Genomic DNA, 60948 nt, shown 5'->3' with positions numbered 1-60948 from the left:
TCGTTCCAGGATTTTAGACGTCCGACTATACAGATCGGACTTCCCATCAACATCACCTATATAGACGTTTGGTGGGATTAGACGTAAAAAAACCCAAAATAATGAACGTCTAAGGTGATTTTTGCACTAGTGTAAATAACCATTACAGATTTTTTTATTAATTAAGTGATAATTTTATTGATGTTAGTTTCCCTAAGATTACACACCATTTTGAGATATCTAAATAAAAGTGTATTCTATTACCTATTTAAATAGTTGAGAAAGAATTTTGTAGCTAGTGTTTGGACTCTCCACCTACATATAAAACATGTTACTGAAATCAGTATATAAGTTAAATTTTATGAATTATATGATCTAAAAAAAAGGTTGTTTTGTTCAAAATATTAGCGCTAAGATCGCATAGGTAAATAAAATAAAGATTCTATATTAGATCAATTCAATTAATATTCTTCTAGTGAAAGTTAGTTTGAACAGTTAATGTAACATGTTTGTTTTTTATTTGAAATCTTAGAAATTTTAATATTAATATGATGATGAAATGAAAATACGTATTATGTAAGTTAAAGATGCTTTTAATATATGAAATATAGTCTATTTCATTTCTTTTTCTTTTTCTATTTTTTCTGTATTTTTTTCTGTTTTATTTTCATTACAGTCTATATAATAATTTCTATTTTAAATTAGTCCCATTGAAATATATTTGATAGAGCCAAAATAAAAGTAGACACGTAGTAGAGGAAGTAAATATATATATATATATATATATATATATATATATATATATATATATATATATATATATATATATATTAAAAAATCATTAAATAATAATCAATTTTAGAAATAAAAATCATTTTATGATATCAATAATTTTTAATTTATAAAGTGATATTTAATTTAATCAATATAATAACTAATTATTTTAGCTTCTAAAATTGATTATTATCTAATAATTTTTTTTGTGAGAATTAAAATGAAATAAAAAAACCAAATATATATATATATATATATATATATATATATATATATATATATATATATATATATATATATATATATATATATATATATTATAGAGTATAGTTAAGAAAACAAAATCAGGGATGACAAAAACGGATATCTTATATTAATCGAAGGTACTTTGAAATTCTGCTATGTTTTACCTCGATAAAGTTTTAAAAATCATGATTAGAAGTGGAAGTATAAAGAAATTTATACAGCACTAAAAATGTTAAATTGTGTAAAAAAATGACTTCATTTCAACATATACATCTAAAATATTATTGACCGTAATAATTATTATGATTACTGAAAGTAGTTTCTGAAAATTAAATTTACTCAAATAATACCTAATCTTAATGTTAAATAACTTGTAATTTTATATATCGAGAGTAAATTTTTAGAAATATTTAGTCACAATTTTTTATCAATAAAAATAATTTATGAATTATATAAAATTAATTTGTAACCATAAAAATCATGGATACAATCTTGCTCAATACAGTAATTCTCTTATTGAAAACTTGATATCGAACGAAAAATGGTGTACTGACAGTATGCAGAAAGGCCAGAAAAGGTGTTATTAAACAATGCTACTATAGAGAAAGTAAATAAAAAATAATAATATTTCCATGATGTTCTTTTAATAGCTTTCTGGATACTAAAAACTGATTAAAATGGAATATTAAGGAAAGATATCTAGAATTATTGTTGGTTGACTATAAGCTGAGAAGTTTAGGTGGACATATAAATTGGAATCTTATCGATATCTGATACATTTACATTGTGTGCCACAAGGGTGACACTCTTCCACATATGCTGGAAATTTTCATCTTCCACATTCCATTAACAGTGAAAAATACTGTGACACTAATCATCAATTTGTCTATTTTTTTTTTAATTAACTGATATATGTATTTACTTAGACATTATGTGGAACCGAGACGTGAACATGATCAATGACGTCTTCACTTTCTCGCAATGCAGTTATCCTTATATCTTCCACTTGCACAGGGCTCTTCGGGAAGAATAGAGTAGGTACCTGCAAAGGCACTCCAACTCTCAAGTCAGCAAAAGGAATGACCGAACCTTTTTGGTTCAATAATCAAATTAATATTTTCTCCCTCTTTTCTCAATTATAAAAAACATATCTCTTTCCTTTAGATTTTTCGTATTTAACCTAAAAGTAAGATGAAATGTTTACCTAAAAATCCGGTTAGTTGGACAATCCACTCACTTGATCGTGATCCTCGTCTTTGATACTTGGTTGGTTAGTTCCGTAATTTGCACTATCATGGTTAGACATTTGTAACCGCTTCTTCCTTAGTTTATCCGTGTTAATTGACCCAGTCTGAATAAAGCTGACCGAACGTCTGTTGACTCTTAGCTTAACTGGGTTAATTTGACCCATGTTGGTCGTTTGGTTTAAGTAACGGACGATCACTATTAAGACGATCGATATTAGGGGCGGCATTGACGAGCGTATGGTATGACGATTGTCTCGCCGACATTATCTTCTATGATATCGCGATCGTTCTGCCTAGGAGGTTGATGATCGTTCGGAAGTGATCGTTTGACTATTTGTTAATATCTTGCCTGTTTACTATTGCTAGCCGTCCGGATAAAGGCGATCGTTCAGTCGGTCGTTCGGTTTATTGTTGACAACCAACCGCTTGACTTAGATATTTTACCATACACATTATAATTTTATATTATTCTTAATTAATGTAAGATTTTTCTTTTCTTTTTTTCAAATCTGGACATGTTGAATGAAGGATTATGTATTTATGGATATTCTAAAAATATTTAATAGACCTAATAAATATAGTTAAAACAGGTTATAATATATGTAAGATTTGTTTGCAATTTGCTTTTATATCTAGTTAATGCATGTCAACCTCCAATACTTAAATTTCTTTTAATACTTGATTGGTCAATCCAATAACAAAATAAAATGCTTTAAGAATTTAACATGTGTTTTTCATTTCTGATTTCCCAATGAGATATTATTTGTAGAGTATAAAAGTTAAAATATATAGTAAAATGTTAAAAGTTAAACACATACTCTAAAAAGTTGTGACCTAAAGGTGTTACTTGCTAATGCAAATTATTTAATATAGAGACAAATGAAAACATACAAAATATACTTAATATATTTCAAATTATATTGATTAATGAAATCCAATTTATGACAAACTCTATGATAATTATAACCATATTGATAAAATGTGATAGAAATTTTATATTTTACAAAGAACACGAGTTAATAACTCTTATGACATTCAAGAACCTAAACAATATGACATGAAATTGTAATTTAGAGCAAGATAATGAATATCACTCTCTGAAGTTTTGTCACTTCGTATTCACATCCACTAAAATACTTAAAGTAGAACAACATCAAACGATATTAATTGTAAAGTAAATTGTAAAATCTCTTTTATTTCACTCATGTGAGGATAGAGAAGAATTTTTATTTTTAGAGAAAAGATGGTATAAAATAGATAAAGTCCAAAGATTAAAAAAAACTAAAATTATGTGATCAATTGTAAGAAATCAAATAAAATATTTAAACAATCCTCGTGACATATATAGAATGGATTGAGAAAATGAAGTAATCTATATATCTCAATTAAAAAACACAAAAATGGTTTGTTACGATTCCACACTTAAATTAAACGATTCCTTTAAGACGTTTAATGATATTTTTAATTGATTTGAACTATATATATATATATATATATATATATATATATATATATATATATCTTTTTTGTTTTAGAAAATTTACGTATGACGAATTTCTTTCTGGATTTGCCGTGATCCATTTGTGTGTTACAAAAGCATTAGCTGTTTCATCTTGTGACTTGTGTAATTACAGCGGCATCTTTCCCACGTGATACCTGTACAGTGCAACAATCACAACAACATTGACATTTGACAAGTACAAGATAATAGTAATAGTTCTAAGATAATCGATTAATATATATATATATCAGTAATTTTATAATCATATATTTATTTATTTAATTATTATTTTTGAAAATGAAAACTTGTGAAAACAAATCTCACTATATTTAATCTCATTTTCTTTTATTTTCCTTCCTCTGCATGACATACCCTTAATTCCAGTTATATATACACTAAAAAAACCTCATGAAATATCAAAGTGATTTTTTTAAAAGTAATAATTGATATTATTTATGTGAGAGAGAAGAGTCATACATGATCTGGAGAATAATTAATGGTATGAATTGAAAAAATAAATGTTTACAATACTGTTTTTCCTATGATATGCAACCAAAAAGCTTTTTAAGATAGATTAATATTGTTCCTGTAACCAAAAAGTTTTAAATAGCTTTAATAACGAGTTTAAAGTGAGGGTAGAACTTATACCTATTCTCCTTTTTTTTAACCAATTAGGTCACATTTTAAAGAAAAATAAATAATCTTTAAATGTACTCATTGACCTTATATCTTTTAAAAAATTGAGCTTAGAACATAAAATGACTGAATAATAATTTAAATACAGCTCTAAAACGAACAATAATTCAAATATAATGATTGACTTTTACTATATATGCTAGATTGAAATGGAATATGGACAATATTAAGACACACTAACATTAATCGTTAAATATTAAAAAAGTGACACACCTACAACTAATCAAATAGTAATTTATCCTCTTCTCTTTATATATAAGAAACAAAACAAAAATAATATATAATATTGTTACCCATTACGTAGGCTTGTTGCAGGCCACTAAACTTGCTTCACATGCAAAAAGATTGATTGAGGATCCAATTATACTGTTTCATATATTGAATTGCCCAATAAAATAAGCCAATTAATTTATTCCTACACGTAATTCATCTTTTTTTTTTCTTATTTCTCCCTTTCAGGTCCCTGTCATAAACATTTACTACATTACAAACTCGATCAACTGAATCACCCATAAGCAGAAAAGTTTACATATATATATGATCAGAAATTAAATCACATATCTTTTCATCTTTATATATATATATATGGACATAATTGAAAAAAAAAAATAGCAAACAAGTGAGATCAACCTAAACAATACATCAATCTTAATCCGAACCTAATTTTGTTTCCTTAAACTATTTCAAACAACAAAGTTTTATGACAATTTCTCTGTTTTTTTTTTCTTGTCAACAATCTTCACATCATATTCTCAATAGAAAAATACTAAGTTCAGGTCCTCCATTACCATCGGGATTCAACATGTAAAACGCCTCCGAGTCACGACTCCCCACAACTCGTTCAAACCGTGCCCTCATGTACATCAACTCGCCCTCCGACCCACCGCCGCCGCCGCCACCTTTTCCGTCCTCCAGAAGGGGGATCACGCCGGCGCCGACGGACACGCTCTGGACGGTGGTCAGCACGTGCCAGTCGAGGTCCCCGCACGTGCGGGACACTGCATAGCCGCAGTTCCTGCCGTTGCAGTACATGGTCCAGGAAGGCTCCTGAAAGAGTCTCTTGTGGTGTTGCCGACCACCATTAGTGGACGCTGAGAACGTCGACACTTTCTGGCACTCGAGCGCCAGACGCACGAGACCAGAGGACATCTCCTTGACCAGGGAGGAGGTGGACATGGCGAGTTCAACGAGGAGGAGGGGCTCGGCGCGGGGATGGAGCTGCACGGCGAAGGATATGTGACCGCGGCGGTGGCCGAAGAGGGTTCCGGTGACTTTCCGGCCGAGAGAGGGGGTGATGGAGAGATGCGAGGGGATGGTGAGCCACTTGCATGTGGGGATCATCGTGGGGAATGTGAAGATGTTGAGGAAGGAACGTATGAGGGTGGATAACTTGTTTTGTGGCGTTAGTTTCTGCCCTTTTTGTTGCTGCTGATGGTAGAAGGTGGAGACCGAAGGCGATGATCCTCGTCCCACGAGGAGTTTGTCGGAGACATCCTCGGATTCGGAGGCGCGGGAGTGAGAGAGGGTGGAAGGTAGGATTCTTCGGGTGTTTCGTGTTGTGGCTGTGCATGCACTCGAGCTTCTTTGGAAGATTTGTTGTTGGTGTTGATTTTGATGGTGGTGTTTCATGCTGTGTTATTGATGGGGTTTTGGAGTGAATGAAGGATTGTAAATAAAGGTTGAATTTTGGGAAGAGGAGGAAGAAGAAGAAGAAGAAGAAGAAGGAGAGGGACCGACAAGGTGATTATGGTGTTGGGGGAGGGGAGGAATATAAAGGGAGGGTGTGGAGGGTTGTGGTTGCGATGATCATAATTTGTTTTACTTTTGTATTGGGAATGGTCCTACACTTCTAACAACAACCATCATCTTTATGTTGCTTAATCATAATATCACTTTCATATTGTACCATCTAAATCCAACTTATAACGTGCTTATATCTCATTAATTTACTCGACTAATTAACACTTTTAACATTACAAATGATGCTGATGTTTAATTTAATGACCTAGAAAAATCTAAAATATTAACCTTCATCCGTGGGTCCTTCTTGCCTTATCACACACACACACACTAGCTACTACTACTACATTAGTAATTTTGCAAAACTTGTTTTACTTTTTACAAATTAGCTAAATTGGGAAGAAAAGAGAAAAATAGAAAATATCATAAGTAGGGATGATGGGAATGTATATATAAATCTGAAATCTTGTCTTGACTTGATTTTGACATAGAAACTCTATTTATGGGATGCATTAGGAATCCAAAGAAATTAGGGAAAAGAGTTTTTGCAAAAGTGGTTAGATTTAAACACCTAAAAAATCTCTAATAAAAGTAATGATTTTATGAAGTGATAATACGTAAAATTGAAAAGACTAATTATTAAAAATAAATAGAAACTTAATTATAAAAAAAAGTGTTTGTGAGAAGGAAGAAAAAGAATAATTTAGGCTTATGAAAGAATGTGGGAAATCTTTGTACGTAAGAAGATGTTGTTGAAATGCAGAAAAATAAAGAATTGAGAAGATCTAATAGATGAGCTGGTTTTGATTTATTAGGTCATTAAAGTTTTGTTTATTTGTAGGATTTTGTGTTGACCGTTGGATTAAAATGATGGAGAGATATGATAATTATGGTGGAAACATGCGTGATATGGGGACCTGCATGAAGTCCAAAAGTAAATAAATAAAAGTATGAAAATTCAGAGACACATTCGTGAGACATGCACATTGATTTGATGTCTGTGTTGTATATGTATATTATCTGCAAACATATCCCTAACAAAACTATAATCCTTGATTAAGAAGCGATTATGTCTACTAATTAATTAACTTTATGACACACCTTCTAATCCAATAATAAGCTATAAACATTTGAGTACCTCCTTGCACATTCGTGTGACCTAACTAACTAAGATATCAAAACTTGCTTCATATTTTTTAGCTCATGGAATGAATCAATTCCACACACAACATGCACTATTTAATAATCATTTATCCTTTTTGCAATCATATTATTAAATTTATCCATTTCTTTCTTGCAAAATATGTATATTCACTGAGATGGGTTATGCATTATAGACTGAATATTTTTATATTTATAATATTTAGAGCTTTATATGGCTTGACTAAACTTTGGTCAAATCTATTATACTAAGATCCTTCAGCATGAAATATTTTAATTTGCAATTTTTTAACACAAGTATAAGAAGATTTAAGAACTAATTCACTCATAAAATTGATTAATAAGATGAAAATTATTTCTATTTGAAAGGAAATTGGTCTTGTTTTTAATAATGATGAATATCCAACAATTGTACATTTAATAATTAGAGGACAATTTTTTCACAAGAAATATTTTAGCAAATGTATAAAGAGTAAATTACTGGTTTATTTACGTAACACGTCTAATTTTTTTTTTCCTGAAATACCATTAATTAAATTGTTGTCAGTAACACGTCTAAAAATTATAATAATAACCTTTTTTTACTCATACAAAATAATAACTAAAATTACATATTAAAGTTTAAAAAAATAAAATTATAATTTTCTCTTAATAGAGTGTCGAGGAATCTAAATATAAGTTTAAGTTATATTTGCTATAAATAAAAAAAATAAACACTTTATATAAGACTCATAAATTCAATAGAACTCGTAAATTTATTGCTTTAAAATTATTTAGATGAAGATGATCTATTCATTTATATGCTTTAAGTTTCATTATTATTAAATGGTGTTATAATCTAAAGTTCATACATTGATTATTAACTTTCAAACAAGCTGGTTGTGATAATAATTTCCCTAAAAAATAATGTGATAGTATAAGAAAATCATCTTTAATAAAGAGTCCCATAAACCCACACGTAAAGATAAAATAAAACAAGTAAAATAAAATAAGTGATTAAAAAAAATTATCTTGATGAGTAGTCCAAAATTTGAAACCGAATTACGTGCATTCAAGATTTTCAACCATTCTAGTTATTATTGAAAAATAATGAATAATTTATACGAATAACTTAATTAAAGAATAAAAAAAAATAATTAAAAGAAATATATTAATGTGTGGGAGAGAGAGAAGAAGATATAGGAAATGAGCATTTTGAAAAGAAAAGGAAAGAAAAAACGGATATGAAATGGAGGCGCGTGCTGGTGCCACCCTAGAAAGTGGGGAATATATTACAAAATTGCATGACACGAGGCTGACGATCATCATAAGCTCAGGTCAATCACAATTATGCTGTTTCACTCAACCCACTTTCTCCCACCCTTTTCCAAATCTAAATTAATTAACTATAATAATATCAAATTAATTATATTTAATTGTTTCCGCTGAAAGGACAGAGGGTAATTCCTGCTGCAACACAGCTCGGAAACGCTCTTCCTCTTTCGGTCTGTCCTACAGGGTGACATGTAGAAAACACTCTGACGTTCAAAGTGTTTTCGTTCTCAATCCATTGTTATTTATATGGTTGCAGAGGATATTATCCATTAATGACGTTCAATGCTCACCTTAACTACTCGACAATAATCGTTACCTCATTAATTACGCATTCATGAACATTCAAACGCGGTCTCCAGCAAACGGATGGAGAGACCCGACCGGACAGATTGGACTGTCATTCCCGCATACTCAGTATCATCTAAACACGCCTGATCGGTCAATTCTACTTAGTAATAACAACAATTAAATAAAAAATTTTAAAAAATACAAAACATTTTGAACCGTTCAAATAATAAAATCATTTTATAACAACTCACTCGAAAATATTTAAATTTAAAAAATTAATTTTAAATATAATTATATCTTTCACTTGCTCCAATTTTTATATTTCTGAATATCTGATATAATATTTGAATTAATGATTGATTGCTTTCATCATTGGGCATGTAAAAGAAAAATTGAGTTAATTATGATTTTGGACGGTTCCAAAGCCAGGATTATGCCTCCAAGATCCAGTGGATCGGTTAACAAACCATTTTAATATAAGGAATCATGGAAAAGTGTTTATGTCATTTGACAAGGGTAGGTTACATTAAAATAGCTTTTGCTTATTAAAAAATGTTCAAATTATATAAGCCTTAATTATCTTTTTGTTTTAAAAAATATATAATTAGTATAAGAAATTGCAACATCTAAATCATAAAAGGACCCACCTTTTTTATATGTGGTTCCTATGACTCCACCCAATGTTTCGAATTTCATTTTTAATTTTTTTTTTGAATGACACTTATGGTAAGAGTTTCATGTGTGCCCCAATGAGAACAGAGATATAAAAAGTTATCTCCTTTTATTATACTTTTAGACTTAAACTAGTCTAAGATCGTACACGAGTCGGTTTTTTAAGAGAAATAATATGTAATTATTGTTGTAATTATGTATATTTGAAGATAATAATATATTTAGAGTTTGGTAATATGGAGCACATAAAATTATTAATGAAGAGTATCTTCATAATACTAGAAATAGTGGTAATATATTATACTACTAATAATATTATTAGTAATAAGAGTAGTACTGATAATATTAGTAATAGTAAAAGTAATACTATAGTGCTTAGATATATTTATATTTAAAATAGATAAGTTTATGAGAGATTTCAAAACTTAATTAATATAAGAAAAGTATGTTTAGATATTATTTATATTATATTATTAATGTTATTAATTATTTTATGTTTGTTGAAAAATTATTTTATTTTTTTAGACATATAATCTTGACACAAAGACCAATACAATACTAAGGCAAATGGGTTAAGTTTGATAAATTGAACCTCTCACTAAAACGAATAGATTTACTTTAATAAATTGAACATTTCACTAAGACGAATGGATTAACTTCGATAACTTCAACTTTACACTAAAACAAACAGATTTAGTCTAATTAATTGAACATAGCACTAAGACAAACAAATTTATTCTGATAAATTAAACTTCACACTAAACCGAACGAATTTAATTCAATAAATTGACAATCTTAAGATAAAGACCAACTCTACACTAAAATGAATAAATTAAATTTAATAATTGTTAACTTGACTCCAGAAGGCTTTGTTTGGGTACATAGTAAAAGATCAAGTGTATAAAGAAAATAATAATTAAAAGTACACCAAACACGTTAATAAATTAATAACTTTTTCTGAAAAGGATCGTTTAAAGAGTAACTTAAAAAGAAATACTCCAACAGGCTAATTTTAATTTTAAATAACAATAGTGAATAGAATAGTTTAAAATAAACGAGAAAGTATCACGCATGTTATTATAAAAATTATTTTTAATTTAAAATAAACTTTGAAAAAAAAATTAAAATAAAAATGGAAATATTGTGCATGTTCATGAATAAATAATCAAAATAAAAAATTGCCTCCTCACATCTCACCAAAATCCCGCAAGTGGGGCTATGATTGTGTTGCCATAATCTGATTTTGTCTCACTGAATCCAGTATGCTTAACTGATTATGTGAAATATATCCTTTAATCCAATCTTTTCTTATGTTAACCGGAAAACATAATTTGATTTTCTCTCACTGAATCCAATATGCTTAACTGGATTTAACACTCCAAGAACAAAAACTTACATTCTTCTTCCACAATTTGACCTCCATTACTCCTTCACAAAACCTAAACCTGGTTAAAGTCAAAAGGTTCTTTTGGTCATTATGAAAAATTTGGGGTGAATGGGTGTAGGAAAGAAGCTCCCTATTTAAGTTGAACAAATTGAACAAGAAAGAACATGATCTGGCCCAAAGGAAAATTCTTCTTGCACCTTGTAACTTCTTACTCCATAATACTTTTCATATTACGAGGGTTACTCCCTACACCACCACAAATTGCTTCTTGCACCACCACACTTTTTTTAAATTTCAAAACCATCCTTTATATTTTAAAATATCCTACACCTCCTCATTTTCTCTTGAACGGATGTCGACATCCGTTGAAGAAAAAATTCTTCAATGAATGTCCCACATCCGTTTAGTTTTTTTTTTAAGTTTTTAGTCTTTTCAAGTTTTTAAATTAATATATAAATATTATTTAATCTTTTTAAAAATTATTACTTAATTATTTATAAATTAATTTTATTTTATTTAATAAAATAATTATTATTAATTTAATTTATATATTATTATTTAAATAATAATCAAAATAATTTAATTTTATTATTATTAATAAAATACTTGAAGAAACAATCCGAAAGCAAAAATCTGCATTTGAAACGGGCACGAAAAATCTATTCCAGCCACGCTCCATCATACTGCAAGAATAAGAAAAGTTTCTCCCTGCATCTCTTACCATTTCTCCCTACACTTCTAAGTTTTCTTAAAATTTTAAAACTATTGTCCATAAAAAAATAATTTAAAAATTTTATTAAAACGGATGTGGCAATCCGTTAACGGATGTCGCCACATCCGTTGAAGATTTTTTTTTCTTTTTTAAATAAAAACAATAAATTAAAATATAAAACATGTGAACGGACGGATGTTGACATCCGTTTTAGAGAAGGGCAAAATTGGTATGGAGTGGTGCAGACAGTATTATGTGGTGGTGGAGGGAGCAACTGCCTCATATTACCTATTTTGCTCTTTGAGAATTATATGTTTATGAACCTCCCATAGCTCCATTTTCTTTCTTCTTCTTTATTTTTAACATCTGAAGTTCGTTTTATTTCGTTCCCTGTTGTATAATGTGAAAGTTTTCTTAGATTAAACAATCCATAACTTTTTCAAATTGAGGAATTTATAAGTAAAAATTTGAATTTATTTTTTTCTTTTGAATCTTGCAATTCAAAACTTGAAAACAACATTTTGAATTAAACAACTACAAAATTTGGAGTTGAAAATACTATTTCAAATTATAATACACAAGTATAATTATTGATTAAATATTATATATAATCGAAAGGGATAATGTTGATTAATGTAACATCCCAAAATATAGCATAATACTATATTATAGATTAATCACATATAATAATATGATAGACCAGTTCACATAAAGCTGGTAAAGTATTTTAACAGTACAGTTATCCAAAATAACCATAAAACTAAAAACTTTACAGAACAACATAAGTCTGATACAAAAATAAAGACATAAACCGAACGGTGATACAACACCCTGTATAAACCGATCGGTTTACAAAAGATAGGTTAAGCCTATTGACCGATCGGTCCATTCTAAAATTATAAACAACTGATGACCGAGCGATCTTAACTTAAGCAACAGGGTCTTCGCCTTCCAATGCTTGTTCCACCGAACACTCATCACCTTCTGCTCACATACACAGGAAGATCATTGCAAAAGAAAAGATAACCGGACGGACAAAACAAGACAAACAAGAAAGTAGGGTAAGCTAATGTAATTTAATTATAAACACATATATACAATTCATGCAAGTTCAATACGTACAAAAACGAACGGTACATCATGCAAACTCTTAATACATTTAATCACATACAAACCGAACACCATCATTCATATATATATATAAACCGAACACTATGACTTGACCATCCAGATTGTATGAATATGTAGCTACAGTCGTCCTTACACTTGTGGTAGTGTAACAGCTGACACCAATCAAGCTATTACCCAAGGTTAATCCCATAATAGCTACCTCGGCACCGTGAGGTGGTAGGACCTCCTACTATTCTCACAAATCAAATACCTCTCTCTGTGTGAGAATGATACTCATAGAATTTCAGGATGAACGCCAGCTTAGCATATCCATATTCATACTTTACAATTCAATAACCATACACGAGACATTCCGCCTTGGAATTCTCTTCCATAGTATTTAAAGGTCACAATTCTCATATTTAACATAATCTATCATTCATCAGTTACATTTTCATTCATACAATAAAGAGATCATGTGAACGTTAGAGACCAAACACTTTCCCACTACCCAACCGAGAGAACCGAACGCTTCGTAAGAGACAAAACAGAAGAAAATGACCGAACGCTATTATTGACCGACCGCTATAGAAACCGACTACTAAGAACTTAATCCAATCCTGAAGAACTTACACCGCACACTCATAACTTAAACCGAACTCTAGTTTAATATCATAAAATTATGATCATACCGAACGGTCATACTTAGATAATACCTCTAATAGACCGAACACCTGTAAATGACTGAGTACGTAACACGGTCGAATAGGTCAATCAAAGCAAAACTCTGAATAACACTTCTTAAACCAAAACAAGACATTTTTCTTAATTTCTAAACTTCCAAACTTGATTTCTAAGTTATTTTAAACCTATTCCACTGAACCTATTACACACTGCTCACCACTCACATTTTCACATGCTCTCATTCCCAAACCAGAAATGACCGAACGTTCTACAACAGACAAACCCCATTCCAGTTCACATGTCTCGGCCAAACACAGAATTTGAATACAATTCAATCAAACACACCATTATTCATACATGCAAGCGTCTACACATCAATTCCAAACACTGAAAAATATAATTAAATCACTAGCTTCCCTTACCTTGAATAAACTAGGCATTTCCTAAGTTCCACCACTTTAACTAACCGGAAACCACTTCTAAAGAAACCTATTACAATTTTGATCGGCGAAAAGGACCAACCAGAGGATCAAAGACAGAAACAGGTTTAGAGAGAGATAGATGAAGAACACATGCAAGCTAAACAGTCTTGCATGTTTTAGGAAATTCCAAAACTTAAAAAGAAGAATGAGTTTACTTATCCACTTCACACAGCAACTAGATTGATGGAAAAGAAACTCTTGCCACCAAGGAAGAACTCAGACACAACCTAGATGATAATCAGAAGAAGGAGAAAGTGAGGAATTTTAGAGAGAAGAAGGAGAATTGTAGAGAAGAAGGAGGAGAAACTCAGAAAGTTTGGAGAGAAGAAGTGCATGTAAAAGTGGCTCAACGTTTGAAAATTTTACTTATATACTACCAGTCAAAAACCGATCGGCCAATCAGCTACACACACTTGTCTTCCACTTTCTGAATTTTCTAAACCCTTTCACCTACACCTGGTTTCACTCACAGCTGAAATTAATGGTTCTGATAATTAACCTTCACATAAACTGAATTAGAAAATTTGGAGCGAAATATCACACAAAGTTGATATGATATCTCATTAAACAACTTCTTGATACTGTGAGATTTTAGTCAACACATGATGTATTTTGTTGAAGCTTTTACAATAACAAGTAAAATATTTTATTATCTGTGTCGAAAATGTGACAAATAACATATTTTGATATTTATTTAAGATGTGAGATTACTTATTTTAATAAATTTGTGAGATGTCATTGTAATATTGATTTATGATTAGGAAAAAAAAGAAAAACTTAGAAAATTTCTAGCAAATACAAAGTGTAAACACACCCAAAATAAATGAAAAAATAAAAAATAAGGTTCATCCTTTTTATACACAATGTAAACACACCCAAAATAATGACTAACATTTGTTGAAAACTTTAAATATACATAATGTAGTTATTCCTCTTCCAAAATTATTTATTCCACAGTCAAAATTGTTTATTCTACTCTTCACTCTTACCCTTCATCTTTTTAATCTATTAATTCTAATAAATAACTCATTTGTAACCATTACACTAAGAAAAATGAAAATGAAATATAGCTGTCTTATAGTAATTTGATTGTTTTATATATTTGGTTTCACAACACTTGCCTTAGTACATGTTTGTAGAGTGAAAAAAGATCCCTCCCATCAACTCATAAGTTTATAATTCTCACCAAATTCACTTGAATTTTGCAACAAATAATCCTAAAGATCCATTATTACATATATATATATAGATATCTATATAGATATATATATATATATATATATATATCTATATAGATATATATATATATATATATATCTATATAGATATATATCTATATATATCTATATAGATATATATATATATCTATATATATCTATATAGATATATATCTATATATATCTATATAGATATATATCTATATAGATATATATCTATATAGATCTATATATATCTATATAGATATATATCTATATATATCTATATAGATATATATCTATATAGATATATATCTATATCTATATAGATATATATCTATATATATCTATATAGATATATATCTATATATATCTATATAGATATATATCTATATAGATATATATATATATCTATATAGATATATATCTATATAGATATATATAGATATATATCTATATAGATATATCTATATATATATATATAACTATAGATATATATCTATATATATATATCTATATATATATATAGAGAGAGAGAGAGAGGAAGAGAGGGAGACCTCAAAAACCACCTTTTTTATCTAATCAACCATCTTAATACCTGAAAACTGTTTGGTTGAACTAAATGACTAAAGTATTTCAGCATGGTAAGGCCATTTAGCATGAAACTTTAACCTAATTCAGCAACCAAATGCTGGTGAAAGCCAAAAATTTATGAACTAAACATAAAATTTATTTAATTTGCCTAAAACTATCTCTATATTCTAAAACTTAAAGGTGGCAGATGAAGAAAGCTTTCAGTACAAAAATGTCACTGTGAAGCCACTTGACTCCCTGAGTCGTTGCAAGGTTCTATTTTCCATCCTTTCCTCTGATGACCATAATCTGGTGTTGACAACCTGAAACAAGAAAATTCACAAGCATGAAACCCATTTGGCTAATGTCAATAGTATTCAACTTTTACACCTTAGAGAACGTCATAATCATTCATTAGCTGATGTCAAAACTTATATTCAACTCAATTACAATGTTAAGGAATAAATCCTATATAATTAGGAATCTTTAGATTATATATCCATTATTGAGAATGTTTTTATTTAATCTCTCATTTTAATATCAAGTAGCAATATGTTTATATTGTTATATTTGACTAACTTTGTTTATAGATGATTTTGAATACATAATTCTTGATTGTCAATTTAAATAATTCATAATAATGAAATATATAGATCAGTATCCCCATGTCCTACATTTTAGAGTTTACACATGTCAAAGTGTCCATATCCATGTTGTGCAACATATTTCAGTTTCTAAATAGGTTTCAATAAGAACAAAGGGAGTCATGATGACATACCCTAACTGCAAAGAAGTATCTGAATGACCATTTTCCTCTGAAGCACAATTGAAAAGAGACTTTGAACTGTTCTTGGAAAATGTTCTATCCAAACAACTGAATTCAAGGAACTGTGTCTTTGTTTTATTTTGTATCTCCTCAAGCTGTTTACAGTTCAAATTAAAGACGAGTAAGAAGATTGGCTGTTTCCAGATTTCAAAGGTTAATTTGAGATAGTTTATAGTTTTTACTCTTAAATCAGGTTTGGTTCTCACCTGTTTACGCAGAACTTCATTTTCCAGCATAGCTTTTTGCTCCTGCAGATACATTTGGAGAACTAGTTAAAAAACAACTTATGAAAAGAAAGCTGTATTCCAAATTCTCTTCCATTAGAGTATAATCCATTATTATTCTACAAACATAAAGAAATAATGACTTTGAACAAATGAACCTCTGAAATTTTTCATTTAAAGTTAGGCTTTGGAAGGAATACAATTACCATAAATATTGACTCTTTACTAGCTATGTTGTGGAATGAAAACGAGATGAAAAGAGCAAGAAGAACCCTGTACCTGTATCCTGGACCTTGTAAGTTGTTCTACAAGTACTTGTTCCTGAAACAATATATTGTGAGGAATAAGATTAATCACAGCAGATTCATATATTAAGTCTTGACCTGAAGAACTGAATAAGTGGTTGAATTTAGTAACTGATAAACATGTCAGAAATAAAATATGATTAACCTGGTTACAATCTAGTTATTCGTTTTTTTTTACAATAAGTACTTACTAATGAACTAATCATTATTTAAAAATATTTTTTGAAGCTTATTAGACTTGGACAGTGCTGCCATAACAAGCAAAAAACTGCTATTATGGCCATTATTTGAATCCATAGCAGCCAAAGGCCACTCTTTTATTCCGCTATTGACTACTATACATAATAAGGAAATGAATCACTGTGGTCAAATACCCTTAAAAAGGATCAAACTCTGTCTGAATATGACCATATTAACATGCATGGAATAGTGTAGAGAAAATCTTGTAAGGATTAAGGAAATTACGAATCAAAATAATACAATCAATTACATCACTGTTGGTATTTGATCTCAGTACCTTCCTGTCTTTGACAGCTAATATCCCTTCACTCAGCTGCTTTTCTAGGTGCTGCAGCTCTTTAAGGCTCAATCCATCAAGCTCCTTACCCTTCATATTTCTACACAATTTGAGAATATTATCAGAAAAAAAATGAACACACGAGATAGAAAATACAGTGAGGTAGTTCCATTATTGGGTCATTTCATTAAGGTGTTTCACTAATGATTGTATCAGTTAGTTGCAATAGCATTGCTGATTAGTTATATAAAGTGTCAGTGAAACTTACGAGTATGCAGATCGAAGCTTTGTTATTTCATCCATCAAAAGATCTGTATCAGGCTCCATAACCGTAACCTATTGAAAAGTATGAATAATAACACTTCAAACTATATACTGAGAAAGATTAACTTAAAAGGGTTAAAAAAAGTGTGATGCTTTAAGATATTAGAGGGAAACATTTAAATACATCTTTTGGGGACACATCAATAGGTTGCTCTGCAGAATCCAATTCTGTGCCTTTCATATACCTTGATAGGGTATGCTCCATGCTTCATAAATGAAATAAAATTCATTTAATCATAAGAAAAAATAAGCCTCAGGTGGATCATATAAACAGTTGCAACAACAGTAAGAGCATTTGAAAGTTGCTAAAAGGCCAGCATGAGCTTGGACTAGCAAATTAGTATTAAATTTGATGGAAAAAAATCTTCTATCACAATTATATCCTTGCATTTAAAAAATGGCATCTGAGTTTTAAAAGAAAACTAAAAGATATGTTTTATTGTCCCCATATTTACTTCAGCTAAATTTTGGAGCAATAATCACTTATTTTTAGAATATTCTCAGGAAGCTCTCTAAATAAGATAGTCTAAACATGGCTAATTGTCAATAACTGATTAAGGCAGAATTTGGACTAGAAAAAAAGTAGAAAATTGTAGACCCTAATGTGATGGTTACTACCATAGATTTTTTTTTGGCATTAGGAATCTAGAATAGCACAAGATGGGATTCTTCAACTCATCAAACCAGATACATCATACATGAACACAACTCAGTTTCAGTATTTGTTTCTTCATTGATCCCATAGCCACAAAATGCATGTAGAGTATAATTCTATCTCTAACCCTAAAAATCTCTTTCTCTATCTTGCAGAGTTAATTTTCTTTTAACTAACCTCACCATTCACATCATCCACAAAAGATAAATTCATCAGAACCACACCTTTAGCTTAAACCTTAACAAAAATCCAAATTCAAACATTTGTCTGATAAAAACCCTCCACGTTTTTTTTCTTGTAACAAAACCATTGTTCTCATTTAAACTCTTAAATGGTTCTCCAATACAAAGAACAGCAAACCTGTTTACTTGGTCCACAAGTATCACCACCCCAAACAACTTTCATGAAAAAAAAAAGAAAAAAAAAACTAAATATCTAGCAAGATTACCTTGTATCCTAAAAACAAACAAAATCCTAAAAAGAATCATTTTTGTTTGTGAAAGGTTTCAAATTTGAACAAAGGGGTGAAACAAGCAAGCACCTTGTGTTTGAAAACTCATAAAGCTTGCCAGTGCTAGAGAATATGATGACAGCAACCTCAGCATCACATAGAACAGACAATTCTCTGGCCTTCTTGAGCAACCCATTTCTCCTCTTGGAAAAGGTAACCTGTCTGCTGTTCAAATTCTCAATTTTCTTAATCTCAATCTTCCCCCTCCCCATGTTTTTTTCTCTTCCCTCTCACAAAGCACCAACCTTTATTATCCTTCCTCACCAAACACTGAACCCACCAGCATTCAGAATAAGAGGGGAAAGATGGGCATGAAAAGAAGGACCCCAAAAGAGGTTCTTTATTTATATGCAAGACACACAGCACACACAAAATAAAAAAGCACAACTATATTGTTGTTGGAGAGGATTGGGATTCTGCAGAGACCACCAAAAATGGAAAGAGTGACCAAAATTAGAATCTTGGGAGAAAAGTGACAGATGGATTACTATGTGTGGCAATGATCCTAATATGGGATACTATTTGCTTGGGGAGTAGGTAATCGCCACTTCTGGGAACGTTTTTTCTCATACAATCTTACTTTATCTTTGGATGGTACTAGGAATTCCAACCATCTTCATGATGTTTCTTTTCATCTAAATAGATTATCTTTTTTGTTTTATCAGTGATATTTTTTTTTCTGAAAAATAGGGGTTGGTAAAATCTATTCTGAGATGGGAATCTCAGATTCGATCTTTGAATGCTGTTTTGATTTAAATTTCTAATTTTTATTTAGTATTTTTTTTAGATTTTTATATAAAGATTTGACTTTATGTGGATTAAGGAAAAGGTGATTGGGTAAATTGTTAAAAAAAAGTACTAAAACAAAATTAGAAAGGATTGTAGGATATGTTTAGAATAGTAGTGATTAAAACAAACTTTCCTTTATTATTTTTAAGCTATTTATGGTTTCATCTTGAGTTATAGATTTTGTTCAAATATTAAAATATATCTAATTACCATATTTAAATTTACTTATATTGGTAATTCAAACAATTATGATTTTTTTAAAAAAATTTAAAAGTAGTGTAACAGATAGAAAACATGATCATATTTGAAAATGACAGTGCTCTTATTGTTCTATTACTGTTAATAAGACATGACAACTTTATTTTTTGTTATTGTTAATTAAGGAAGTTTTCTGTTTGAAGTGTGTTTTTCCTAAAAGAAGGATATGTGTGGTTGGTAAACATATTCTTTTAGATTTTAAAATTGACTGTTAAAAAAAATATATTTCCAATATTCAGCGTATTTTTTTAGATTGTTATTTAGTATTAGTTCAATAAGCTTTTAAGGTGTTAGAGATGAATAGAATTTTTATTGTAATTCGTATATTTTTGGATATTTTTTATTTTAGATAGAATTTTTAATAATTATAGCAACAAGTGAAAGGGTGTCTACATAATAAGATTATTTTAAACAATAAGACAAGTTATTTATTCATAAATAGTTATTTTTTTAAAATTTGGATTTTTTTATAACTTTTGGATGCATAATTTATTTTTAACTTATGTTAATTATTTTTCCAAAAACAAATGTGCTAAATATGTAATGTTTTGAAATAATAATTATGTTAATAGATATTTCAATCTCATAGTAAGTTATTATTTTATTTTAATTTATAACTTTTATAAGTATCATAATTCAAAAAATTAGAAAAAAATATAGTGAAAATAAAGGGATAAGTGGATGTGAAAATTTATAAAATGATAAATGAGTAGAGGATAAATGGTGTAATTCATAGTTTTCATTTGGAGCTGGGTTTTTATTCTTACTAGTTTGTACTTACCTTTGTTTTTTAAACTCAGGTTTTAATAATTTATATGCATTTGAAAAACGTGTTTAAAATATTTATTTCAGTAAATATATATGTATGTTTTGATTTTTTGAGAAAGGGTTGTTAAATGTACATTTTTTATATTTAATCACAATTAATTTGTTACTCAAAATAAAATATTAATTAATATAATTAAAAAATAAAATTAAAAATCAAAGTAGTTATATGTCTAAGGACTTAACTAATTTAAATATATATTTCTTTAATATCAATGAAATAATTATTTATAAATTTTATTTTCTCAACCAACAATTTACTTACTTTAAACATTGTATTTATATTAAAAAGTTATTATTGTTTACTTAAATGCCTGTCAATTATTTTCTAGATATTAATTTTGATATTATAATTTTAGTATATTATAAATAGGTATTTTATTTCTAAAGATAAAAGTAATATATCTACATATTTTTTCAAATTTATAATTATAAATATATTCAAATTATATTAATATTAAAAATACATTATTAATTTTTTTTACACAATTTAAAACTAATATAAAAAAACATTCATGACAAAATTATAAACTTAAAAGACTTAATTGTTTTAATTAATACTTCTTATTTTTTTTACTAAATTAATTAGAGTTAATAATAGGAATTAAAAGATTAGGAAAATGTCACAAAATTAGTAACAAAACCTCGAAACAAATTTAGTAACAAAATCAGGTCTTGAAGGGCGTTCAAGCTAATTATTTAATATTAGTTTTAAGGTTTGATTATTCTACAAATATTTATAATATATTAATTTTATTGTTTTTCTTTTAAATTTTTTTATCATTTTTATTTTTTAAATTTCAATTATTAACTAGAGAAACTAAAATAATAAGATTTAAATTTTGAAGAATTAAAATAACAAAAAAGAAATGAGGACCAAAAAAATAGTAATTATTAAATACTATCTGAGTTAAGACACCTATATTGATCTCAGAAATTGAAATTTGATTAGTAGGTGTACATATTTTATATTCTTACCTCATTTTTCTTTTGATGTGGAGGAACAAGTTTAATAAATTTATTCTCATCTTACCTTTGTCATTGAAAACATTTTACTCCTTTTATAGAAAGCTTTCATTTCCTTCACTTTAGTCTTATTTTTCTATTTTCAGTGACAAAATAATATATTACTTGCATTTACCTTTAGATATTCATAGTCTAAATATTCATAGTACTTATTTTTTAAATAAATATCTGAGTATCATTTTCCAAATAATCTTTTTTTATAACATTATTTTTATTTTAAAAATATGAATTACAGTATTAAGAATTAAAAAATATAGTTTAGTTCATCATCTTACAGTACTTTTACAGCAACTCGTATGGTTTAGTTCATCATTGAATCCCAACATCAAAAGTGAGCTATGACTCATTAATATAGTTTTTAACTTGCAAGACAGAACCACTGAGATTATTGGGACTTCAGATTGAATAAAACAAAAACAATATGAAAAAAAGTAAAAAAGCTGGGTCAAATGCTATATGTTCAGAACAATAATTTAGTTTCCTAAGTTCAAATCTATGATTATATAACAAGGGCCATCATCAGATCAATCCCCTGTTATCTGATAACTTCAGAAACCTTGTTAATTGTTGAAGCTAATAGAGAACTATCACATATGACAATAACAACATTAAAAAAAGGAACAGGTTGACTGTTAATTCTTACCCCAGATTTTGAAATCAGAGCAGTATGGAAAGAAAGCCTGACAGTTAGGGGAGACAGACAGCAATGGATGAACAATCTGCATCTGCAAAATACAGCTCAAAGTTTCTTCAGCTTCTTCAAGACTTTGACTTTCATGCATCCAGAATTCAGATTTTACAAATGCATAATTGCAGCTTATTACAAAACTCATTCATTTATTTTCTTCTTCTTGCTTTTCTCTGTGCTTAAAATAAACTCGCCAGATCATTCCCCAAATCCCTTTTATCATTTTTATCCTTCTTTTTCCCCTTCCAATAGCATACGAACAGAAAAAAACCTGGCTAGTCACCATTTTATTTTAAAAGATCAGCCAAATGACACCGAGAGGAACTGGTTCTTGTTCTCAACAATCGATCATGCCTACTCTATTCAAAGCATGACCAGTTCACCATCTAAATTAGCTACATGCACATGTGTATATTCTTCTAGAAATCAAATAAATGAGTTGTTCCAATTTCAACAGCCACATATCATATATAAAGGGTCAGTAAATTGTCAAATTTCATAACTTGAAATTGTTCATCGAACAAGAAAGGACAAGAACAACTGGAGACTCATCAGGCAAATGAATGTGAACAAATACGCAGTTTAAAAGACTAAAACCTAAATTGATTTCTACATCTACTATAGATATAAATTGAGCAAGATTCAAGAATAGAAAACCAAAAGTAGCACTCATACATTTAGTTGCCGAGAACAAAACATCACCAAACCCTCTTAGACATAGTTGATCAATACTACTAAGAAGATAAAACCCGACTTTATGCAGATCCCAGACCCCATTGACACTGATAAAATATTCAAAGGTAATATTACCATATTTTTTTACCAAAGGACTGGATCATATAACTGATATTGCCAACAAAAACCTCTAAAAGAACATTTTTTTAACTGTCAACATGATCAATACAATTAAAACATCCATTAGCAAAATAATTATTATAACAAAAGCTTATGTGCAAGTGCTAGCATCTCTTCCACTATTGAACTCAAAAGAGCACAATAACAACCTCAAGATAAAAACCCTAACCTCAGTCCTAATCGCACAACATAAGAAAGCAGTTCAAATCAATAAAGCCTCAATCGAGGTCCTTGACGATCTTAATTCCCATGCTGTTAGCGGTTCCCATGATGGACTTGGAAATGGATTCCAGCGGCATGTTTTGGAGGTACGGGTCTGATTGTTTCACCTTGGCGATCTCGTACACGTGCCGAACCGACAGGGAGGACGCCGTCACGTGACCAGGGCGGCTGCTGCCGGATTCCACCCCGGCGGCCTTCTTCAGATACCATGACACCGAAGGCGACTTCACGGTGAACTCGAACGTGTTGTCCTTGTATGCCGTAATCGTCACCGCCATAGGAGTTTCAGGCTTATACTTCTGCGTGCGCGCATTGAAGTCTTTGCAGAACGCCATCAGGTTCAGCCGGTACTGACCGAGCGCCGGCCCCACCGGAGGCGCCGGCCGAGCCCCGCCGGCTGGCACTGTGAGCCGGATCGTCGCTGCCACTACCTTCGCGGCGCTCATCGAGGTCTGTGGTGGTGGTCGGGGTTTTTTGGGGAAACGTGGGGCAGTGGCTGAAGTGAGGGTTTAAACTTCGTCTCGTGGGCCGGGCCCAAGTTCTCTACATGGGCACGGTCCAGAAAGAAAATGTCTTAATATTTGTTGGATATTTCTTTTAAAACCTCCAATCCTTCTTCCTGTTTTCGTTGCTGTAAAAAAAATCTAAATTATCCATGGATGTGGAAAGATTTTGAATTGTATAATCTAATAATCTATTACGAAGTACATAATATTATCGATTGTATAATAATAAATATATTTTTAAATGTAAAAAATCATTATGAATTAAAGAATTTATATTGAAGACTCTGTATTTTAAATTATAATATTTGAAAGTATATTTTGATTTCAGATACTATAATACATTTTAAATACATTTTATTTTCTTTTTTAATATTTTTTCTTTGAAATTAAAAATTTTTTCGTTTAAATTATATAAATCTCATTTCAAGTTCAAATATCTAAAATATACTGAAACAACACAAAAAAAAATTAAATAATTTTAAAACATTGTAATTATGTGATCTACACATCCATATAATTTATGCTAAGGTTCTATAAAAAAAAATGTATAACTTTTACTTACATGTAATTCCTTGCTTTTTAAAGAAAGTTTTAGTTTAAACAAATAGTTGTTCAAAATCTAGAGATTGAGCAAAACATCTAAACATAATAAAAATTCAGTATGAGCTTAATCAAATTGAGATCATTATTTTTCTTAATTGATCTTATTAAAATTGATAAAATTCATAAGAGAAAAAAAAAGATAACTAGAAATTGTTTAAAATTTTGTTTGGTTAGGTAACATTCTAATATAATAATGTAAAATTATTAAAATAAAACGTTATATATATAATAACTTTGAGACTATTACAGGAGGAAGTTATATCTTTAAAGAACAAAATTTATCTATCTTGTTGTTCCTTTCTCAACAAAAAGTTGAATCAACTGAAAAGATGTTTTATTCCTTAACTCACACCAATTAAGGTGATCATTGCAAAAGAGAAAACAATACATAGAGAAATACAAAAGTAAGGGTAAAGTAAAGTATCAAGATAATATACATGCCTTTTTTAAAGCAATAACAAAAAATCCATATTATAAATCAAGCAACATAGAAACAATCCCTTCAACTTTGAAACTTTAACTATCCAGATAGATGTATTAATGTCAAACTCATGGGGAATCTACAGCCGTGTATGGTGGAGCAATTTGCTCGGAATAATAATAACCACAACCTCAACCACCACCATAATGTCATACACCAAGGTTAATCCGTCAAACATCTATGACCAAAACTAGTGACTATAGACTAGGACCTCCTACTACTTTTCATAGCATAATCACCCATCTTTACTTGAGATAGGGTTAATGAGAGTGTCAAAATCATTCCCCAATCCAGGAGCCCCTACTTAAATACATTACACAACATAACAAATTTTAGGATATTCCTCCATGGAATTCCTTTTTTTTATATCATACTTAAATCCATACTTGCTATTTTATTGAACATCATCATCTAATCCCATAATCATATTCATAACTTTATTTACACTTCATATAATAATCCATTTCACAAACCTTCCACAACATTCCATATAACATTGCATGCTACCACTTAAAATTTCACAAAATTCATCAAGTACAAGAAATAACTCATCAAAAGATTACAAGACATTAGAAAATACCATAAAACAAGACTTGAAAGAGGAAGACCTAGGCGCCCAAATACTGGCGCTCAACGCCTAGGGACTGGCACCATGGCTGCTACAAACTAGCGCTCAAGCGTCCAAAGAGGGGTGCTCAGTGCTGGACACACTGATTAAGGGCGCTCAACCCCATGAAAACAAATTGCACACTTCAAAACTTACCTTTTATGCACTTGAGCTTTGTTATAATGATCAAATGGATTCTTTACACCCTAAAACTTATGGAAAATCACGTTTAGAATTAAAGCAAAGTACTTCTTTGATCATTAAACCCAAAGTTAGGTGCATTGAGTCCGTTTTGACAACTCCAAAAAGACCAAAACTCATAACAACATCTTTTAACTCAGATTTATGCAAACTAAGTGTCTTAACAAGTTATAAATGACTTCACAACAGAGTCTAGACACTCCTTTTGACCAAACATTTTAGTTTAATTTCTCACTAGTCAAAATCCCTAAAATTGAACATAAAACCTTCTAAAGTCACCTTATTGACTCATACCTAGTTTCATATCAGAATTTTAGTAACTCAAGGTCCCAACAAGTCTCATTGACCCTACCAAACGTTTCATATTGTTGTTTGTATCAATAGATCCTTACTTCTCAAATTCATCTATCAAAATCTCTCTTTTTGCTAAGGATAAACACTTGTAATCCACACCAAATCATCTTTTCTCAACATCAGAACCAAATTGACACTACTAATAATTCAACAACAACATTCTTACTAATGATCAGTTCTAAACAAAATCAACAAAACATAATAACCTCATTCAACCAATAACCACCAATCCAAAAACACTTCAAACTCAATAACAATCATTTTAACATAATTATCAACATGCATTAGATTCATAAACTACAAAATATTATTTCATACACAATAACTAAATTATAAAATAACTTTAGCTTCCCTTACTTATTAGAAACTTCAATTGGCTCTAAAAAACCCTAGTATGCTCCCTCAACTCAAAAAGACCAAACAACACTTACAGACCACGAAAACATGGTTAAAGTATACCATTAGAACCATTGATAAGTAGAGAACCTAAGAGAAAGCTCAGACCATACATGCGACAAAGAGAAACCTCACATGCATTGAAGAACGTGAAACTAGAGAAAACATAGAGAACTAACATACACTATTTGAGAAACTGATTGGGTAGAGTTGAAAATCTCACTACAAGGATCACACAAGTGGTCTCCGATCTTCAAAAAAATTAACAAGGTGCAAAAACCATTAGAGAGAAGACAAATGGCTCTAGAAAAGTAGTTTTTAGAAAAATAATATATTTTAAAATAATGAAACTCATATATAATAGTTCCTTTTATATTAAAATAACAAAATTTTACTACCATTTCTAAAATATAATTTTCTAAATCTTCAAGTTAAAAATAATTATTAATTTTTCTACATATAATCAGATTTTGAGAAAAAAAGATAGGAGGAAAAATATTAGGAAAAAAACAAATAAAGATTGTGAGAATTATAAATTAACTATGAAGAAGAGAGAAAGAAACGTTAGAGTATATACATATTTTTTTTTGTCTTTTTTAATTCCATTGGATAGATTTATTATATTATAAAATTGAAATTTTTTGGATTAGAATAGAGTGATTCAATTCAATTTATTGTTTGACGTTTTGAAATCATCATAAATCAAATCCATCCAAAATTAATTATTTAAATATTGTAATTATATTATTTATTATTTCACTCACATAATATATGTGTAGAAGAAAACTTAATGTATCTAACTTGATTTTTGTCTATAAAAAGACCATGAATAACGTGATATGTTTAATATAAATGACATAAATAAAGAATTGATTTGGTAACATATACATTTCAAAAAACAAAAAGTTATTGGAAGGAATTAAGATAGAAGACTTGTTTTGATGTTTATGTTTTATATAAATACAACATAACCTCTTTATTAATTGTTTTTTCCTTTGTTGTAAAACATTCAAACTCTTATTCTTTTATATTATATTTTAATTCTTTTTATAGATAAAAAAGAAAATTACTAATTTGTGTAAATTATTTTTAATTAGTATTAAAGAGAATAAACATTTAATTATACAGCAGTGAGAAATAAATTTTTTTATTATGCTTTAACTTTATATTGTAACAGTTATGAAAAGAAAATTAATGCCTTTATATATATATATATATATATATATATATATATATATATATATATATATATATTAGTAATTTAAAATATTTAATATTTTACATAATGCATTTAATACTTTGTCAAACATAAAAAAAAATTACACTTAAATAAAAACCTTTATATAAATTAGAGAAAACTAACACCAAATCTTTTATTTTACGTCTTAGCTCCACCATTTCTTAGCATCTATTCACTACTGAAATCCTCTTAAACTCACATTGTTAAGGTTATTATTACAAAAGAGATAACAAAAACACAAATAGAGAAAACAAAAGCAAGGATAAACCAAATTCTAAAAGAAACCAACTATTAAATCAATTTAAACAATCACCATGCATAATTGACTACACTAAACATGTTCATATTGTACATACAACCTATTTCTAAACTCGATCATCCGGATATAGTGTTAATATCAGATCCTAGTAGATTGTGCACTTGTGGTAATCCTCTACGGAGTCGTTACCAACTTGATTTTATATTATCATTACAAGGTTAATCCTTGAACGCCTTAGGTCACCAAACCTCAAGACTAGCACCTCTTGTTACTCTTACAACATAATTCACTCGTCTCTACTTGAGTATGAGTGATTATTAAAGTGTCATAATAACTGTCCACTGGATCCTTACATTGATACTTACACTATTGATATTGCCACCTTAGAATCCCCAAAGAGTTCCATGGAATTACACCATAAATATACATCTACATATCTCAATTAATCACCTCTTAATAATTATCATCATCATCATCATCAAAATACTCAAAGTATTTCAAGTATGAAATCATATATAACATTCTGGAAACATCAATCACACAATAATACAATTTTCTTCACATTAACTCGATACACACACTAGGCAAGGAAAATCGTTTGGAAACCCTCACCAATAACTCTAGAAGGATCTAAAAGCCCAAAAGCAACCTAAAGAATGTCTAAAACTAATGTTCAGAACCCCAAATTTGAGATTCTAAACAACTTAATTATTGCCAGACAACTTTACCACCATACTGCCAAACGCTCTACAAAACGCTGACTACCATACAACTCATTATCAGACGCTTACCACCAGACACTCACTATCAGACGCTCTACCAGACTTTTACCACCAGACAACACATTACCAGATGCTTACCACCATACAACACATTATCAGACGCTCTACTAGACGTTTACCACCAAACAACTCATTACCAGACAACTCATTACCAGACAACTCACTACCAGACAACTCACTACTAGACGCTCTACCAAACACTTACCACCAGACAACTTATTACTAGACGCTTACCACTAGACACTCACTACCAGATGCTCTAACAGACGCTTATCACCAGACAACTCATTACTAGACACTCTACTAGACGCTTACCATCAGACAACTCATTACCAAACGCTTTACTAGACGCTTGCCACTAGACAACTCATTACCAAACGCTCTACCAGATGCTTACCACTAGACATTTGCTACCAGATGTTATACTAGACACTTACTACCAGACAACTCATTACTAGATCTAGGCACTCATTACCAAATGCTCTATCAGACGCTTACCACTAGACAATTCATTACCAGATGTTCTACCAGATACTTAGCACCAAAAAGGGGTCGTCAACTTAACTTACTCAGATAGAGAAATTAATTTGTCTAAAAAACTCGCCACGAGGATCACTCTTACGGTCTCATTCTTCCATCACATAAGTAGAGAAGAAGAACTCCTAAAAAGAAATTAGAAAACTCTACAAAAGTGATTTATAAAGAAATTGTATGTTTTAAAAATAATAAAACTTGTTTATAACAAATTAATTTATATTAAAACCTTTTAATATTAAAATAATAAAATCTTACTATTTTTAATCTCGACTACATTTCTAAAATACTATTTGCTAACTCTTCACACTTAATACTACATATTTAATATATTTAACGTAATGCATTTTATACGAGATACAACATTATACTCTTATTTATAAGCAATTTAAAATATCAATTAAAATATATAGCGCGACCAATCAATTAAATATTTTTAATAATGTAAAAAGTTTTACGGTACAAATAATTAGAATTCATAATAAAAGTAAATAATTTTACCAATGTACTTTTAAGCAATGTTACTAATATGATATGTGAATGAGAATAAAATATATTTCAGTTAGATTATATTTTTAATTATTAGTTTAAGAGACAAGTATCCATCATCAACCATTTTTTTTTGTTTATTTTCAATACAACAGTTTTAAAACCCCAGTAAATTTTTGCTGTTAACTTTGACTTATTATTATTTTTAATCTTATTATTCCTTCAACTATTTTTTAGAATTTGTAATTTATTCTTTTAACTCTTTGCATTATATGTATAATCTCATTTCACTTCATTCCCTTTCTCACGGAATAATACTAAATTATAGAATTACTGTTAAGTAGATAAAATTAATATTATTCTTTATCATTATTATTGAATTTGATAAAAGAAAAATAGCTGATGTAAACAGAATTTTTTACGGTATAATCTAATTTAACAAAAAGTTGATTCAAGATGTAAAATTATTTTTGTAATAAATAAAGAGGAAGGTTAATAACACTTTTTAAAGATTTTTATTATTTATTAAAACTTAAAAAAACGTGGTAAGTCTCATTAATCTAAATTTATTACGGTTCTTTGAAAAAATATTAATGTTTCTTAATTAACTACCACATCACATGTAATTAATGTAAAAAAAAAAATACTCAAATAAACGTCCAACATATATTTATTGAGACTATAAAGGTTTTAAGCTAATACGTAGAGATTAATAAATAGAACAGTTTTCTTCCTTTTAATAAAATAATAATAATAATGACGTTTCCTATTTTAGTAGATGAAATAAAAGTGAGAATTCATAAATTTATTATATTATTTTTTCTGATAAACATATACAAATAAAAATATTGTTAAAATTCCAGAACTAAATTGATAAAAATTAGTATTTTTTTAGTCCAGCAAAACAATATCAGAGAGAATGACGGCTGTATTCCTATTTTTAATTTAAAAAAATAAAAGAAGGACAAAATTTAATTTTAATTGATGAGTATGGACCGTCAGCACAGATAACTGTTAATTAATTTTAATATTATTTCCTTAAAAGTAGTTCCAATTCTAATAATCGTTTACTGAATTATTAATTGCTTCATTTTTCTTAAGAAAATATTCTAGATCAATAAAACGCTGATCGAAAAATTATTAATTGTATTAATGCTATTATGTTATTATTATTACTAGTAAAAATATAGATAATGTCATATTTGTATGCACATATGTTTTTTATAATAAAAATAATAAATATAATCGAAAATTTAGTATAATATTATAATAAATATAAAGTCAACACATGTTTTTATTAAGTGTTATATTTCAATTTTTCATCAATGAAGGAGATTACTTTCTACATTGAAATGTTTGTTAATGAAAATAAAATTTTTAAAAGTAAAAGAATGTGAAAAGAAACGCTAAAAGAATAATTGTGAAACTAAATTTTATTATTAGTGTTTACAAAATTATTATTATTATTATTATTATTATTATTATTATTAGTATTATTATTATTTATTTTGTAAAGTGTAATTCCAAATCTCCTACAAATGAGTTTCGTCTATAAATAGAGAAAACGCAGCGAAGTTCCCCTCGCTGCAGTTCTTGGCTCTTTCTCTTTCTCTCTCTTTCTCTCTCTCTCAAAAACACTCTCCGCGTGCAAACAGAGTCTCCTGCATTGTATTGGAACCTTAAGAGAAGGAAGAAGATGTCAGACGCGTTCTGCAGCGACTGCAAGAAGCAGACGGAGGTTGTGTTCGACCACTCCGCCGGCGACACCGTCTGCTCCGAGTGCGGCCTCGTCCTCGAGTCCCACTCCATCGACGAGACCTCCGAGTGGCGTACCTTCGCCAACGAGTCGGGCGATAACGACCCCAACCGTGTCGGCGGTCCCTCTAACCCTCTTCTCACCGACGGCGGCCTGTCTACCGTCATCGCCAAGCCCAACGGCTCCGGCGGCGAGTTCCTCTCCTCCTCCCTCGGCCGCTGGCAGAACCGCGGTTCCAACCCCGATCGCGCCCTCATCCTGGCTTTCAAGACCATCGCCACCATGTCCGACAGGTCACTTCCTAGGGTTCCAATCCAGATCCCCATCTTATACTATATTTTTTACTTTTGACCTCACTCAACAAATCAATTAAATGAATAAATGAATGAATCCAGAACGTGAACTGTCATATCAGTGTTTCGGGGGATTGGTATCATACGAGTCATGATCCTTGCTTCCATATGAGGACTAATGTCGTTTTATGTTTTATTGTACTTTTTTAAAACGATTACCTCTTGTTGGCTTTGTTTTAAGTTTTTATCGTGAAATGTGATTTTTGTAATGTTTATGATTGAGGGATTGACTAATGTGGTTGATGATTTTGCAGGTTGGGACTGGTTGCGACCATCAAGGTATGTTGTGTTCTTGTTTCCGACAGTTTTTTTCTCTCTCTCTTTTTTTTTTAATTTTTAGGTCATTAGAAGATTCTTGACACTGCGTATGTGTGTGTCTAATAGCTAATAGCCTGTTTGGATACAGAACTTGAAGTCTGTTTGACAGCTTTTGGGAGCTTCTTTGTTGTAGAAAGTTCTATGTTTTTAGCAGAGAAGTGCTCAAAGGCACTTTTAACTTGTTTCCAAATAGGCCTTAATGAATATATGCTGTGGTTGTGAGTGAGGTTTGAACCACGGGTGCAGAGCTTGTTGAACTTGAAGATGTATTGAACTAAATTAAGTCGGTTATTCTATGGAGTTTTATGTCCATGTAAATGTTAATTGAACTAGGCTATTTTGATAAGATTCGTTCTCATGTTTAGTGAAGTAAGCTAAAAAGAGATGACAGGGGACTCACAAAACCGTGTATTTTTGTATCCACTGCGTGGTTGTTATGATTGGAATTGTGGTTTGGATTTTGATTGGAAAGTTAACCGAAATTTTAGTGTAGCCAAATGAGTACCATGTAAAATTTGTGTGTAGATAGGGGCAATCATTGCACATGGAAGGTACTGTGCTTTAGGTTGTGTGGATGTTAGTGTTGAAGGTAATTATGGTGAAACAACAAGCAGCTGCATTATTAGTAAGGGGATATTAATTTGAAGTCTTCATTTTATCTATCTGCTTTGATTACATAACAAGTTCCATTAACTTGTGAATATCCTTATACACTGTATATGATCATTGCTGTCGGTATAATTAAGTCTTAGGCTTTCAAGCTCAAACAGAAATACAAAGTTTATTGAAACTTTGTAATTGTGCCAGCTACCTCATTGTATAGATTTTTGTTGAGTTACATGGTGTTCAATTACATTTTAATGGTACAGTTAAGGTCGTTTTATTATGGCCTTCCGTAATTGTTGCTAGTGTAGTAGAATGCTATTAGGAACCTCAGAAGGTTCAGTTCCTATAGCTGGTTTAGGTGCTACCCCTTTATTGAGCTCGTTGCCTTTGGAACTTTGGAAAGACTTCTTGTCAGACGAGGCATGTTTTACTTACTAGAAACTAGAATCCAAATATGTGGGATTGGGATCAATACTTCCCCCCTCCAAAACGAAATGCATGGAACCCATAGGGCAGAAGGGCTAATTTTATAACCCAAATTTTATTTACTCTGCATTTTTCTCTTTGTAGTGTTAGTACTCAGTGAGGTATGTGATTTTTTTCTCCTTCATAGAACCTTCTCATGTGCACTTTGTTAATGATGCTACTCTTATATTTTAACCTAAATTTTATTTACTTTGAATGTTTATCTTGTGTTGTTAATATATATGGCAGTTTGCTTTTTTCTCTTTGTTGTGTACACTTCTTACCTCAATGAGGTGTGTCTTTACAGCATCTTTTGGTTCAGGGCTTTATAATCCTCCTAGCCAGGGTCACTTCGTGTGCACCTGGTTCATGATGCTTGATCTATGTTACAAAAGTTGTAGGAGCCCAAAATAAGTTTTTTCTATTGTAAAATTAGTGGGTTAGAACATAAGTGCCTTCCTGAATATGTGACCTATATTTTCAAAGCGATTAGTATGGCTATCTGCAACTTGACTTGGGGAAAGGACTGGATTACGATTTGGCAGTCCTCATCTCATGTCATGTCAAGCTTCTAAGAACCAAGTTTATATAATCCTTTCATTGTCTCAATTTAATTTTGAAACCTTCATTTTAATTTTTCTTGTCCATCTTCTACTTAGTTCTCATGTAAAATTAATATATTCACTTTTTTTGTTTTTTTATTGGTTTGAAGGATCGGGCTAATGAGATATATAAGAGGGTTGAAGATCAAAAGTCTAGTAGAGGAAGAAATCAGGATGCTTTATTGGCTGCTTGTCTCTACATTGCTTGCCGACAAGAAGACAAACCTCGTACTGTTAAGGGTACTGCTTATGATTCTTTTAACATCTGGATGCTTGCCAATTTATCTTTCTGTATGTAAATAAGCTTCCCTGAACCTATGGATTTCAACTAGAAATTTGCTCTGTTGCCAATGGGGCCACAAAGAAGGAAATTGGCCGAGCAAAAGAGTACATAGTAAAACAGCTGGGTTTGGAGAATGGTCAGTCTGTGGAGATGGGTACAATACATGCAGGGGACTTTATGGTGAGTTTTCTCTATTAATATTACATGCATAGCTTTTTATTTTTCTACATGTATTTGTGGAGCTAATTTATCTCAATATTTTCTATTAATGTTGCTGACCAATTTCATCTCAAACATCAGAGGCGATTCTGTTCTAATCTTGGTATGAATAATCAAGCTGTTAAAGCTGCTCAGGAAGCTGTGCAGAAATCAGAAGAATTTGATATAAGGTATATTTACTTTATCTCATCTCAATATAGAGTTTGTAATAGGTTGGTTGTTCACAGCTGAAGTCTGGTTTGTCCCATTTATTACATTACACTTTTAGTACTAAATGTCTAGTTTCAGCCAAAGGACTTTACTCATTTTTTCTCTGAGAGGAAAACACGGTGGCTAAAGTTGACACAGTAGAGTGATACTATGAAATAACATATCAGCTTAATAAGGTCAGGGTATTATAAATTGTCTAGATCGAATATCTGCTAAGGTGTCAAACTTTACTGTTTTCCGTGGAGAACATGGTTACGGTCAGATTGTGGATTAGAAGAAACCTGCAGGTTTTACATGATGTGTGCTGCATCTGGGTAAGAAGTAGGACCTCTTAGGTGTGCTATGCAAAAATAACGCGTGTTTTTTCATGATGTGGAAACACCGAAGATTGTATTGCATGTAATTTTGATTTTATCAGCCAAAATAACTGTATTGCCCTCTGCATGTGTAGCTCTCACCAACCAGTTTTAGCTTTCATCATATTCGGAGATGTACGTTATGATACTAATGAACATATCTTTCTGCAATTTTTCAGGAGGAGTCCCATATCAATTGCTGCAGCAGTTATATATATCATAACTCAGCTTTCTGATGATAAGAAGCCTCTTAAAGGTTTGTGACACTCCACTCCTTAGAGGGTAACCTGGGGTTTGGGGGCATGGAGGACAAACTCATGTGAATGGGTTATGTGTTCATCTCTTCAATTTGATAGGTTTTCATTTGAAAATAGATTTGAAACGAGTATCTTCTGAATTCCCATGAATCCGACAATTGCATTCTGACAGCTTGTGTTAATGCAGATATATCAATTGCCACAGGCGTTGCTGAAGGAACGATTAGGAACTCCTACAAGGATCTTTACCCCCATGTTTCAAAAATAATACCAAATTGGTATGCGAAGGAGGAGGATTTAAGGAGCCTTTGCAGCCCTTGAATTGTAGAGCAAAACATTACCATCAATATTTTAACAAGTTAAAAGTTATGTCATTAGAGAGCATTTTGTTTCCTATGTAACTGAACTGTTTATTAAAAAAATCGAAGTGCCTTTTTTTTTGAGTTGTCATTCATTGCCGTGATTTGCACCATTTTTTTAGACCCTCCTAATCTGAGTTCTCGTTGGGAGCGAGGCAACAATGTATGAATTTCTCGACTCTTGCTAAAACATCATAGGCTTCTTTTTTATGCTGTCATCGCTGCTTTCATATGGATCATCCACTGGTTATACTTCTGTACATTGCGTTGTGTATTTCAGAGTATACTTGTTGAACCCTTGATTCTGCTGCATCCATGACATTTCATTTTGGACACTTGTTTCATGTCCTTACATGTTTTCTTTGCATACGTCTCTTCATATTTGTAAAAACGTTTTCTCGAATGTATTATAAAGCTTCTAGGTTATGCTTTTCCATAGAAGGTATTTTTATAAACATTATCCAATAGTTTTAACTATTTTACTTTAATCAAAGCACATTTCTTAATAAAGCTTCTACGGAATAAATAAAACTTTCACTATCGAATAGTAATTTTGGAATAAGCTAAAATATTTGTCTTGGAAATATAAAATTTAAAACTTTTTGAATGGTTAAATTTTTTAATAATTCTCGGAGTGGCCTGGAAATTGAAGGAAAAAGATAGGCTTTTAATTCCTCCACCCAATAATTGTTATCTACCCTTTCATGAGTTTCAAATTGATTATTTTATCCTACATTTCTTTAGATTATTTGTTCTGGAAGCTTTGGAGCAAATTTTTGAAACAAACTTTTAGAAAAACTTTCAAAAACTATTATAAGATCCGTGCAAGAGCCTTTCAAAATTGAAGCACTGATGCACACAGATCCACCCCTTCTCCAAAGATCACTTATATTGAGAGCTGACAAAGATCAAACTCTATATATTTTGAAACATATTTCAGAAAATATTTTGAACATAGTGAGAATGTAATTCTAGATTACATATTCTAAAGTTTTTATTTTAAAATATATTTTTTCTAGAATGATTAAAATATCTTTTAAAAGCATACAAAATTTTAAAGTCAATTATTTGTCACATTAAAGAACAAAGAAAATATGAAGGTGTAGGAAGTAATTGTAATGAATGGACCTTCAAATTAGGCTGGGTTTAGGTATACATAAATTATTACTTGTAAGAATTTGTACACGGTAGGCATGTTTTGACATTATACAACCCATTCTCCGTACAGGTACTAGTAGAAAAATTGTAAGATATAAAAGTAATTGGATGAAGATTAGTTAAATAAATAAACATAATTTGTTAGAGTTGTGCTAGAAAGTTGCTTCTTTTCTAGGAGGTTTATTTTTTTAATTTGAGAAAAACCGTAGAATGTTTAAACTAGTTTTCAGACCGTAAAAGCAGATCAATGAAAAAAATAATACTATATTTTAATAAAAAATTATACAATCATTCATACTATATGTTAAAATTAAAGTGTATATAGAAGAGTACCAAATGTGAATGTTCATAAAATTAAATTAGTTTTCAATAATTTTGCATTACTTCATAACTTTATATTGATATAAAAAATAATTTATTTATAAGGAACACTTATATATATATATATATATATATATATATATATATATATTTCATTTTCGATTAATTTACAAAGTAACTTAAATGTAATTTTGATAAACATACTTTGTAATAGAAATAAAATTTAAAATAAGAAGAATGTGTATATTTTTTTTGTATGGCAAATATTGTAAGTTTGACATTTTTAAAGAGTTTAATATTTGTAGACAATATTTTTTAGTTGTCGTAATCATATTTTTATCTTCGTCTAAAATTAGAATTTTCAATCCTTTCTTGGTTTTTGTTCTAGAAATAGCAATATAGAGTTGTGGATGTTTGAATACTAGACGTGGCAGGTAAAGTTTAACTCTTATAAGACATTACTTTCAATTATTATTGATTGATGATATTGAAAATGTATTCTTTGAAATTTAAAAGGTAATCCAGATCAAAAGATACCATATAAATATCTTTTGACTAGTTTCTATTTTCGTTGGGTTTGTTTGAGATGAAACTTATTTTTTTTAATGTTCAATGTAATTCTTAATTTCATTATTTATGTTCAATTTAGTCTTTCTAGCTGACCACGTTTAAATCGTTAACAACAAAATGTCCACAACACCAATCAGTGAATAACAATTATTGACTGACATGGCTAGAACTAGAGTTGACTAATGATGATTGTGTCAATGAGGGCTTGACATGTGCTAATGATGGTCACCCCAATGAGGGCTTGACATGTGGCAACCCCTTTCTTCACCAAAAAATTGTTATAATATTATATTATTGCATTAGTTAAAAGCATTAATTGTGATTTTGGATTTCAGAATGTTGTATTGCAACGTTAGAATTCTAATTGGAAAACGAAAATATTTTTATTAAACATGCCAACGTTCAAATATTCAATGTGAATTAATTCCAACGTTAAAAATTTTTATGTTTTTTAATTTCTTTTATTTAATTGATTCCTCTCTAGCTCTATAAATAGAGAGCTCTTCCCCTGTTCCAAAACACACCAAAAAATTCAGTCTTTCTCATTCTTCTCTTTTCTGAATTTCATTCTTTAGCTCTTTCTCTCTTCCAAAAGTATTCTGAGTTATTCTTATACTCTGTTTAGAGTTCCTTGCTAGTTCTGAGATCCTCAGACATTCTGAGAAGTTCCTGTTGTATCTTGAGGGACTTGCGCAACACACCGCGGATAAGTCCTTAAGGACAGTGACTCTACACGCCTCAGGAAATACTATTTTGTCAGCTTTTCCAACAATCTTAAGGACTTATGGGTGACATCAACAACATGCCTTCAGAGAGCCAAACCATTACTTCCGGAACCCAAACGGTCTTCGCAAAATCTCTTCCGGACGTGTCAAAAATCGAGATTTTCTCTGGACAGAACTTCCGACGCTGGCAAGAACGCGTTTCCACCCTTTTAGACATGTATGGAGTTGTTGTTGCTCTTTCATCTCCGAAGCCCGACTCCACTATTCCTTCAAACTCAAAACTAGTTGAAGAGTGGACTTACGCGAACAAGGTATGCTGACACACTCTACTTAGTGCACTTTCTTTAAGAAAAAGTATCACCCTGATGGATCCATAGAGAAATATAAGGCAAGATTAGTAGCAAAAGGTTTTACTCAAAAACCCAACATAGATTACTTTGATACTTTTGCTCCAGTGACTAGAATTTCCTCTATTCGAGTGTTGTTAGCCTTAGCAGCTATCCATAAACTAGTGATACATCAGATGGATGTTAAAACAGCCTTTTTGAATGATGATTTAGAGGAGGAAATTTATATGACTCAACCTGAAGGGTGTGTTGTACCTGGTCAAGAGGATAAAGTATGCAAACTCTTAAAATCCTTATATGGGTTGAAACAAGCACCAAAACAATGGCATGAAAAACTTGATAATGTGTTGCTTTGTGATGGGTTTTCACCTAATGATGCTGATAAATGTGTGTACTCTAAGTTCAAAAATGGTGATTGTGTCATTATATGTTTGTATGTGGATGACATGTTAATCTTTGGTACATGCAATGAGATTGTCGTTAGAACTAAATTGTTTCTAGGATCAAAATTTGAAATGAAAGACATGGGTGAAACCAATGTGATTTTAGGTATTAGAATCATAAGGAAGGGAGATAGTATATTACTATCTCAAGAACAATACATTGATAAACTTCTTAAGAAGTTTGGGTTTTATGACTTAAAACCAGTGAGTACCCCTTATGATGCTAACTCTAAATTAGTGAAAAATAGAGGAGAATCATTATCTCAGCCTCAGTATGCCCAGATAATTGGGAGCTTACTGCACTTGATGAGCTTTTCTAGACCTGATATTGCTTATGCAGTAGGTAGACTAAGTAGGTACACTCAATGTCCAAATCAGGAACATTGGGATGCACTTGCTAGGCTTATGAGATACTTAAGAGGTTCAATGGATTATGCCATTGAATGTAGTGGATTTCCCACTGTACTAGAAGGGTACACTGATGCTAACTGGATCTCTGATTCAGATGAGACAAAATCCACTAGTGGTTATGTATTCACGCTTGGGGGTGGTACGATTACATGGAGATCAGCCAAACAAACAATTATTACAAGATCAACAATGGAATCTGAGTTTGTCGCTCTTGAGATGGATGGTAGTGAGGCTGAGTGGTTGAAAAACTTCTTAGCAAACATTTCACTAGGAATGAAACCAACCCCATCTGTGTCAATACACTGTGATTGCCAATCGGCAATAGCTATAGCTAAAAACAAAAATTACAATGAAAATAATAGACATATTCAATTGAGACACAATTTGGTGAAGCAGCTGCTAAAGAGTGGAACTATTTCCATTGATTATGTTGAGTCAAAACGAAATCTAGCAGATCCTCTGACAAAACCCATGGGAAGACAAATGATATTAGAAACATCGAGGGGAATGGGATTTAAGCCGCTTGCAAACAAACAAGTGATGGTAACCCAACCTTTATGATTGGAGATCCCATGAATAAGGTTCATATGGGTAAAAACAAGTCACTTGTTAGTTCTGATAGCACTAAATTGATTTTAATCAATTATGTCCATTCCTATGGTGTGTGTGTGTGAAAGTGATAAAGACTGCATTATTGAGAGATTAAACTTTGTCATTAAAATTCTATACGGTGATAGAATTTTGTCTTAAACAAAGTCTTAATGATTTTCATATCCCTTATGGGTGGTGTATGATTTGCAGCATACACTTGATGAAATCACCTATATGAGTGTCAAGTGGGGCCGCTTGCATGAGATCTTGGCATGATCTCTAGAGTATTCATGAATACTAGGCATGCGCATGGCTTAGTAAGTGCAACACAACGATAACAACAAGGATTGTGGGGGTGTATTGTGATTGATAAACCTCTAACACACGTCAAGTGTCCTTGGTTCATATAGCTTGCTATACCAACTACACTATGTGTTAAGTATCTCAATCTAAGACTGGTTCATATAACTTGCTATACCAGCTCTGATGCATTACATCCTATGAGACCCAGAATAAAAGCTTTTATCTTTTCTTTCAACTTTTGCAATATGTGGAGAATTGTTATAATATTATATTATTGCATAAGTTAAAAGCATTAATTGTGATTTTGGATTTCAGAACGTTGTATTGCAACGTTAGAATTCTAATTGGAAAACAAAAATATTTTTATTAAACATACCAACGTTCAAATATTCAATGTGAATTAATTCCAACGTTAAAAATCTTTATGTTTTTTAATTTCTTTTATTTAATTGATTCCTCCCTAGCTTTATAAATAGATAGCTCTTCCCCTGTACCAAAACACACCAAAAAATTCAGTCTTTCTCATTCTTCTCTTTTCTGAATTTCATTCTTTAGCTCTTTCTCTCTTCTAAAAATATTCTGAGTTATTCTTATACTCTGTTTAGAGTTCCTTGCTAGTTCTGAGATCCTCAGACATTCTGAGAAGTTCCTATTGTATCCTGGGGGACTTGCGCAATACACCGCGGATAAGTCCTTAAGGACAGTGACTCTACACGCCTCAGGAAATACTATTTTGTCAGCTTTTCCAACAAAAATTAGGGTTTTAGATTTGCATATGCATATTAGGGAAAAGCTTGCTCGAGTGTCCTCACGCGAGAATTGGGTTTCTCCTTCACGACGGTATTGGTGAACTTCGTGATAGTTGGTATGCTTCTAAGTTTTTCTCCTGTAGGTGAATGAAGAAGGCACGATGGAGAAACATGCAGAGAGGCTCTGGTGCGACGGTTGAAGATGATTGCGTGATTCAGCTTTGCATTTCTGTGATTTGGGTTTTGCTCGTGAGAGGTTGGTGATGATGTTGGTGGCTCTTCACCGTTGCTGCACGAATCGAGCTTCTTGTTTGAAGGAGATTTATGGTTCTCTAGGTTTTGATCTTTTGTATTTTAGGTTGATGGTGGATGGTGAAGAATGAAGAAGCTTCACGACGACGTTGCTCAAAGGCACGAGGAACTCGCGATTCAGTTTTGCGATGCTTGTGGCAAAGCGTTTGGAACAGCAGCGCGACCAGTGCGTGATATGTTCGCCAAAGGTTTCTGGTTAGGGTTTCAAAATCTTTGATGATGGAGGTGCGAAGATGGTGGCTGGTCGTGAGCATGGCGGCGCGACACAATTCATTGCGATTGAGATTGCTTCTCTGAAATTCTCTTTGCAAGTTGGCATGAAGAAGGTTGGGTGAGATACTGTCGTTTTTGCAGCATAGAGAAGGTTGGTCGTGGCGATGCAAGACTGGTGGTGGTTTGACGAGTCCTTCGAGTGACGACGACGGCTAGGATTTTTGTACAGTGGAAAATTAGGGTTTTTGGAGGTAAAAGATGATGATGAAGTGGCAAGGGTTATGTGTCCACGCCAGCCAATAATTGTCATGTAATTCACTGATTGGTGTTGTGGATATTTTGCCGTTAACTATTTAAATGTGGTCAATAAAATGGATCAAATTGAACATAAATTACGAAATTAGAGATTACATTAAATATTTGAAAGAAAGTTTGATATTGACAAAGTTGACGAAAATATAACCAACAATATTAAGCCATATTTTTTTGTCTAATATTTTTTTCTTGTAATTACATTAACAAAAATAACATTTTTGCCCGACACATCGATTTGCAATTTTATGTCGTTATAAAGACCCTTTGCTTGATAATGTTTCTAAGAAACATAATTGTCACATATTCTTTTTCTTTATTTATACTAGTGCATGTGATTTTAAAAGTTATAATATATTTATTATATTAACTTGAGATTATAAAAATATAATTATAGTTTAATATAAATATTTTTTCATAAAATTAAAAAATAATATTTGATTTTATGATTAAAAATGCATTTAAGTTATTTTTATATATATATTTTTAATGACATTTATTGTATATAATTATTTTAAATAAAGATTGAGTTTTAAAATTAAGAATTTAAATTCAATTTTAGATGAAACATTAGTTAAACAATGTAGAAAATTGTAAACAGTATACTATTATAAATAAAAAGGATGAGCAATGCATAAATTGTTCAGTAGATTCAATAAAAGTATAAATTTTGGAGGATAAAAAAAATATGAAAACTAGAAAATGTAAAAGTACAATGTAGAAAAATGTATAGAATTGATTATCTAAAAATAGAAAGTTTAAACAACGTAAAATACTATGCAGAAAAAAAAATACACTTTATAAAAATACAAATGTTGAACGCTTGGACTTATCACATGTTAACACAAATTCATATTTCAAACTCTTATTTGTCGTTTTTTCCTTAAAATGAAAAATTAAAAAGAATATAAATAGTTTAATAATTAACTTCACTTGAAAATACAAATTACATTGAATAAATTCAAAAAGATATATTTCGTAATATTGTTTTTAGTTTATTCACGATGTGTTTATTCAATATTTATTTATTATTTTATATTATATTTTAATTTTTATTATTATTAAATTAACATATTATTAAATAGTATTACATATTACAATATTATAATTTCATAAAATCTTTTGAACTCTTCAACTTCTAAAATTTTTTCTATTATATATTTATGTCTATATTATTGAAATTATTTTTTAAATTATTATTAAAATTTGACATAATTATATTGTAAATATATTTAAACTATTACTAAAATTTTATACTTTAAATGAAATATTATTTCATTTAGTTTACTTTTATTTATTAATGATGCCATTATTTAATTATTTAATTATTATGTTGTATCATATATTATTTTCATTATTATTATTATGTTAATATTATCATGTTATTATATTATTAGATTTTATTATGTATTATAATATATTATTATATTGTTAATGAAAGTCTTCATCTTCTAAATTTTGTTTCCATCTTAAATGTAAATTCTTTTGAAAGGTTATAAATATGTAAAAATTGTTCAAATATATTAAAAAAGTTTCAATTTTTTTTATAGTTTTTTTACTTATTTTGAATTTCAAAATTAAATTTGTTATCACACTTTTATATTTTTTGCGATTTCAAATTTGAAATTCAAATTTTGTTACCATATATTTTAAATTTTCGTTGTTGTTGGTAATATGAATATGAATTTTTTTTTTCAAAAAAAATTGAAGTTTAAATCTTACTTATTTTTAACAATTTTTAATGAAGTTTAAAAGTTAAAATCCAACTTTGGTTTAACAATATTGATAGGGTGATGGGTTGATCTTGAAATTGTAGAGGAAGCTTCCAACTTCCTTTAAAGTGAGTGAAGCATTATCGATTTGGAGCCATTCGCGAAAGATTTGTGTAAGCATTGTGAGCCTGCATGGCCATGTCTCCGTCAATTCAAAGTTTAACATGACACGCCATCATATGTGTTGCTCACCTACCATATATTAAGTATTATTATAAACTTTGATATAGAATTAATTTTAGTTATAATGACAATACTGAGCATAAGTATACTAATTAAGAATATTTCATATTGGAATCTTTATAGAGAAATATTATTTGTCTATTTTTACTACACAAAAACCTATAATGTCATGCATTCAACGTCATTAAAAATTATTATTTTTATAAATAAATAAAATTATTAAACGTCGAATTGTAATTCGACTTCAACTTGTTATACGACGTTGAATATTAAGAAGTCCAACGTCGTATTGGGTTAATTTTGCAAAAATGCTTGACCTGGAGGTGAAAATGGACTTACGTATGACGTCAAATGCCTTAGAATTAGACGTCAAAAGGTTATAAAATGTCGAATGCCCTAGCGTTAGACATAAAAAGTTAGTGAATTCAATAAAAATTTGAGCAGGAGATTGAAAATTCATTCACTTTATCTTAGAACGCGAGACTCCCTTCTCTGTTCAAATTTTTCTCGAACGAAGTTTGACGACCATCACATGTAATCTTTCTTTCATTTGATACAAATACATGTTAAAATTAACTACTTTAGGTATGATTTTTGTTTGTTTTAACCGGTTGTCCTTCATATGTGCAAAGATCTACAACATATGTATTCTAAAACATATGTATTGTGTTAAAATTAAATTCAACGTCAATTTAACGTCTTCCGACATGATGTCGGTCTCAAGTTCAATGTGAAAGATCGAAAAATACCGACGTTACACAATATTTTTGTCCTAGTGTTTATAGACATTAGATGATACTATGTCATAAAGACATGTCTTGTGATAAACATTGGTGAAGTACATCTAATTTGGCTTAAATCTAGTTGTTCACTACGTTTAACTTTGATATGTGAAACATGTGTTTGGTTCTTTTATAAGACTTGTCAAGTACTTTGTATATTGCAACACTTGTATAATAGTTTGTATTACCATAAAAATAATGAAAAAAATGATTTAACACAAGAAAATAAACTAGTTATTAGCTTACAAATCAATCCAACCTTAATTCACATGGACATCATTCCAAACAAGTCAAATAAAAATAACTATTTTTGTTTGGATAATTATTTTTAAATTCCCACTCAATGTAGATCATTACACGTACCTATCTGTTGTGCAGAATTCCAAAAAATTAGATTGAAAGATAATGACAAAGACTTAAATTTGAATGAGAATTTTATAGAAAAATAAGTAATTGTTTTTTTATTGTAATATTAAATCCCATATTATCCAGTGTCTAGACACTAATAAAATAAGTTGAAAAAATTTATTAAATCTTAATTTCTTTTTTATAAAGTTAATACACCTATACCTATATATGATTTTTATAAGGTTTTATGTCACTTTAAGTCCTTATTTTTGTCAAGAATCTCAAATAGATCTCCTTATTTTTTCGCGTTTCAATTGGATCCTTATTTTTGTAAAATTGAATCAAATAGGGACTTTCCGTCAAATTGAGCCTGACGGCGTTAGTGTATGGTTAACGTGGCATGCTAATCTTCATTTTTAAATGACGTGGAGTAGCTTATTTAATGTATGTGATTCTGATGTGTCTTTTGATTTTTTTTAAATAAAAGAAATTTGTAAAAATGAATTAAACATTAAACATTAAACTACATACTTCTAAATCCTCTTTGGTTAGCAACCTCACTTTCGAAGCAGCTTCTCTTCTCCGCGTCATTTATTCTTCTTCTTTCTCTATCTCATCTTCCTTTAGAAGCTCCTTCACTAGGCTCTTCACCTCCTCGAGTTTGTCCTCTATTCTTCTTCGTTTTCGTGTCAGCTTTGACCTCCGCCAGGTTTAGCAGATCTTCGTTATTCGGCTTCATCTTGTGCTGGTGCTATTGTTTCGGTTGGTGGTGGTGTCTCTCGGAGTACGTGTCTGATCTCTTGGCGTAGCGGGAGCTAGCGCCACAGTTGACGGCATTGAAGACCAGGCGGCAGAAGGAGGTGGTGGAGAGGGAGTGCCATAGGCGGAAGTGGCCACCGGCGACGGAGGTGCTCTTGGAACGGTGGTGGCCAAGGACCACGTTCTCGACGTTGTTACGATGGAAGTTTGCTATCTTCGGTGAACTACATTGCACAGAGAGAGAAAAAAACTGAAAAAAAAACGAGAGAGAAGAGAAAGTGTTTTTTTTTCTTATTTTTGTTTGAGTGGGAACTTTGTAGAGAGAGAAGGGACACTAGTAAAAAAAGCATATTTTAACTCGCACATGACGCTTCGGTTTCAGAAAAACTGACGCCTATAGACCGAACGACCTCGATTATAAACGAACCAATACCTAAAGACTGAATGACCTCGGTTTTTTGAGTGACCGAAGCAGTAGTTTACTGAACGGTCTCGGTGAACGCCTAACCGAGACATTTAGTCTTGTCTAAGAGACTGAACGACCTTGGCTTGAGTGCATAATCGAGGCATTTAGTCCTAATCAGACTGTACAGACCGAACGACTTCACTTGTTTGTAGAACCGAGGCCTTTAGTACTGTCATCCCTGTCACTAACGTACAGACTGAACAGACCGAACGACCTCTCTGCCACTAATGTACAGACTGAACAGACCGAACGACCTCGCTTGTTTGCAGAACCGAGACAGTAGTTGACCGAACGACCTCGATTGGGCACGTAATCGAGGCATTTAGTCTTGTCATCCTTGCAAATCCCTCTACTGCCACTGTGACTGAAGAGACCGAACGACCTCTCTGCTGCTAACGTACAGACTAAATAGACCGAACGACCTCGCTTGTTTACAGAACCGAGACAGTAGTTGACCGAACAACCTCGCTTGGGCGCCTAACCGAGGCAGTTAGTCTTGTCATCCCTGCAAATCCCTATGATACCACTGCGACTGAAGAGACCGAACAACCTCTCTCCCACTAACGTACAGACTGAATAGACCGAATGACCTCGCTTATTTGTAGAACCGAGACAGTAGTTGACCGAACGACCTCGATTGGGTGCCTAACCGAGGCATTTAGTCCTGTCATCCCTACAAATCCCTCTACTTCCACTCTCATGTACAGACTGAAGAGATCGAACGACCTCGCTTTTTTGTAGAATTGAGGCAGTAGTTGACCGAACGACTTCGGTTGACCGAACGGCCGAGGTAGTAGAGCATTTTTGGCACTACACCTCCACTTTCGCGAACAATTTTCTTCACGCGATCTTTCTTCTTCCTCTAAGCAAACACTATTCTCCAGCACTGCCCACTGCTCGTGCCTCCCACTATGTGTTCGTCGCGCCTCCTTTGTCGTTCTTGCCCCGCCTCCGTTGCCGCTGTCCGACCGCCTCCTTCGCTCCTCCCTCGCACCGCCTCTGTTCTCGTCGCCACTGGCGTTCATTGCTGCCACCTCCGTTGTTGTTGTGTCATTGGTGTCGCCTCTGCTGCCTTTGTCGGTGCTTCCATCTTGTTCCTGCATTTCGTGAACGAAGCATCCACCTCCATTTCTTTTTAGGCTGCCTGCATTGCTCTCTAGGCTGCACCACTGCCGTCGTCGCCACTGCCAGGTGCACCACTGCCGCTCTCTAGGGTTTTGAGTTTGGGGAATTTCTTTTTGGGGATCCGTTCGAGCTGTTTTGGTCCGTGAGGGTTGTTGATGGTTGCGCCAGTTGGAGAAGAAGACCTCGCGTGGTGGCCTGTGGTGGTCCGGTAAAGGTGGCACGATTTTTGGGTGGTGGTCTGGTAAAGGTGGCACGACAAAGGTCTCGCGAGAGGAGGAAAAGGAGGACGCAGGTCACAACCGATCGGTCTCGCGAGAGACGAAAAAGCTGGCGAAACCGATTGGTTAAAAAAATAAAATAAAAAATACTCTACTGCCTTGGTTAATGTCCCAACCGAGGCATTTCAGTATGAGATACTGCCTCAGTTCAGAAGGTACCGAGGCGAAAACCGATCCCTTTTTGACTCGGTTCAGAACCGAGACACTAAGCTTATCCCTTTTTACCTCGCCTGTATATGCCTCGGTTGCAGAACCGATGCCTATAAGCAAGAATAACCGGTGCCATTTCCCTTGATTGCACTAGTGGACCGTTGAGTCCATGTTTTTTCCTTCTTTGTAATCAAATTCTGAACAATCATTCCCTCTTCTCAATCGAATCAACAATCAATACTCACTCCCTCGGATCAAATCTAGTAATCCAACAACAACAATATGCTTTGCTTGCAATTTATCAACCACAACCCTTTTAAGCAAGTTTAGTGTAATCACCTTCTACTTTTCCAGATTAACGCTAAGCTCAATTGCGTTTTCATCTCCATACATTTATACTCCGTGTTAATTTCGATTCTCATTGTTCTCGCACGAACACTAATTCGAAGCCCCAATCTTCTCCCAATCCGATTTTGATTTGGTAATTGCATAGAAAGGAATTGCCACACTTAATTTAATTTCTTTTGACCACTTTGCCCCACTTTATTTTTTAATTCAAAAATTAAAAAAATACACTTCGGAAAGCCCCTATTTGATTCAATTTTACAAAAGTAAAGACCTAATTGAGATGCGAAAAAAGAAAGAGAGCTATTTGAGATTCTGAGGCGAAAATAGAAACCTAAAGTGACATTAAATATATAATTTAATTATAATCATTAGATATATAATTTAATTACTTTGAAAAGTTAAAAATATAATATATATGTTGAATTTATTTAAATTTAAAAATAAAATAATTTAAAAAAAAATATAATAAACATATTTTAGTTTAAAAAGAAATGTTTTCTCTCAGGTCATCTAAAAAAATATTAAATAAGTTATTATTTTTATATAATAATTTGATATAATATAAACAATTTTGTATATTATTATTCAATTAAAATACACATAATTTTATAAAAATTTTAAAATTAAATTTATAATAATTTAGTTCAAAATGATGATTAATGAATATGATTAAATTGGATTATTAATTAAATTAATATATTATCTTAATATATTTTTGTAATATTATTAAAATAAAATAATCAACATATAAAAAAATCATAATTTAACTGTAATAGATAGGATTTTAAGACTTTATAAATATTTAATTGTAAGCATCCCAAAAATACAGTCTAAAACTATATAATAGAATAATCACATTAAATAATAATCCAGATGAGTCTTACACTAAAGTAGAGCGCACGCTTATGGCCGAACAACCTTACAGAAAAAGTTACAAATTTAAATTGTACAGTGGTACAAATATGACCGAACGGTTTACAAAATACTAAACCAAACGGTCATACAAAACAAAAAGGGAAGGTGGTCGAACGATCACCTTACTATCAGGCTATTGCTACTGACCGAACGGTTCTACGGTTCGGTCTTAACCTCTACCTCTACTAGGTTTTCTTCTTCGAGCGCCTCTTCCAACAACTCGTCTCCTTCTGCTCACATCCACACGGATGATCATTGCAATGACAAAGACGAAAGTACAAAACAGACAAGACAGGAAACACAGGGTAAGCTTATGTAATTTAATTCATGTATAAACATACATTTCACACAAACAAACACACAAGATAAATTTCATCATACGTTTCATGCAAAGCCTAATACTAGACTGACTATCCAGGACTGTATAAAATCTGTGTAGCTACGACGTTCGTGCACCCGGGTGATGTAGTAACTGGGATATCCTCAACAGCTGCCACCCGAGGTTAGTCCTATCTGTCCAAATTAACCATAAGGACTAGGACCTCCTACCGTTCCCACACATGACCTACCCTCCTCTACGTGAGGACGAGTACTCACGGAACATCAGGATGAACCGCCAGCTTAGCAATGCCCACATTCATACTTTACCAATTTCAATATTCATTCATGAGTCATTCCTCCCCGGAACGCTCGTCCAAAATCCAAAACATTTCATCCATATCATATTCTCTTCATCTTTCATTAATAATCATCTTAATTAAATCATTCGTTCAAAGACCACTAAGATTTCCAAATACCGAACGTTAAACTTTAACCTTTAACTAGACTGAACACTTGGAGTGTGACCGAGAGGTCTCCCGTTCCAAAACAGACTAAGGTCGGGAGGGTTACTATCAGGTTGAGAAAGAAACCGAGTGCAATATATATCGCATGAAGCAAATGGAACGAATGTCAATTACAAAGTGGGCCAATTAAATGAACTGACCCGTGTGAGCTTAAACCGAACACGGAAAAGACCATGCCAAGTGCTAATACTATAGGCCGAAACCAATAGATACAGACTCTTCAAGACATCCAAGGAATAATACTTAGAAGAATTCACATGAAGAAACCGAACGCTTATAAATACTTAACTTATTTGAGTTTAACATCAAGAAAACCAAATGTCAGTCAATGACCGAACACGGTAGAGAGAAAACTCTATTCAAGTTGGACGAACGCTATTTTCATCAAGATAGATTATAAAAAGAAAAGAGAATGAGCGCTTGGTGTAAGACCGAGCACTACTCAGTACGAACGTTTGGTGAATATAGGATATCATTGGACTGATGTTCAAGAACGAACGAACGTACTACTACTCAGGTAGACTTAATTTTATTTTAAAATACCAAGGAAAGATTATCCTTGGTGGAACGCCTGTACACAAATTTTACTAGACGAAGACGCTCGTCCTCAACATAAATTCTTTCCAAATGAAAGAATCCAGTTCTAAACGAGTCCTCTATAAAAACCGAACGGTCAAAGACCATTCAGTAACGAACACACATTATCTTAGGGAAATTTCATACTTCAAAATCATTTATCTCAACTCATTTCTCAACATTTATTTTCATAAGATCAAACACCCATAACATAGCAAATAATCATACTTCATATAGTCAAACATATTAAAATTCATACTTCATATAGTCAAACATATCAAAAATCATACTTCATATTAATTCATCAACTCAATGAACGTACATGCAATTCAAACATCATACAAATTAAATCATATAAGCTTCCCTTACCTCTAATATAGCCGAACGCTAACAGATACAGACTAGGGTTCTCCTCTAACAGAGGCCTTAGCGTTCTACGGGCACGTTTTAAGAACTATAACAAACACAAGATCAGAAAATACTCAGAATGATAGGATCAACTCATGCAACCAAGAATCTGGGTTTGCATGCTACAGAAAACACACGAATGAAGGAGGGATGAACTTACCATTCTAGAATCCGAAACTGATCAGTTTAAACGGACGTCCTCTACGCCGGAAGAGTAGAACTGGTGCCTGAGTGGTGATCGGAGAAGAGAAATGGTGAGATTTTGTAGAGAGAAGTAAGAGTTCTTAGAGAGATGGAGGAGAAAATGGAGTTTTAGAATTTGGAAGAGAGGTTGCATGCAGAGAGTGGCGTGAGTTTTGAAAAACTAAGCTTTGCTACCACCTTCAAGGACGGACGACCACTCCGCTGCCAACACCTGTTTTCCACTTTCTGAATTCCCGATTTCCTTCACTTGACACCTGTGTCCGCTCAGAGGGGTTTTGGGTGCGTTTTTAATGAGGTCTGACATTAATCATATAAACTTTTTAATAAAATTACTTTTACTTCTATTAAGTTTTTTTATCCCAACCTGTATGATTTAGAATTAAGTTCTATAAAATGAAATAATTTAACAATATTATAATAAAAATACTAAAATAAATCTTTAATATATAAGATGTGATGTTTTATCTTATGATAAAATAATATTATTATAGTCAATTACGGTATTTTATATATTTTTTATTTATATAAATTTATTTTTAAGGAAAAACTCATAAAATTATAGTCAATCACTTTAGGGATTTTATTTCCTTTAATCAAAACACTTAACGTAAATGAAGAACACACATCAGTACATTCTCTCCCCACCATGTAGCCTTAATTTAAGGTCGTCTGAGACCAGTTAATGTTGAAGTAAAGTATTTTCATTTTATAAAAAATATGACTCAAAAGGAGGGTTTAAACCAAATAAAAAAAATTTTCCTAACTTTTTATCCATGAGTCTCATAATTGGTGTATTTTATTAGACACATGTTTCACATTATGAATTTTTTGTGATTTTGCAGATATCTCTTTTGTAAATACACTTAACTTTTCACATGCTATCATCATTGCAAATATTGGATCTATTCTATTTTCGCTATTCACTCTGACATTCTGCGCTTTTTTTTTTTTTTTTTGTCATTTTTGTAACGTAATCATTTGGGTCCTCATTTCTCTGTCTACTACTGTCTATTATTATAAAAATAAATAAATTTATATTTTAATTCTTATTTTATTTTAATTACAATTTTAATATATATTTGACATTCACATACACGCGTGATATAATATATATATATATATATATATATATATATATATAATAGTTAATTATTTTATATCCATGTTTAATTAATTAAACAAATTTACTCGAAACTATATAAATTAGTTGTGCTATAGAATTTTAGAAACTATATTAAATATCTTCGTAATGAAATTTTATATATCCATTACTTTGTTTTTGCAACTGATGCATCATATAAATTTTCTTAACATGTTTGTTTATTTCTTATCACTAATTAAGTATATTATTTTTGTTATCTATGCTATATGATTTAAAGTGTGTTGTTTTATATCTAATATTAGTAGAGTTAATTATTGAATTTGTTTCTTTTTAATCTAAGTAAACTTTTCTTAACATATTTATTTGTTTGTTATCACTCCAAATAAGAGACTATAAATATTCTTGGTTTAACGTTAAAACTAATAACTTTTTTATATCAATATTTTATTTTTATCATTTGTTACAAATAATAGTATATTTAACTAATTTGATGGTATTTATGTTATTTATTACTTGTTTTAATTGGTTGCAAATTTGGAAATATTAAATTTTTGAGTTGTTATATTTATGTATGTATGATACTGTGATTTCATATGAATAAATATTATATCATTTTTATGACCATTTGGTATCGTTTATATTTATATATAAAGAAGATTTTTGTGTGTGTGTGTTTATATTTATTTTTTAATTGTATTTTTGAATATTTTTTTAAAAATTAAAATAATTATTTTATCAATTTGTTCTTTAAGTGAATGTTTCTTTAAATTTAATCTTCGGTTTGACATTTTTTAATTTTAACCATTTTATTACTTTTAAGGGTTAAATATGTCTTTCGTCTCTTAAGTATCACACGATTTTGGATTTAGTCCCGACTCGAAACTTTGATGGCTTTTAGTTCTTATAGTTTTGAAACTATTACTACTAATCCCTAAAATTGGATGACGTTAAATTGTCTTTGACGTGGCAAACGACAAACCCACGTTTCATGCCACCTCCCGTGCCACGTTTAGTGCTTCTTGAGGATTCAAGGCAAGCCCGAGCTTGAACAGAAGATTCAAAAAACTGAAGCACCAAGCACCCACCATGAATCTTCAACTGCAAAGCGAAATTGAAGCAAACCCCAAAATTTCTCTCACCAGTCCACCCCTCAGGGCGCATAAAGTTTGGTACTTTAAGCTATTTCCACCTGACAAAAGAGAAAAGTTGCACAAAACCCAGTTGGTACTTTAAGCTTTTTCCAACCAAAAAGTTTGTTTTTTTGTGGATATCCGTGAAGGTTGAAGTTGAAGAGATAACAATAAGAAGAGATAGAAGAGGAGCATGGGGTAATTATCACACCAAATCAAACCCACTTAGAGGAATTGTGAATGAGATGGGGGAGGTTTAACCAAAATGCTGAGAAATACCGTAGACACATTGCTCGAAGTGGCTCCATCGAAACTTCATATGCATACATGCCCTTTGGGTGCTGGTGTAGACCCTTCTTCAGAAAACTGCCAAGGTGCCCATGGGAAAATTATGTGGGGTGCTCCAATGGCATCCTCATAACTGAAGCTGAACCACTTTACATGTACAATCTATGGAATCCAACTCATAGAGAAACGTTTCGACTTTCTTTATGGGAAAGGTTTTGGAAATGGCGACGAAGAGGTTTTGTGTTTGAATGCCGTTGACTTTCTGTGGTTTGAAGAGAAACTGGTCCATTGATGAAGACAAAAAGAAGCACTAAACGTGACACGGGAGGTGGCATGAAACGTGAGTTTGCCGTTTGCCACGTGAAAGGCAATTTAACGCCATCCAATTTTAAGGATTAATAGTAATAGTTTCAAAACTATAAGGATTAAAAGCCATCAAAGTTTCGAGTAGGGACTAAACCAAAAATCGTGTGATACTTAAGGGACGAAAGACATATTTAACCCTACTTTTAATAACCAAAAAAATAAACACATACACAAATATTACACATATGTATTTTCATTAGTTTATTTAAGGTTTAATACCCAATTTTGTCCCCAGTTTGGTTCGGAAATCTCAATTTAGTCCCTCTTTATAAAACTAATTGTAATGGATCCTTACTTGTAATTATGTGAGTCAAATTAGTCCCTTCCGTTAAATATAGGCAAACGGAGTTAATGGGCTCATGATGTGGCAGTAGTCACTGGTTAGGTGTCTAACACGTAATTGTGTGCGTGCTTACGTGGTGTTAGGGCAGCTGATTTTAAAATTGGGTTTTAATTAGAAATTGGGTTGAAGCTAAGGGAATGGAATTATACCTTTTGCTTGGCGCGATTGGTGCCGGACTGAGACAGAGCCACCAAAGGAGGAATCGCACCTTCGCGAGCCACCCTAGAGCGATACACCACGCTATCTTCACACACCTGCAACAGAATAACAACCGCGATTTCCTTCTGCCTCTGCGTTCCCACCTCAACGATCTCAACCAGCACGGGCACGCCGCCTTCCTCCACCAGCGCCACCCTCGCCTCCGGCACTGACACCAGCACGCTCACCACGTACGCCGACTTGTCCACCATGTTCGACTCGAAGTCCGCCATCAGCTCCACCAGCACCTTCATGATCCCCGCCTTCACCGCCCTAAGCTTGTTCTCCTTCACCGTGCACAGCGAGTACAGCGTCGTCGACGCGTCCTTCTTCGCGCGGAACCCGCCGCTCGCCAGAAGGCTCACCAGCGACGGAATCGCGCCGGACCGCCCAATCGCCGCCTTGTTCTCCTCCACCTGCGACAGCCGCAGTAGGGCGCACGCTGCGTTCTCCTTTGCCGTCGCGGTTCCCGTGCTCAGCGCGCGAACCAGCAGCTTAATCGCTCCTGCGGAGGCGATGGCCTCCTTGTTCTCGTCGCAGAGCGAGAGATTCAAAATCGCGGTTTGATTCCTGGAGCTGGAGGTCCGGCGAAGAAATGAGTGAAATCAGCGGTTTGATTGCGCCGGCTTTGGCTATTTTGACTCGATTCTCCGGCTTGTTTTTGGCGAGCAATCTGATTTCCATGGCGGCTTGCTTCTGATCGTCGAGTGAGGCGGAGTGGAGATCGACGACGAGTTGACGGATCAAATCGTCGGAGTTTTCGGTGGCGCAGGTGATGAGAAAGCGGCGCGTTTGCGAAGAAGCGGTGTCGCAATGGCCGATTCGAAGAAGCAGTGGTCTGCGGTGGCCGGTTGGGTGAAGTTTGAGGCATGGCCGTGGGTGACAGAGGACGGAGGACGCACACAATTAAATAAACCCAATTTCTAATTAAAACCCAATTTTAAAATCATCTGCCCTAACACCACGTAAGCACGCACACAATTACGTGCTAGACACCTAACCAGTGACTACTGCCACATCATCAGCCCATTAACTCCGTTTGCCTATATTTAACGGAAGAGACTAATTTGACTCACATAATTACAAGTAAGGATCCATTACAATTAGTTTTATAAAGAGAGACTAAATTGAGATTTCCGAATCAAACTGTGGACAAAATTGGGTATTAAACCTTTATTTAATGAATGAGAATTTTTTTACTAAATCTATATCATAGAGTAATACATTACTTTTTTTATTTAAATTCGTTAGGCTAATTTAAACTATACGTCACCCAATCAAATCGCTTTATTTTAAACTATTATTTTGTACTTGAGATATATAATTTGTATACAATTAGAAATTATAAATTTTATGTATATAAATTTTATATATGGATAGAAAATGAATCTAATATATATATATATATATATATATATATATATATATATATATTTGTTAAATTAATCAAATTGTATAAGCTTAACTATTTGATAATGTAATATTTGAGATTTAAAAAATTACATTTAAACAGTTATACGTAAACTTAAACTCTAAAATGTTAGTAGGTTATCCTTCTTATTTTTTTTTGTTATTATGAATAAATAATGTTAGAAGTTCATAAATATTTCTAAAACATATGTATTGTGTGAATATATATATATATATATATATATATATATATATATATATATATATATATATATATATATTGTTGAAATTTTGAAATATTTTGGTTATGTAAACTCTTTGTTCGGTACTATAGAGATATTTTTTAAGATTGTATATCTATTATATAATTGTTTTGGAATCTTACATGATAGAGAATAAAGATTAAGAAAAATTATATACAGCAAAATCATTCTCTTGCCCTTTTGTTTTTGTCTTTCTATCCAAATAAATTTTTTTGTTTAATTATTAATTTGGTCCTAAATTTGGTTAAAAAGTTTCAATGTATTTCAAAATTTGTTAAAACGCTTAAATCAGGTCTTTTTTGTTAATGTCATTAAAATCGATAAGGTCTTTGATAAGTGTATAATATACCTTAAAATTTATATCAAAATAGACACTTATCAAGCTTGATTTGATTGCGTTCAATAAGAAAATAATCCTTTTTAGTTTAAAATGCACAATGGTGTATCTCAAAGAACTAAGTTATATGAAATTTAATGTTATCTTGCTATTTTGGAGTAAAAGGAAGAAGAAATAACAAAAAGGCAGCTCAACCGTAGGAAGTGGTTTCAAGTCATAGAAAAAAAGAAAGTAGATGAAGAGACATAACTTGCATTACTGGCTGAGCATAATAAATTAGAGCTAAGCCAAAGAAAAAAACCTTTTGTGCAAAGAAAGCTAAGCATCAAAACATAACGCTAAACCAAAAAAAAAACTCACACATGAAGAAATTCATATGGCTGAGCATAAAAGATGGGGTTGAGCACCAACCAAAATATTCTATGTAATTCTTATATGTAATTCTTATATTAGCTATAACAAGAGCCATAGGAATGTTATGCAACTCTTAGAGTTTGGATTTAAATCGTCATGAGTGGTCGAATCTTCTTGTAAGAGGTGGGATGTAATTAACTAAAATTATTTGTATTGTTTACTTTTTAAATGTTTATTCATATTTGATCTTATAATTTGTGGTTTTGTTTATATTTATTACTTGAATGAACTAACAATTCATTTCATCTCATTGTTTTGGATTGAGTTGAAAAACTAGTATCAAATTGTGGCCCAATCAAATCATCACACTCTTGCTAGAGGTTTCCACAAAATCTAGAAAGTGTGTTCGGTGAGGAAGTCATGCATAGTAAAACAATCTAGAGGTTGTAAGACCTATGAAAAATAATTACCTTAATAGTAACAATTTTATTACTAGTAGTAATAAATTTTTCTTTATGAATGGAAAATATAATTAATAAGTTTATGTAAAAGTAAAATGTGGAAAGTTAAATAAGAAATTAATTTTGGTAGCTTAAATGGTAGAAAATTGTGGTGATTTCAAGAACATGGGTTCAAACTCTTTTCTACTTTTTTTTAAAAAAAAAAGAAAAAAAGAAAAAAAAAACAAATGGACAAAGAAACTTTCGGTGATTGAAATAGAAAAACACCAAAACATCTTTCGACGATTGAAATGATAAATATATATATATATATATATATATATATATATAATAATAATAATAATAATAATAATAAAACACCAAATAATACCAGAATCTTGGCCTATAAATACCAAGCAAGGGGAGGGGGATTTTGCACCAAGAAGTAGAGAGAAATCATAAGATTAAGAAGAATTTAGAGTAAGAAGGATTTTAGTGTGGAGATTCTGGAAGTTTTCCGGGAACAACCTCTGATTAAGAAACTAAGTCTGGAATAGAGGTAGGGGGAGCTAACCTTTCTAACCTTTTATATTATGATTTAGTATTGTTTTATTACTATTCATGTCTTGAAATTCTGTATGAATACTGTTAATGAAAAACATATGTGCTTGTTATATATCTATATATATTGAATTTCTGTGTTAATATTATATGCTATTGTTTTGAATATGTAAATAAGAAATTTGTTAAAAACTAGTTGAGGAACACTTTGGCTAAGGAAAGACTTGGTACTTAAGTTGTCCATTGTGATGCACCTCTCTTTCCTGGAAGTCTACTCGACAAGTTTTTAACTTAAATCTTATTGAACAGATTATGTACTGTTAAATTATTGTGCAATATATCTTGTTGGAATGAAAATTTCTGATGAATTCATGTTATTGTGGTAGATATGGAATTATGAATTTGAGCATGGTATGAGTTGATGAATATGAACATGATATGAGTCTCGTGGAGAGATTCTGTAATGACATGGTATTAGTGTATATGTTGATGTTGAGGGTCCTGTTGTTGGAGGTTATCCTGATACTTTAATAAACATCCAGTCTCAAGTAGAGAAAGATGAATTATGTGGTGAGAGGGGCGGGAGGTCCTGGTCTATGTGCCGGTTTTGGACATAGTGTTGAGGACTAACCTTGTGGATGGTATGGAGTATTTTGAAAGTGTATTTGTAAGAAGAAGTAGAAGTCATCACAAGTGCATAACCTCCCATGACCGCTCATCAACGTATCATCCAAATGAGTGTCTATTGGGTATTGTGGAATGAGTGTCTATTAGGTATTGTGGAATGAGTGTTTATTGGGTATTGTGGAATGAGTGTCTATTGGGTATTGTGGGATGAGTGTCTATTGGGTATTGTGGAATGAGTGTCTATTGGGTATTGTGGAATGAGTGTCTATTGGGTATTGTGGAATGAGTGTCTATTGGGTATTGTGGGATGAGTGTCTATTGGGTATTGTGGGATGATTGTCTATTAGGGATTGTGGTATGATGGGATGAGTGTCTATGGTGCGATTGTTGTATGATGGTATGAGGGTGTCTGACATAATTATTATATGATGTTTGTTGAGTGTATCAAAGTAATTATGCATGTTTTATAAATGATTTGTTGCATGTTACCCTACTTGTTTGTGTTTGTGCAATGATCGTATAATTCGTTATACGGGAGCAGATGAAGGAATGTCGTCTGATTCAGTGCCAATGAAGAAAGAGATAGAAGAATAAATTAGAAGAATTCGAGTTATATTTATGAGTTTGTAGTTGAAATCTGAGTTTAAAACATATATATATATATATATATATATATATATATATATATATATATATATATATATATATATATATATATATATATATATATATATATATATATATATATCAACTATGAATTATGGGATGTTACCTTAAATGTAATGCTACAATATATCAATTATGAATTATTGAGATTATGGGATATTACATAGATAGATGAATCACACTAGAATTTGAAATCCTTAGGATATAATAATTTAAGAATGAATCTAGATTTACAGGTAAGAGTACTTTCAGGACATAAGATAAAAGATGCAATAAGCATGAATTTATAGCTATGTATTTATGTTCAGCATAGAATCTATAAGTTTAAATTGAATTCCAAATAAAGGCATCTAAATAGTTTTGCCTAACATTGCCTATTTTTTTTATAATTACTTTTGAGTGTTATTTGATTTATTAGTATATATAATAAATTATCTAACTATTCATTTCACGGCTATATTTAACATTTATTCTAATATATATAAAGTTGGATACCAAATTCATCCACGTTTATTGAAAGTGACTCAAAATCTTCTTACTTTGATTGAAGATTATCAGGCGTTGGACTCCAAGTTTGCTTTGTTTATAGTTGTGAATATAGTTAATACGTAAAAAAAAAAATCATATTTAAAAACAAAAATGACTAAAAATTCAAATGTTTATGCAACAATTATTGGGAATCACACAATAGAAAAATCTTTAAACGAAAATACACTCACAAATAAGAACAAAAATATAAATAAAAACACTAAAAATTTAATATGTTTTAGCACTTCAATACTCGACTCCACAAATACTTATAAAAAACTGTATTACTTAAAATATATTTGTAAACAAAAACTGCAAAGCTTCATGTAATTATTTTTTATAAAACTGTAAACTTTTCTTGTATAACTTTTGTAGAGAAACTTACAAACTCTTATAGTATAATTTTTTCTAACAAAGCTTCTTCTAAAAAAATTATAAACATTCTAAGCATAACTATCCAAATCTCCCAACTCAATAGACTTATTGGGTTGTAGTGATAACTTCCAACACAACTATCTTCTTCATATTACTTGGAGAATTTGATAATACTCACTTAATAACCAACAAAAATATGAGTTTTAGAGTTTCTCCTATTTATTATTTTATCAAGAGGATAATTATTTATAAATAAATCGACTCTTTGTGTTGTAAATATACGATAGTTTACTTTTAGTCACATGTTGTACTTTTTTTTTTCA

The 60948-nt window shown here is 31.3% G+C and overlaps 4 protein-coding genes and 1 pseudogene across 4 annotated transcripts; 1 reads left to right on the top strand and 4 right to left on the bottom strand.

The window, feature by feature from the left end:
- Positions 1 to 4944: 4944 nt before the first annotated feature.
- Positions 4945 to 6338, bottom strand: LOC124847877 (protein MIZU-KUSSEI 1). Its single transcript, XM_047325465.2, has one exon. The coding sequence runs from the start codon at positions 6070 to 6072 to the stop codon at positions 5188 to 5190; it is 885 nt and encodes a 294-aa protein (XP_047181421.1). The 5' UTR covers positions 6073 to 6338; the 3' UTR covers positions 4945 to 5187.
- Positions 6339 to 15745: 9407 nt separating this feature from the next.
- On the bottom strand, positions 15746 to 19898 carry AGL18 (AGAMOUS-like 18). Its single transcript, XM_047325462.2, has 8 exons — positions 19155 to 19898; positions 18083 to 18164; positions 17903 to 17970; positions 17635 to 17734; positions 17092 to 17133; positions 16795 to 16836; positions 16541 to 16683; positions 15746 to 16085 (listed from the first exon to the last, which is right to left on the bottom strand). The coding sequence occupies exons 1-8, from the start codon at positions 19334 to 19336 to the stop codon at positions 15998 to 16000; spliced, it is 747 nt and encodes a 248-aa protein (XP_047181418.1). The 5' UTR covers positions 19337 to 19898; the 3' UTR covers positions 15746 to 15997.
- Positions 19899 to 23554: 3656 nt separating this feature from the next.
- MRPL11 (mitochondrial ribosomal protein L11) lies at positions 23555 to 24277 on the bottom strand. The gene has a single exon (XM_047325463.2). The coding sequence runs from the start codon at positions 24231 to 24233 to the stop codon at positions 23784 to 23786; it is 450 nt and encodes a 149-aa protein (XP_047181419.1). The 5' UTR covers positions 24234 to 24277; the 3' UTR covers positions 23555 to 23783.
- Positions 24278 to 31814: 7537 nt separating this feature from the next.
- Positions 31815 to 36241, top strand: LOC124847878 (transcription initiation factor IIB). The gene is made up of 7 exons (XM_047325467.2): positions 31815 to 32288; positions 32603 to 32627; positions 34450 to 34579; positions 34672 to 34802; positions 34923 to 35011; positions 35587 to 35663; positions 35852 to 36241. The coding sequence occupies exons 1-7, from the start codon at positions 31936 to 31938 to the stop codon at positions 35983 to 35985; spliced, it is 939 nt and encodes a 312-aa protein (XP_047181423.1). The 5' UTR covers positions 31815 to 31935; the 3' UTR covers positions 35986 to 36241.
- An 18768-nt stretch (positions 36242 to 55009) lies between these two features.
- Positions 55010 to 60948, bottom strand: part of LOC148194089 (uncharacterized) — a 7167-nt pseudogene continuing 1228 nt past the window's right edge.

The sequence above is a fragment of the Vigna umbellata genome, chromosome 8, assembly GCF_029865625.1.
Source record: "Vigna umbellata cultivar VRB3 chromosome 8, Vumbellata_1.0, whole genome shotgun sequence".
NCBI classification, from domain to species: Eukaryota; Viridiplantae; Streptophyta; class Magnoliopsida; order Fabales; family Fabaceae; genus Vigna; species Vigna umbellata.
This window is presented reverse-complemented; position numbering and strand designations above follow the sequence as displayed.

What these genes read in the sequence shown, in the direction of transcription:
- AGL18 (XM_047325462.2), bottom strand. Translation starts at nt 19,336, where the DNA reads ATGGGGAGGGGGAAGATTGAGATTAAGAAAATTGAGAATTTGAACAGC. An exon ending in TTGATGTGTCCCCAAAAGAT is followed by an intron (nt 17,971 to 18,082) that starts GTATTTAAATGT and finishes ACTTTTCAATAG; the next exon opens with GTTACGGTTATGGAGCCTGA. An exon ending in ATGAAGTTCTGCGTAAACAG is followed by an intron (nt 16,684 to 16,794) that starts GTGAGAACCAAA and finishes AACTGTAAACAG; the next exon opens with CTTGAGGAGATACAAAATAA.
- LOC124847877 (XM_047325465.2), bottom strand. Translation starts at nt 6,072, where the DNA reads ATGAAACACCACCATCAAAATCAACACCAACAACAAATCTTCCAAAGA.
- LOC124847878 (XM_047325467.2), top strand. Translation starts at nt 31,936, where the DNA reads ATGTCAGACGCGTTCTGCAGCGACTGCAAGAAGCAGACGGAGGTTGTG. An exon ending in TCAGAAGAATTTGATATAAG is followed by an intron (nt 35,012 to 35,586) that starts GTATATTTACTT and finishes GCAATTTTTCAG; the next exon opens with GAGGAGTCCCATATCAATTG. An exon ending in TGATAAGAAGCCTCTTAAAG is followed by an intron (nt 35,664 to 35,851) that starts GTTTGTGACACT and finishes GTGTTAATGCAG; the next exon opens with ATATATCAATTGCCACAGGC.
- MRPL11 (XM_047325463.2), bottom strand. Translation starts at nt 24,233, where the DNA reads ATGAGCGCCGCGAAGGTAGTGGCAGCGACGATCCGGCTCACAGTGCCA.